The sequence below is a fragment of the Spinacia oleracea genome, chromosome 4 (assembly GCF_020520425.1).
Source record: "Spinacia oleracea cultivar Varoflay chromosome 4, BTI_SOV_V1, whole genome shotgun sequence".
Taxonomy (NCBI): domain Eukaryota; kingdom Viridiplantae; phylum Streptophyta; class Magnoliopsida; order Caryophyllales; family Amaranthaceae; genus Spinacia; species Spinacia oleracea.
The window spans coordinates 12,763,977-12,824,303 of NC_079490.1; the positions used below are offsets into that span (position 1 = coordinate 12,763,977).

General features: G+C 38.5%; 4 protein-coding genes, 1 non-coding gene and 1 pseudogene across 8 annotated transcripts; 4 read left to right on the forward strand and 2 right to left on the reverse strand.

Annotated features, from left to right (window-relative positions):
* Positions 1 to 6,569: 6,569 nt before the first annotated feature.
* Positions 6,570 to 9,021, forward strand: LOC130459176 (GDSL esterase/lipase At5g08460). The gene is made up of 5 exons (XM_056826363.1): positions 6,570 to 6,840; positions 7,524 to 7,651; positions 7,764 to 8,003; positions 8,096 to 8,351; positions 8,795 to 9,021. The coding sequence occupies exons 1-5, from the start codon at positions 6,570 to 6,572 to the stop codon at positions 9,019 to 9,021; spliced, it is 1,122 nt and encodes a 373-aa protein (XP_056682341.1).
* A 2,269-nt stretch (positions 9,022 to 11,290) lies between these two features.
* Positions 11,291 to 22,516, forward strand: LOC110778305 (7-deoxyloganetic acid glucosyltransferase). 4 transcript variants are annotated; one of them, XR_008918375.1, is made up of 6 exons: positions 11,291 to 11,807; positions 18,971 to 19,186; positions 20,093 to 20,238; positions 20,847 to 21,120; positions 21,720 to 22,000; positions 22,432 to 22,516. XR_008918375.1 is itself a non-coding variant. In XM_056826362.1 (5 exons), exons 1-5 carry the CDS (start codon positions 11,291 to 11,293, stop codon positions 21,929 to 21,931), a joined length of 1,365 nt encoding a protein of 454 aa, XP_056682340.1. In that variant the 3' UTR covers positions 21,932 to 22,089. The 4 variants fall into 4 exon arrangements, 2 of the variants coding, with proteins under 2 accessions (XP_056682340.1, XP_021838567.2); XR_008918377.1 differs by having other exon boundaries at positions 20,093 to 20,187; XM_056826362.1 differs by lacking the exon at positions 22,432 to 22,516 and having other exon boundaries at positions 21,720 to 22,089.
* Positions 22,517 to 29,265: 6,749 nt separating this feature from the next.
* On the forward strand, positions 29,266 to 31,326 carry LOC110779669 (7-deoxyloganetic acid glucosyltransferase-like; annotated as a pseudogene).
* A 19-nt stretch (positions 31,327 to 31,345) lies between these two features.
* On the reverse strand, positions 31,346 to 34,875 carry LOC110779670 (uncharacterized). The gene is made up of 4 exons (XM_021984154.2): positions 34,620 to 34,875; positions 33,438 to 34,250; positions 32,328 to 32,460; positions 31,346 to 32,152 (listed from the first exon to the last, which is right to left on the reverse strand). The coding sequence occupies exons 2-4, from the start codon at positions 33,723 to 33,725 to the stop codon at positions 32,139 to 32,141; spliced, it is 435 nt and encodes a 144-aa protein (XP_021839846.1). The 5' UTR covers positions 33,726 to 34,250; positions 34,620 to 34,875; the 3' UTR covers positions 31,346 to 32,138.
* A 7,379-nt stretch (positions 34,876 to 42,254) lies between these two features.
* Positions 42,255 to 42,361, reverse strand: LOC130460205 (small nucleolar RNA R71). Its single transcript, XR_008920146.1, has one exon. It is a non-coding gene; the product is annotated as a small nucleolar RNA R71 (small nucleolar RNA).
* A 2,909-nt stretch (positions 42,362 to 45,270) lies between these two features.
* Positions 45,271 to 48,741, forward strand: LOC130459243 (uncharacterized). Its single transcript, XM_056826475.1, has 2 exons — positions 45,271 to 46,844; positions 48,493 to 48,741. The coding sequence occupies exon 1, from the start codon at positions 45,286 to 45,288 to the stop codon at positions 46,747 to 46,749; it is 1,464 nt and encodes a 487-aa protein (XP_056682453.1). The 5' UTR covers positions 45,271 to 45,285; the 3' UTR covers positions 46,750 to 46,844; positions 48,493 to 48,741.
* Positions 48,742 to 60,327: the final 11,586 nt, after the last annotated feature.

The following is a 60,327-nucleotide window of genomic DNA, read 5'->3' on the forward strand; positions in this document are numbered from 1 at the left end:
GACCTCCAAATCACAAGGCAAATTCCTTAATAACTCCACCAACTTATGTTGGCTACGTTGATTTTAATTGTGCGGGGGGAATTAAACAACTAGGTAGTGTGAGCTCTAATAATTTGTAAAGTCACACGAGACGGCATAACAACGGCTTAAATAGTGGACAAAGCGTGCAAAATAAGCATGGGTTAACCAAAGAACACACGTGTTTGTGTAAAAGAACAAGACTTTTATGCTAGAAGAACATGATTGTGTGTTCCATTTGTTGTTTTAATACTACGTTCGAAATAAAACAATATACCTATATACACAATGTCATGTATTCTATCATGTTCTTTATTCATACACATATTTTTTCGAGTGCACCATGGTCATGTTTATCCTTGTCCCACGAATTGCCGGTATAACACATACGGAATACTACATTACTACGTACCTTCGTTCCATGAATTGAATTGAATTGCGGTATAACACATATTTGCGTATTGCACGATCTCCAATCCATACATTTTACCATTGATATCTATTTTTGTACCAAATAAAACTATTTTCGCATAAATACTGATATTATGAAAATTCACATTTTAAAACAATCTAACAAAATAAGAGTAATATGTAATATATAACTTCGACTATATGAATAATAAATGGGTACATTTTAAGGAACAGTGTGTTAGCTAAATAAGTAATTGGAACGACTTAACTGGATATTGCGTAATACGAACTGAAACAATTGTCGTGCCGTGGTCGGACCACTGCTCTAAAAGACAATTCCGCGCTACCTCCGATGCAGTAGAACGCTTGCGGTTGCCCTCCAGGGTTTACACGACACCGAGAATTATGTGCACTCACAATCCCCGATTGGAGACCAGAATATTTGCCCAGAAAGAGAGGAATTTGAGAGAGAGATGTGATTGTAAGTTTCTGTATCTTTTTGTGGAAATGAACGATGAATTTATAGTGAGGCTTTTGGGAACTGCAACAGTCATAAAACGGCTAGTGGGGAGTAACGACGTGATTAATGGAGCAGTTTCCAAAGTTAGTGGGTTGATTAAGTCTTCTGACTTAATCAAACCGCCCTTGACCAAAAAGAATAACCCGGCCCACAAAACCCACCCCACGCCCGCGAACCGCATTCGCCAAGTACCAAGTACCAAGTACCAAGTACCAAGTACCAAGTACCAAGTACCAAGTACCAAGTGCCAAGTATCAAGGCCCAAGGCCCAAGGCCCAAGGCCCACGGCCCTCGCCCGAGCCCGGCCCGGCGCGCGCGTGTGTGTGTTGTGACCACCCATGCCACTCACATGCTTTCTTAAACAAATGTTTCCCTCAAACCCCCAAATATAAACATTGAATATGGTTTGTGTTTTTCCCATGTGGGACTTTTCATATTCCCACATTTTCCCACTCATTTTCTTTTGTTTTCTCACTAGGATTTCCAACAATCCCCCACAGGTCCGAAGATGAGAAGAAAAAGAAAGAAGTAAAAGAATTGAATTTCTGGGCAAAACAAACAATTGAATAGGTGTCAATGTCTTGCGACTTGAATTGACACTTAGTGACATTCAAGCTAGAATCTCTTTCCTACCAAGTGACTTTCGTATTGAACTTAATAGGGGGTTAGAAACTCATTACTCAAAGCACACAATTGAACATGTATGATATTCTGAATCTCCGCCAATAAAAGTGACGCATTATACTGGCCATACGTCCATAACCTGGATGCTCATAGGTGCTCTAGAGAATAGCCCATGCAATTCTCATAGGAAGCGGCCTCACTTCCACACCTAAGTAGGTGAATCCCATCAAGTGTGAGCTACATCACACCACCAAAAATATGGATATGGGTTCATTAAGAGCCGTATGCTCAACCTCGTTCAATAATAGCAAGCACATCATAAACATCTAAGGGATGGACAGAAAATAAAATTTGTGCTTCTGAATTATTACATAATGTTCCCCTTTGAACTCATGGTGAGTAGGAGTTCATTACCTTACAATTCATCCAATGGGCCTCAAGCCCATCCCCTCCGACGTTTCCAAAACTAGTTTCTTACATAGGCCTTTCGTTAACGGATCCGCGATGTTCTTTTCGGACTTGACATAGTCCAGTGATATCACTCCACTTGACAGCAATTCTTTGACAGCCTTGTGCCTCAAACGAATGTGTCTTTTCTTTCCATTGTAGGCTTGGTTGTTTGCCACGGCAATAGCAGATTGCGAATCACAATGAAGTGCAACTGAAGGAGCTGGCTTCCCCCACAGTGGAATGTCTGCAAGCACGTTCCTCAACCATTCTGCCTCATGACCTGCCAATTCAAGAGCAATAAACTCAGATTCCATAGTAGACATAGCAGTACAAGATTGCTTACAGGATTTCCAAGAGACAGCTCCACCCCCTAGGGTGAAGACATAACCACTAGTGGAGTTGACTTCATCATTTCCAGATACCCAGTTGGCATCACAATAACCCTCCAATGCTCCTGGAAATTTGGAGTAGTGCAATCCCCAATCCATGGTACCCCTTAGGTACCTAAGCAATCGCCTTAACGCACCCCAATGCTCATTGCTTGGGTTATGGGTGTACCTGCTCAATCTACTTACAGAATAGGCAATGTCAGGTCTAGTATAGTTCATGAGAAACATAACACTACCAATAATTTTAGCATACTCAGATTGACAAACAGGATCACCTTTGTTTTTCTTTAAATGAATGCTTATATCATAAGGGGTCTTGATTGGATCGACATAAAATGAATCAAACTTTTTAAGAAGCTTTTCAACATAGTGAGCTTGGCTGAGACAAATGCCATTTGGAGTTCTAATAATTTTCACTCCCAAAATCACATCTGCCTCACCCATATCTTTCATTTCAAATTTTGAACTCAAGAATTCTTTTGTTTCATTCACTCGATCCAAATCAGTACCAAAAATTAGCATGTCATCCACATAAAGACAAATAATCACACAACCAGAAGAATCGTGTTTATAATAAACGCAAGAATCACCTTCATTTACATGATAGCCATTACTAGTCATCGTCTTGTCAAACTTGTCATGCCATTGCTTAGGCGCTTGCTTAAGCCCATACAATGACTTGACCAGTTTACAAACTTTGTTTTCTTGACCTGGAACAACAAAACCTTCAGGTTGAACCATATAAATCTCTTCATCTAAATCACCATTTAAAAATGCAGTTTTCACATCCATTTGATGCACAACAAGATCATGAATGCATGCAAGAGCAATTAAGGTTCTAATGGTTGCAATCTTAGTTACAGGAGAGTATGTATCAAAATAATCAATGCCATGTTTTTGAGTAAAACCCCTTACCACAATCCTGGCCTTATATTTATCAATGGACCCACATGATTTCAACTTTTTTCTAAAAATCCACTTACAGGTGATGGGTTTACAACCTCTAGGCAGATCAACCAATTCCCAAGTATTATTACTTAGGATTGACTGAAGTTCGCTATCAATGGCCTCTTTCCAGAAAACTGCATCAACCGACCTCATTGCCTCTTCATAGGTTCTAGGGTCGTCTTCTAGGATAAATACATACACAAAATCATCAGTAATCAAGAAAGGTTCAGTTAGGAAAGCAGTAACAAAATCATCACCATAACTTGTTTCCTTTCTTGCCCTTTTGCTTCTCCTTGGTTCTAAATCAGACTCATTATTAGTAGTGGAACAAGGAGCAATGGGTAAAGCATTAGAGGTGCTAGAGGATGGTACATCATTACTAATGCAAGAGATCTTTAAAGGAAAAGTGTTTTCAAAAAACTCAGCATCTCTTGCTTCAATAATGTTACCACTTGCATAAGAGTTGTTAGCACCTTTAACTAAAAAACGATAAGCAGAACTTTGATAAGCATAACCAATAAAGATAGAATCAACCGTTTTGGGACCAATCTTGTCTCTTTTGAAACTAGGTAAGGCAACCTTTGCTAAGCACCCCCACACTTTCAAGTATTTCAGGCTTGGTGCTCGACCCTTCCATAGCTCATATGGGGTCTTGTCCAGCTTCTTGTGAGGCACCCTGTTCAAAACATGACAAGCAGAAAGAATAGCTTCCCCCCACATATTATCAGGAAGCCCAGAACTAATAAGCATTGAATTCATCATATTTTTTAAAGTTCTATTTTTCCTTTCAGCAATCCCGTTTTGTTCGGGTGTGTAAGGAGCTGTTGTTTCGTGAACTATACCATTCTGTTCACAAAACGCCTTAAGAGTGTTAGGGTCATACTCACCCCCCCTATCACTCCTAAGTCTCTTGATTTTCCTGTCTAGCTGGTTTTCAACTTCAGCCTTGTACTTGAGGAACATCTCCTCAGCCTCATCCTTAGACCTGAGAAGATAAACCATGGTGAATCTAGAGCAGTCATCAACAAAAGTAATGTAGTATCTTTTACCGCCCCTGCTTTCATAGTTTTTAAAATCCCCCAAGTCACTATGAACAAGTTCTAGTACTTCTGTCTGTCTATCTATTGATTTAAAGGGTTTCTTTGCAAATTTTGCTTCAACACAAACTTCACATTTTGCGAAATCAGTTTTAGAAAAGCTTGGAATCATGTTCATTTGTTTGAGTCTTTTAATTGAAGCAATATTAACATGACCCAATCTAGCATGCCATAAATCAATAGACTCAGCAATATAAGCAGAAGGAGTACTAGCTTTCTTATTCATAATTTCAATGGAAACATCAAGAGTAAACAACCCCCCATTACAAAAACCCTTTCCCACAAATTCCCCATTGTGAGTAATAACTAGCCTATCAGAATCAAAGGACAACTTCAAACCAGCTTTCATAAGTAAACTACCGGAAATTAAATTCCTACGCATTTCTGGGACATGCAAAACATTAGTTAAAGTGAGTGTTTTTCTGGAAGTGAGAGTGAGAACGATCTTCCCTTTGCCTTGAACAGTTGCAGAAGCAGAGTTACCCATGAATACATTTTCACCATCAGTCTTCTCGTAGGAAGTGAACATTTCTTTGTTGGTGCAAATGTGCCTGGTTGCTCCTGTATCAACTATCCACTCAGCAACATCACCTGCCAGATTAGCTTCTGAAACAACAGCAATGAAATTGTTAGGATCAGCAACTGCTTCAACAAGGTGAGCTTGATTCTGATCTGGCTTCTTCTTGACCCTGCAATCCCTGGACTTGTGACCAGCCTTCCCACATTCAAAACAGTTACCCTTAAACTTATACTTCTAAATTTTCCCTTGAGGCTTGAACTGACTGCCCTTCCCCTTAAACTTATCAGAATAGAAATTGCCCCTAGGTTCAACCAGATTAGCTTTAGCAGACCCAGAAAATACAAATTGACCCTTATCCTTAATACGGTTCTCCTCCTCAATTTTTAGGTGACCTACGAGTTCCTCTAGGGTAAGGTCTTTCTTTTTATGCATTAACTGGTTTCTAAAGTCTTTCCATGAGGGTGGCAGTTTCTCAATTAAAACAATAGCAAGAGTTATATCACATATACTCAAACCCTCGGCAGCCATAGCAATACAGATATTCTCATATGCATGAATCTGATCAATAATAGGTTTATCATCTTCAACTTGAAAACCTAACCATTTACTAACACAATAACGTTTCGTACCGGCATCATCAGTTCCATACTTTTTCTCTAAACCATCCCAAATATCCCTAGCATGATTATAGCCCATGTAAATGTCAAGCAAAACATTCGACATATGATGCAATAGCATTCCCTTACAGGTTCTATCATCCTTAGCAAACTTAACCTCAAAATCATGCAATTCATCATCATTAACAGGTTTCACAACATCAGAAATAACATACGCAACATCAATTTGCTCCAAATAAAATCTCATCCTAACAGCCCAACGTTTATAGTTTTTCCCATCAAGAGGTTCCAATTTCGACATATGAGAAGTTACGGAGTACCAAGTACCAAGTACCAAGTACCAAGGCCCACGGCCCTCGCCCGAGCCCGGCCCGGCGCGCGCGCGCGTGTGTGTGTTGTGACCACCCATGCCACTCACATGCTTTCTTAAACAAATGTTTCCCTCAAACCCCCAAATATAAACATTGAATATGGTTTGTGTTTTTCCCATGTGGGACTTTTCATATTCCCACATTTTCCCACTCATTTTCTTTTGTTTTCTCACTAGGATTTCCAACACAGTGTAGTATAATTATCGTGCCTAATGCCTATTTAGCTTGAGACACTTTCAAGGGAGAAAACGAGTTAACACAAAATTAAATTTATTTTAAGAAGGCCGCCCAAAAATGTTAGTTTCTCCTTTTAATTTTCTGAAATACAAAGTATTTAACTGTGTAAATTTACCTCCATTTCACAAGCCAGCGTAACACGCCTAGAAGTCATACCAAAAAGGACATGCAAAAGGGAAAAAATCATGCATAAAAATACGTTATCAAGGAGGGAATTTGGGAGTAAAAGCTACAAGTTACAACCAAATTGCAAATAAAATGTGCATCTTTGTGGTTGAAAAGAACACGGGTACCGCCTTTTATATATGCTTGGTAGTCCAGCTTAACCAAACCAGAGAGCCAAAAATATAGCAAGACATTTAATATCATGGAGAATATATACTTTGTGATGAGAAGAGCGAAAACATCGAAAATTATCAACTTTGTGGTTCTTTTTTATGCATTGATACATGCTAGATTGGCATCGAGTGCTCAACAATTTACAGCAATGTATGTTTTTGGAGATTCACTTGTTGACAATGGAAACAACAACTACTTGGACGCACAAGCCAAAGCTAACTTCTTACCTTATGGCATCGATTTCTATCTAGGTCCTACCGGAAGATTCACCAACGGGAAAACCATCATCGACTTCCTCTGTAATTCCCTTCTCTCTTTAAATTTTGCATTTTCTTATTTCACTTTATGAGTAGGTCTTGCTAAAGATGGTACCGGGTTGTCCCTGCTCGAGGCATGACACGAACCGGCACAATAAAAGCACGAGCCGTCACGAGCACGAAGTTGTGGGCCACGGATGGGACCGGGCTGGATATTTTTTTGGACACCACAAAACACGTTAAATTGAGTGAAAGTAGGCTTAGACAAAACAGTCTGACCTGACATGAGGGCACGTGGGCTTAGGCTGTGTCTCAACCACTTTTTTAAAATTTTCAACCCGACCCAGCCCAAGTGGGCCGGACATTCAGACCCAAGGCATGTAGGCTTGACATAGAGCTCAGCCCATCCCATAACCATCTTTATGTCTTGCATGAAACTTACAAAACGAGGTCAGTCTAGCTCCTAACCCCTTAAGGTAGCATGGCACAATGTCAATGTGTGGCCTGATCCTGGATGGCTGGCACCACATGACCACCATGGACCATGCTGCTCAAAGGTTGCGCTATACCGGCACAACCAACTAGGACCCCTGCTATGCCTACCCTTATATACTGTTTGGGTCTTGGCTCTTTTATTTCTGTACAAGTAATACCATCCTATAGACCTACATTAGGACATCATATTGTATAATCATATACATTCATAAACTAACTTGTATATGCAGCTGAATTGCTAGGACTTCCCTATTTACCAGCCTTTGCGAACCCTCTCCTTACTGATAGAGACATAATGTATGGTGTAAATTACGCCTCAGCCGCTGGAGGAATCCTCGAAGAAAGTGGACAAGGCTTGGTACGTAATTTCGTAACAACTTTATATTCATCTAGAGAGATCAAATCATTGTTCACCATAAGTAGATAATTTTTTACAGTATTATTCTTAAATAAGCGTAATATTGTAACAGGGGGAGAGGTTTAGCTTCTCAAAACAGGTAGAAAGTTTCGGAATCACCAAAAGACAATTGCAGAATCATATGAGTGAGACAGAGTTGCAACAATATCTTTCAAATGCCATAGCAGTGGTTATACTAGGAAGCAATGACTATGTAAATAATTACCTCAATCCAAGCTACCGAAGCCGCTCCAAATTTAAGCCCGAACAGTATGCTGATATTGTCATTAACCAATACACCAAGCAAATTCAGGTATACTCACTCTGTACGTACATGCTCTTTTCCTGTTCGCGACTTGATGTTCATGTTGCCATTTAACACCTTTACATTGACCTTCTGCATAGGCATTGCATGATCAAGGATTAAGACGATTCTTATTGGCCGGAGTAGGGCCAATTGGTTGTACCCCTTCTCAGAAAACAGCAGCTCGACTGCCTGCTGATAAATGTGTTACCTTCAGCAATGATGTGGTTCAATTGTTCAACACAAAGCTAAGAACCCTGGTTGATCAACTTAATGTCACCCACCCTAATGCAATTTTTGCTTTTGGGGATACTTTTCAGGCTTTGATGGATATACTTACCCATCCTTCCACTTTTGGTAAGAATTGATTTATCTGTTTCAATCTTCTGCACACAATAGAATAAATAGCAGTAAACTCGTGAATACAAAAAAAAAAAAAAAAATCTAGTAGAGGTAACCTTTCCTTTTTCCATAACTTGAAAACTCGAAAATCATGCAAATCCCTTTTCTTCAAATGATGAACAAGCCACCCCCCTTCAAATATCTTGAAAGTTACAGAAGTACCTTTTTTCCCTTCTAAAATCTGTGCAAGGTAGCTAAACTGACTTTGATGCCCGTTTCAGATGACATTTCAACACTAATTACTATGAGATGTTATAAGTAACAAGAAAAGGGAACAAGAGAAACAGTGATCACATACCACAATGGTCTCATGAATACTTTTATGTGAACTCATCTTATGAAAACTAGAGAAACATAACAACTAGTACTAAATGTACGTAATCATCTGTGGATTGCAGGGTTGGCAGAGTTGGGGAAAGCATGCTGCGGAGTGGGCAGAAATAATGCAGAAAAAATGTGTCTTCCTTTGTCAATACCATGTTTAAACAGGGATCAATATGCTTTCTGGGATGCATTTCATCCAACCCAAGTTGTTCACAGGCAATTAGCTTTAGTGGCTTACAATGGCCCTAGACCTTATACTCACCCCTTTAATCTCAAACAGATGGCCCTACTTCAGGTCTGAATTCCCTGTTCTGTAACATAAAACACATGTAAAAGTGTTTCTGTAACAATTATATGACAAACAAGGGCATTGCCGCAGTTGTAGGCCATCTGTCCACCACCTTTCGACGTCAAAATTCAAAAAGAGCCATCAGCAATGCCAAAAAATATTTGTCCAATGTTTTCTCCATTCATTGTGCCAAGGACAACGTGCATCCCCTGTTCTATGGCTTTTTCTTTTCATTTTATAAAAAAAATATCAGTATATTTAAGTTACCATCATTCGAGCGATTTCTTTCAATATTGTTAAATAACGTCAAATTCACAAAATGCGCCACTTTTTAACTTAATTCCCACCGTACCGTTTATGTCAGCATTAAAACCGGTCTATTTTTTTTAAACAAAGCGGCACTAAACCGCTATCTCAGGTTTATATATTCCCTAAATCAAAACTTACAGTGAGCTTCCAAAACAAAAACTTACCGTACCCCCGTAATGTTTTAAAGCAAACCGCCATCTGAGATAGCGGTTTTGTTTTAAAGCAAACCGCTATCTCAGATAGCAGTTTATAACATTGAATCGCCATTTGAGATGACAGTTTGCTTTAAAACAAAACCGCTATCTCAGATGGTGGTTCAACGCTGAACCGGAAAAAAAAATTACTTCTCTTTCTCCCTTGCTTACGTGGACGGTATGGTAGGAATTAACTTAGAAAGTAACGTATTTTGAGAATTATTAGATCTTTATGCAATATTGAAGGAAATCGCTCCGATCATTCTGAGTATATTTTCCTATTAAATCAGCACCTATTAATCTATCACAGATTAATTAGTTCAGCTACACATGTTATCGCTTGAGTCATTTTCAAACATTTAGCAGTTGATAAGGCTCGACTCTCTAACCTCCAAGTCATAAGGTGAATTCTCCATCACTAATTGTGTTGGTTATAATTTTAGGTACATGGTACTCCCTCCGTCTCGGAATACTTGAAACGCTTTCCTTATCGGGCCGTCCCGGATTACTTGAAACGCTTCTAAAAATGGAAACTTTACATAATACTTTATTATTTTCTCACCTTACCTAAGGGCCCACCAACAACCCTACTACTCCAAATAAACATTAGAAAATTCATGACCCCCCACCACATCCCACTATCTATATTAAAAAAATACCCCACTACTAACTACCTTTCAATTAAATAAGAAGTCAATTTAATGAATTAAACCCCGTGCCGGTCAAACGGTTTCAAGTATTTCGGGACTGAGAGAGTACTCAATTTTAATATTAAACCCAAATTCTTATATGAGACTGTCCTCACCATCAACTGATGGTGAGACCAGTTCACACTTGCGAATTTAGGTATGTTACTTCTATAGTTTAGACATGTTTTTTTTTTTTGTAATTTTAGAGGAGGTACTTTTTTTAGTTTAGGTATGTTACTTCTATAGTTTATACATGTTACTTTTTTTATACGGAGTAGTTTTAGGGGAGATACCTTCTTAGTTTAGGTATGTTACTTCTATAGTTTAGACATGTTACTTTTTTTTAATATATAATTTTAGAGGAAGTACTTTTTTTAGTTTAGGTATGTTACTTCTATAGTTTATATATATTACTTTTTTTATACGGAGTAGTTTTAGGGGAGATACATTCTTAGTTTAGGTATGTTACTTCTATAGTTTAGACATGTTACATTTTTTTTTAATAATTTTAGAGGAGGTATTTTTTTTAGTTTAGGTATGTTACTCTGTAGTTTAGACATGTTACTTTTTATATATATAATTTTAGATGAGGTACTTTTTTAATTTAGGTATGTTACTTCTATAGTTTAGACATGTTACTTTTTTTTTATACGGAATAGTTTTAGGGGAGGTACATTTTTAGTTTAGGTATGTTACTTCTATAGTTTAGACATGTTATTTATTTATTTTTTTAAAAAAAATTTTAGAGGAGGTAATTTTTTAGTTTAGGTATGTTACTTCTATAGTTTAGATCTGTTACTTTCTTTTTATAGTTTTAGGGGAAGTACGCTATTGGTTTCGCGCTCGTCTTGATGGTGTGACTGGTCTCACAGGAGACGCGCTGAATATTAAACCAATAAACGGTACTTCGTATACACTAGCAAGAGCGCCAAAAGATTGGAAGAAGTGATACACGACAAAAACATGAAAACTTATCATAACTAGATTACCCAACATAAATATTTAAAACACTGACATCATCTTAATCGGTTCCTCACCTCAAACTCCCAATCTCAATTCCAAGAACAAAATTTGATAGCAAATAATAATATGGAGCACCAATCTTCTCCTACACCTCATGTGCTCATCTTTCCACTACCACTACAAGGCCATGTAACCCCTATGCTAAACTTAGCTGAACTTTTTTGCCTAGCAAATCTGAAAGTAACCTTCCTAAATACAACCCATAACCATAAACGCCTGACCCGGTACACTAACACTGAAGCCCGTTTTGCCTGCTATCCGGGCTTCAGATTCAAGACGGTACATGACGGGTTACCTGATGATCACCCACGAGCTGGTGCGAGCAATGTCAAGGGCTGGCTAAAAGAAATGATTCAGGCGTTAGCATCAAATGGTAAATCTCTACTGAGAGAGATATTGGTTGGAGAAAAAGAAACAGAAAAAGTTACATGTTTGGTAACAGATGGGTGGATGAGCTTTGCTAATGAAGTAGCAAATGAAGCTGATGTACCAGTGATTGCATTCAGGTGTCCCAGTGCTTGCTGCAATTGGACGTATTTCTGTATTCCGAAGCTCATTGATGCAGGGGAAGTACCCTTCAAAGGTATGTCAATGAACTCAATGGTATTTTCTAATTTTTTATAAAAGTAACTACAATCTAATTCAGCTGCAAAAAAAACAAAACAATTAATTCAATGTTGATCTCAATTGTAAATTAGATGTAGTATAGAATATAAATAGTTCTGATATATTTTATCGGTGCCGCTAGCTATGTTACCCGGACTCTCTGAAACACATATCGGACAGGGGGACGTGTCTTAAGTGTCGGACACGGCTATTTTGTGGAAAAATTGCATGATTTTGGTCTAAAATGAAGTGTCGAAGTGTTCATACTCATGTCCGAGTGTCGAGGATTCGACACGGATATTTGAGCTAAAATGAAGAGTCCGGATAATAGAGGCCGCTAGGTTCACTTTCTGGCAAAAAATATGAAGGAAAACAAAGGTGAGGGTAATTGGCCACTGATTAAGATTAACAAATTCAAATTAAAAATTGCAAGCAGAGAAGTATGCAGGACAACAATGCTCCATGCTTCCCAGGAGGGCACAGAGGGGCCCTAGTGGTAGTAAAAAATATGTTTAACACAAATCATATGATTAAAATATCAAACAAGAACTTTCAGCAATAGTTAAAACAATTGTCTATAATTCCAATCTCACATCAAAGTATAAAACATTTCAAGAAGTAATATTGATGAGGAATATAGATCAATATCAATCCTCTCTTTCGCTTCATGTGCTCTTCTTTCAACTGCCAGTATTAGCTCATGTAACCCCAATGCTTCACCTAGGCACCTAGCTGAACTTCTTTGCCTTGCCAACTTTAAGGTAACCTTTCTAAAGACAACCCACAACCACCAACGTCTATCCCAATACACTGACAGTGAGGCCCGTTTTGCATGTTATCTGGGATTCGGCAATGCTAGACGGGTTGCCTGATGACCACCCTTGAAATGGTGAGAGTAATATCAGGGGCTGTTTGAAGGAGTTGGTTCAGGGGTTAACATCAAGTGCTAAGCCTCTTTTGAGAGAGATTTTGCTTGGATCAGCTGAATCAGCTAACGTTACATGTTTGATAGTAGATGGGTGGATGAGATTTGCTAATGATGTAGCAAATGAAGCTGAGGTACCAGTGATTTCATTCAGGTGTCATGCTGCAATTGGTCTTATTACTGTATTCCAAAGCTCATTGAAGAAGGGGAAATAGCCTTCAAAGGTACACACCACTCTCTACCTACTACCATTTCTATGCATAATATTTCAGGGATGAGTTTAGAGGCTTAATGATAGAGCTAATCATAGGCAGGACGGGACCGAGAAAGCCAAAGACTAAAATAACCGAACAAAACAATCCGTAAGGGTGAGGGTGAGGGTGAGGGTGAGGTTGAGGTTGAGATATTACCACTTAGACTATAATAATCGAACAAAACAATGTTCAGGAATCTAAGAGATAATCACAAGTCAACAAACAAGGAGCCTAAAGGCAAGAGAGCTAAACTCAAAACCATAACCGCAACATTTTATCTACAAGAGTTCACTCAGTAAGACTGTAAGAGCATGACTCCAACTTATTTCAGATCAAATTTTCTATTTCAGATTAGATTAGATTGTAAAGAAAATTTCTGGATGAGATCACCTAATTTTATAAAAACATATGTATGCAAGTACCAATAAACTCGATAAGGAGCATAAACTTCTTTGCTTCCAATAATTATTTGTTTGGTTGACATAGATGTACACAGGAAGTTGAAGTCAAATTAGTAGGAAGTGCAGGAAGTTGCTAACTAATAAGTAATCACCTATCTTGAATAGAAATTTCATGTTCAGCCAAACAATTTTCGGTACTTCCTAGAAAATGAAGTTCTCGAGAAATGATACTTCCTATGTCAGTCTATCCAAACAACACTAATAAATTTCCCAGGCCATACATGAACTCAGCAGCCAAGTCCCCTTCCACTCTATACACGTGTCAATGTGTATGGATCTATAACAGACTCAGTAGTAAGTACAAATGCTCAGCTCAACAGGAGAGTCCACCATGGACATCTCAACCTTTCTAAGTTCTACAGTCATCCATTTTCATGTCCACTTACGCAAAGTTGCAGCCAAATAAACCTAGACCACCAATATTAAGAGTCATGAAAGGGTCGTCATTCAAAAAACCTGAAATAGACACATAGTAGAGCCGTAGAGGAACATCACCCTAACCAACACTTTTAGAAAGAAAAATTGTTTATTTTAACTTTTTGGTAGTATTGTCAGTTAACTTTCTAATGGTTTTTGTTTCCTTTCTATGAACTACAATAAACAAAAGATGATGAAGAAATGGACCAGCTAGTAAAGAATGCACCTGGTATGGATAGCTTCCTTCGCTACCGTGACCTTCCTAGCTTCTGCCGAAACCAAGATATATCTTCCTGCCGTGACCTGCAAGACTTATTCACAGGGGAGATACAGCGAAACCAGCAAGCCCACTCTTTCATTCTCAACACATTTGTGGATCTAGAAGGCCCGATTCTTTCTCTCATTAGTTCACACTGCTCAAAGGTTTACTCCATAGGTCCGTTACATGCTCACCTAAAATACAGACTCGGTCAAAATGATGATATAACATTGTCCAACAACTCAACTAGCAGCTTGTGGGAAGTTGATCGAAGTTGCATATCGTGGTTGGACCTAAAGCCAGACAAATCCGTTGTCTATGTAAGTTTTGGTAGCTTAACTATCCTCACAAAGGACCAGCTGATGGAATTTTGGGCTGGACTGGTCCAGAGTAAGAAGTACTTCCTCTGGGTTATAAGGCCCAATCTCATAATAGGAAATGATCAAGATACTCAAGCCCAAGATGGACTCTTGGAAGGGACCAAGGAAAGAGGATATATGGTCGGATGGGTCCCACAGGAGGAGGTCTTGGCCCACCGAGCCGTTGGCGGGTTCTTGACCCACAGTGGATGGAACTCAACACTAGAGAGCATTGTAGCTGGGGTGCCAATGCTTTGTTGGCCTTACTTTGCTGATCAGCAAGTGAACAGCAGATTTGTCAGTGAAGTCTGGAGAATTGGCCTAGATATGAAGGATACATGTGACAGAACAATAGTGGAGAATATGATCAATGATCTAATGGAGAGGAAGAAGGATGAACTGGAAAGATCAATGGATAGAATATCACACCTAGCAAAGAGGAGTATTTCTGAAGGTGGCTCATCCTATTCTAATCTTAACCATCTAATCGAGGAAATAAAACTGATGTCCAAGAAAGGGTAACATTAGATTTCATCCTTCCGATGAAGGAAAACAGGTGAACAGCTATAAATTGTAAATTAGAGAAAACAAAAGTTCCTTGGCTAAACTAGTATAAATTCTATGCTGATGAACATTCATAAGTCAAACAAGTAACCCCATATAGTCAAAATATTAAGTTTAGACATACTTACCGTACCAAATGATGAAGCATCTGGATACACAACAAGATGGCATTTTACTTCTATGATCTCTGCATCAGACTCACATATAAAACATTGATTGAGCTAACAGCAGTCTGTTTTACTGTGAAATAACTCTCAGAGCAGCAGCAAATTGCTTCTGAAATTCTCTCTTTTTCCTGGTATCTTTTTAAGTTTTTTTCATGTCCGGTTTCTCTTAATGGATCTTTATCATCATACACCCTGAGATCCAAACAAGAAAGATTGTCAAATAAACACTTCATTAATACGTCAGATTATGAGATCCATCAAATTGAAAATATTCAAATCTTTCCTACTAGTGGCCACACTACCAGAGAAATCATGAGACAAAAGGGAGCAGAAAGCTATACCAGAATGACAACGTTTTAAAAACCATGTCAATGAGACCATAGAAACACATAGTACCACATTGACATGCACAATAAGAGTAATAGTTATTGAGTAACAATTTTATCCAACAAAGAAGCAGCTTGGGGGAGCTAACCACAGCTAATATAACCATTGATTAAGGTGTTAAACGAGACACAATTGGGGGAGTAGCCAAGCTTAAGTGTTTTACCCAAGAGAGAAGCCGAAATCAAGGCGGCCCAAATGGCAGTAACAATTGGTAAGGATACCAATTGAATGCCTATATGGTCGAATACCAGACAACTCAAGCTGGCTAGAGAGAGCGATAATGGTGGAGTGAGGTTGAAGGCGTTTCAATTTGGAAATGGCAGTAAAGAGCTGATTGAAAATGATAACAGGAGGAAGATGACGTAAAGAAATCATCCGATTGAACAAAGAAAGGGGAAATTTAAGATCAGAAAACCCTAATTGCAACAGAATTGAGAGAATTGAGGGTCATCATGAATAGCAGAAACTCTTCCATTAGAAAAATGTCGAAAATGAAAATGAGAAGAAGAGAGAAGAGAATTACCGCCATCGCCATGGAAGAAGTAAGCAGAGCGCAGGTGTATTCAGTTTATATGCCCGATTGACCCCATTACAATTTCACTGTATCTTTCCTTTTTTTTAAATAAAAAACATTTCGCACGCGCTCACCCGACTCAAAACGAGCATGGGTATGATTTTGGTGGTAAGTGGTAACCGGTAAATAGGGGCGGATCTACTGTGTAATGTGGGTAGATAAATATCTACTCAGTTTTTAATTGAAAAATCATTCGGCTGAGTATTTTAAAAAAAAAAAAAAAAAATTGTTCAATAAAAAAAAAAAAATTTGTTCAATATAGGAGTCAAACCCATGGCCAATGGGGACATTCTGACATTTACATAACTAGATTTCCTCACTAACTATTCAAGCATCTTGCCTTCATGTTTCTTTGTTGCAGATTAAATATATAAACCTCTTATTTTTAGTTGGCTAAGTATTTAACATTCAATTTTTTTTTCGTGGGTGTCACGTCATATTTGATTTTTAATTTCTACTTCGTATATTTTTAAAGTTTTGTTGATATTTGCTATATGACACGGAGTACTCCGTATACATTTATATTGTATAATCTTTAAAATCTTAGAATTTATAAAATAACGGTGAACGGTGAAATTGACGTAAACATTATAGTTAGTACTCCGCAAATTGTCATTTTCATTATATCTTTTTTTAAAAAAAAAAAAATTGTACTTTTTGTGTCTACCCTGTTTTAAAATTCTGGATACGCCCCTGCTGGTAAATGTCGGGCTAGCCAACACCAAAAAAACACGGCAACTCGGCAAGACATGGAAAAGCATGGCCTGACACGAACATGAAATCGTGCGGCTTGGGTTGTGTTCGGGCTATTTTGAGTTGTAAAAAGAACATCAAAGCACGACACGACACGACAAAATACGTTAAATTGAGTGAAATAACTTAGTACAAAGGCCAACACGAGGGCACAAGGGCTTGAGCGTGCCTTTGTAAGTGTGCAATTAAGAATATACTCGTACCGTACATAGTGAGAATTAGGCAAAATTGATTTTAACTAACTTTATATGTCACTTTGTTGAAATAATTAACTTTCATTGCTCTAGCACTTCAAGCCCCTTAATCAAATTCTATTACATCAATTAAGATGGTTATTTTTCACATTGTCAACTGTGATGCTTTTTTTAAATACTGTGCTACCTTATTCTCTGAAGCTACATGCAACTTACGTATATTGTCTCTTATGCCATTTATTGGCAAGTCCTCAGTTTTTGCTGGACTTAAACTCCAGAATTGCGTGCACTTCCTACAAAGTGCAGCTACATACCCCAAACTGCAGTTTTGAAGGGTCATCATCCGTCTCAAATTTTATATTTCTAAGATAATACTCTAGTCAAATCTCAGCAGATCAAAATACAAGAAACAAACATCAAAAGTAATTCTCTCAGAAAACGGCAAACATTACCTTCTGCATTTCATTCCTTCCAATTAAGTGCATCACCAATCATAATGGACGACCTGCAGGCACGTGATGCTAGCATTGCGCGTACTATATTCCACTTTTCTTAAAATCCGTGTTTTTAGTCAAACAAGACTATAATTTTGAGACGGAGGGAGTAGAATAAAAGACACGATATTAACATTCGCAGTGACAAGAACTGCAGCAAAAGAAATAGAAATAGACATATACACAGTTATCACAAGTACAAGGCTGTGGAAGACCAAATCTTTCATGCAAAACAAGAAAATAAGCTGGTCTTGGGCTAGGGTACACCTAATCATTTTTACTTAAAGTAGCCAAGTCTATGTTGGCGTAAACTCCAAGACAACTTGAGAGATTAGGAAAGTAGCTTACATTTAGGAAATATCTACATATATGAAAGGTTTAGGAGTTATCTAAATTAGGTTTATGAGTTATCTAATAAGACTAATTCCCTATATAAGGAGATGCTCATTTGTGGCATAACTTATGAGTTTTGTGAGAGTTTTGAGGTACTTTTCTAAAGCTAATAAAGAGACTTATTCTTTATATTAAATTCTTAAATCATCCTTTAAATTCTAGAGTCTCCAACAAATTAAAATAAGAAGTTTCTGTTACTTGATGATTTTCCTATCCATTGTTGGAAGTAATATTCCATAATTGAGACTATAATTATTACTTCTAAACTATATTTAATTATAAATAAACAAAACAAAATAGTTTGATCGATCTATTATTAATTATATATCAATGGGTAAAGTTAGAAAAACCTTCCTCTTAGTTGTTGTTGCGGTGTTTTTGTTTACTATTTCCGTTGTAGCCGTCCATGCACTCCATGATGAGATTAATCCCAAAATTGATGCTATTTATCAATTTGGAGATTCGTTCTCAGACACCGGTAATCTGATACGTGATAATCCAATTGGAGCAAGCTCCAACTTTGGAAAACTTCCGTACGGACAAAACTTCTTCCTCAAGCCTACCGGAAGATGCTCTAACGGGCGTCTTATGGTCGATTTCTTTGGTATGTTTTATATTTGTTTTTGGTTATTTTGAGGTATTAGATACTCCGTATTAATTACGTACAATCTTTTACTTAACTACGTACTAATTAAGTACTACGAAAATGATAAAGGTCGTAACATGCGACCTTTCAGCCGTGTCACAATGATGACATGGCGTGATTATGTGTCATGATTTAAATTGGAAACTAAAATATTTAATTTATATAACCTATTATACATGTTTCAGGTATAAAAATCTTAATATTCTAATTTGTATATTGCGACAACTAAATATTGTCGCAACTTGCGACCTTTATCATCACTCTAAGTACTAACCTGTTTATTTGAAATGTAGCTGAATACTTGAAGTTGCCGTACCTGGATGCATACCTTAACAAGGAAGGGAACTTCAGTCACGGAGCAAACTTTGCCGTGGCTGGCTCGACAGCTCTCAGCACCGATGATTTAGCAGCAAAAAAAATTCTAGCACAGGCCACCCGTAGTTCGTTATTACCCGTACAACTTGCATGGTTTAGGTCTCATCTTCCTTCTGTTTGTCCGAATCCATCAGGTAAATTATATTCATTTTTACTCGATCGCAATGTTTGTCATTTTCACGCATGTAAATGCACAATTTTGATTATTAATATCTTTAAATCTCTTTAACTAAAAATTATAAAAAGTTGATATTTTAAAAATACGTAGTGACAGGAATCTAACAAGATCTCACAACACTATATTTTATCAAGTATAATATGTGAATAGTATTAAAAGTCCAAACGTTGCGAGTATTAAAAATTGGAGGAAATACTTAATAGTACGAGTTTATCAATCAAATGTGTTCTTATTCAATTCAATTCGAATTTTTTATCCACCAATATATACGAGGAAGTATTTTCGGATATCTGATAACACACATATCAGAGTAAAAGACAAATAACTAAAAGACAAAATAGGAAGAAAAAAAATGAAGTACCATTCATGTTAAGAAAAGTATCATTCAATTTTTTTTTTGTCTTTTTCCTACTTTTATTTTTTGCTATGATATACTCCCTCCGTCCCGGAATACTCGACCCGGTTTGACCGGCACAGAGTTTAAGGGACTTGAATTGACTTATTTAATTTAATAGGTAGTAGTTGATAGTGGGGTATTATTTTAATGTAGTTAGTGGGGGTTGGGTTAAGAGGTGGGGTTGGGGGAGAGTAAGGGTTGAATTTTTAATTATTTTTTGTATGGAGTAGGGGGTAGGTGGATTAATAGGGGTGGAGTGAGAAATAATATAATATTGTTAGAATATTTCCATTTTTAGAAACAGGTCAAGTATTAAGGGACGGCCCGATAAGGAAAACAGGTCAAATATTCCGGGACAGAGGAAGTATTGATATATATTTACAAGCACATATCAGATACATGAAAATACTTCCTCCAATATGAATATACTAACTTTATTTGTTTGGGTACGAAATACGTACGTAGATTGGAAGAATAAACTCGCCAATGCGCTTTTTATTATTGAAACCGGTGGCAACGACTTCAATTATGCTTTCTTCGGAGGGAAAACTATGCAAGAAGTACGTAGCATGGTACCCCAAGTTATTGGCGGTATTAGAAAAGCCGTAGAGGTGAGCTCATACTTATTCTCTATCTTCTCTTAAACATTTTAACTTTTTTTTTTCTATCAAACATTTTAACTTGTGAGCCGTAGAGGTATTACACTACAAGAATTTGTATCTTTAATGACAACATAATAACAACGGGTCAAAATTCCGTCGTAAAAGCCTTTTGCGACGGGGATAACAACTAAACAATGACGGGAACAACCGTCGCATATGTCTTTCACGACGGGTTTTCGACGGGATTTTCCGTTAACGACGGCCCCCTTTTATGACGGGTTCGTGACAGACGGGAAATCCCATAATTAATCAACGATTATTGACCTTTAGCGACGAAATTTCCCGTCATTAATGGTACAATTTCTTATAGTGTTAGCAGAAAAACAAATGTTGTAATTTTACAGTTTCTCTATAAAATTGGATTTTTGGCTAGAAATTTTCTTATTAAAAACAAATGTTGTAATTTAAACATTTCATGTGATAAGATACTATCTTTTGTTGGATTTTATCTTGTTCATTGTTTTTTATGTTATATCCTCAACCATATATCAACAAATTAAAAGATGTTAGTTACGATCATGTATATGCTAATGACTACGAACTGTTCGTTGATGCAGGAATTAATAAGTGTTGGTGCCACTAAAATCGTCGTTACAGGGCAATTCCCAATCGGATGTATGCCGATTTTTCTCGCTTCTTTTCAATCAAATGACGCGAATATGTATGATGAACTCAAATGTCACAGAGGAATGAATGATTTCGCCATGTTCCAAAACGATTACATGCAACAAACTATTAGGGAAATTCAGAGGGAGCACCCAACCGTTAAAATCGTCTATGCAGATTATTTTACCGCTGTAAAACTACTCCTCCAAAATGCCGCCTCTCTTGGTTAGTACTGCCTCCGTTTCAGAAAGTTTTTTACAGTTACTATTTGCACGGACTCCAATGCAATATTTAACTATTAATATATCCAATTTTGTATGTGGAAAAATTATAAAAAGCTGATATTCTGAAAATACATATCGAGACCAATCTAACAAGATCTTACATGTAACATTTTGATGTATATAATAGTGAGAATTTACGGTCAAAGTTTTCATATTTTGGACACATTCCAAAGCGTAAAGAACTTTCAGAAACGGAGAAAGTATATAATTATATATTCCCTCCCTCCTCCAAAACATTTTGGGTGTCTCATTCTAATATTTATAAATAAAAAAAAATTAAGAAATATACTAAAGAAATTATTGTGAATGTTTATGCAGGATACAAACTTTTATAAGTTCAATGAGACCAATCAGTTAAGCAATGAAACCATTTAGTTAAGCATTGGAACTAATTAGTTAAATACTGAAACTAATTAGTTAAGCACTGAAACTAATTTAGTTAAGACATAGACAAATTAGTTAAGCAATGAAACCAATTAGTTAAAGAATCAAACTGGTCTTTTTGGTAAGGCAGTCTTACACAAAAATTGATGTATGCAGGATTTGACAAGGATGCAACACAAAGGGCTTGTTGTGGGAGGGGCAATAACGCGTACAATTTCGATCCTACCAATATGTGTGGAAGCGGTTTTCCGGTATGTGAAAATCCTAATAAGAGCGTAAGTTGGGATGGAGTTCATATGACGGAACATGCTTACAAAGTCATGGCGATGTGGCTGTTAAAGCACAATATTGTTCCTAGTCTCTCCTAAACGAAGGCTTAATTAGTTATATATATTTTCGATTGCTAAATTATGTATTAATGTAATGTAACTATGTAAGTAGTACTTCCTCCATTTCTTTTTGATGTATCCATTTGGAATCTGGTGTGGTTTTTAAGAAAATTGAAATATTGGTTTGTATGGGTATAAGTGTAATGATTGGTTGTAAGATAAATGATTGGGTGTAAGAGATTATAATAAATAAAGGAGTGATAAAATAATAAAGAAATAAGGTAAGAGAGAAGAGTGATAATGATAGGTGATAAAGGAGGTGAGAGAGTGGGTATATGGGGAAGGGAAAAGAATTAAATATTATGGGTGAGGAAAATTATGTGGGAATATTGGTAGAATCTTTAGGTATTTTGATAATTAGATAGAAATGTAAGGGTATTTTAGGATAAAATGTATGTCCAAAAATAGAATAGATTCTAAATGGATACAACAATATGAAACGCTTAAAATGGAAACGGATACAACAAAAAGAAACGGAGGGAGTACTATATACGTATGTGTTTGTATCTTTGTTTTGATACATTTGATTTCAAGAAATAAATAAATATATTGAAATTTCCACCAACTATATTTCTGCCAATACCTCTTAGATCTATCAAGTTCCAATTGCTTCCTGCCTACGGGCGAAGATTTTCCAAGCCAAGATAATTTTCACTAAGACAATTGTACAAATAAAATATACACAAGCTAGTAATAATTAATGAAACACTACAAAAAATTGTACCATTAATGACGGAAAATCCCGTCGCTAAAGGTTGATAATCGTTGATTAATTAATGACGGGATTTCCTGTCGCGAGCCCGTCATAAAAAGGGGCCGTCGTTAATGGAAAATCCCGTCGTTAACCCGTCATAAAAGACATATGCGACAATTGTTCCTGTCTTTGTTTGGTTGTTAACCCCGTCGCAAAAGTCTGAAGAAACTCAAATCAATTTGAGAGAATTCAGAAGAAAACAACTGATCACAAATATTGTATTATGAGCTCACAAAATACTGAGAGCTGATGCTTGGCTTATATACAACGCAAACTGAAGTTTATACAATGCAATGGTGCCACATCAGCTAAAAGTGTAACTGAATTGTAACCACTTTCTAACAAACTTATAATTTAAAATAATAATAAAATAGAATAAGGAAGTATTTCCTATACTCCCCCTTCAAGCTGGACCTTGGAAATAAGTCCAAGCTTGGAAGAAAGTGATTGATGTTGAGATGAAGCCAATGGTTTAGTAAGAATGTCTGCAAGTTGCTGATTGCTGGAAACATGAGCAGTCTGAATGAAACCAGCCTCCACTTGCTCCCTTACATAATGCATATCTCTCTTCAAATTATTTGTTTTATCATGAAAAACAGGATTTTTTGCCAAATGTTCAGCAGACATGTTGTCAAAAAATAAATTAACAGGTAAAGGGATCTCAACTTGAAGATCTTCAAGCAAACCTTGAATCCAAACCAGTTCACTTGCAGCAGCAGACATACTCCTGTATTCTGCTTCTGCTGAAGATTTACTGACACTTCTCTGCTTTTTGGTTTTCCAAGAGATGAGATTGGAACCAAGAAACACAGCATATGCACTGAGTGATCTGCTACTGAACTGACATGAGCTCCAGTCAGCATCACTATAAGCAGAAAGAGCAAAATTGTTTCCTGCAGAGTACCAGATTCCTTTATCTAAAGTACCCTTGAGGTATTTTAACACATGTAAAGCTGCACGCAAGTGTGGTACCCTAGGTGAGTGCACAAATTGACTTAAGTGTTGCACACTGTAAGATAAGGCAGGCCTAGTGATGCCTAAATAAAGCAATCTTCCAATAAGTCTTCTGTAGACATCTGGTGCATCAAGTAAATCACCAATATCAATGGATAACTTGAGGCCACGTGATAAAGGTGCAGACACAGGATCACAATTGTCCATACCAGCATCAATCAAGATATCCTGCACATATTTCTTCTGAGATAGAAAAATCCCATTGGCATTTCTCTGTACTTCAATACCCAGAAAATAGGCCAAGGGACCAAGATCTTTAATGGTGAATGCCTGATCTAAAGCCAGTTTAACATCCTCAATTTGAGAGGCAGAAGTGCCTGTGAGTAAAATGTCTTCTACATACACCAACAACACCAAAAATTCACCATTAAGAGTTCTGGTAAACAAAGAGTAATCCTGTGTGGATTGTTGGAATTGTAGAGTTTTGAGGAACTTGCTCAGTTCCTTGTTCCATTGTCTAGAAGCTTGTTTCAAACCATAAAGTGATCTTTTCAATTTGCAAACTTCTCCTGGTTTAGCTTTAGTATATCCAGCAGGGGGTTTCATGTAAACTTCTTCATCAATAAAGCCATGTAGGAAGGCATTGTTGACATCAAGTTGACACAAAATCCAACCTTTCATGGCAGCCAAGGCAATCACAATTCTCACAGTGGCTAATTTAGCAACTGGAGAAAAGGTTTGATTAAAATCCCTTCCCTCAACCTGTTGGTCTCCAACAGCTACAAGCCTAGCTTTATAGTTATCAATAGAATAATCAGGATTGAGTTTGGTTCTATAAATCCATTTAGAATTAATTGTTGTCTTACCCTTGGGCAAAGTAGTAAGATCCCAAGTGTCATTACTCTCAAGAGCAAGAATTTCTGTATCCATGGCTTTGATCCAATGATCACTGTGCTTAGCTTGATTGTAATGCTTGGGATCAGTAGGAGAAGCAAACACAGAGAAAGCAAGAGATTCCCAAGTGTCAAACTCATGCAATGAAAGGTTAAGTAACCAAGCTGTATCAGAATAGTCAGATTCATGTGAATCATCCAAAATGGAACCAACAGAGAAAGAAAGAGATTCACTATCAGTAAGGTGAGGAGGAATATCTCTGTGAGGAATAGAACTACCAACAAAATCCTTGAGAACAACAGGTGGTTTAATAATTCTGGTAGATTTTCTTACAACATGCATAGAAACAACATGAGAATTCTGAGGTGGGGTAAGATTGTTATGATCAAGAGAAAGATCATGGGTAGAAGAAGATAGATGAGTAATAGGAGAGTGAGTGTGATGTGGAGAAGAAGAATAAGATGGAAGAGAAGATGTGATTATAGGAGAATGATTATAAGTAAAAGAGTCATTAACAAAACTGTTGTCAGATTGATTAACAGTCATATCAGAGTCAATACCAAATTGAACAAGAGAAGGTGAATCAGTAGAGTTTGTGAGTAAAGGAGAAGATAGATTGTAGGAAAAAATGGTTTCAAAGAAAGTCACATGCCTAGAAACAAACACAGAGTGAGAATCCAGATCATACAGCTTGAAAGCTTTGTAGCCAGCTGGATATCCAATAAACACACACCTTCTTGTTCTAGAGTCAAATTTATCCCTGTGAACCTGATTATTGTGAGCAAAACACAGAGAACCAAAGACTCTTAGGTTATCATAGACAGGTGGATGATGAAATAAAACCTCAAATGGAGTTTTCCAGTTCAACACTTTAGTTGGAATTTTGTTAAGTAGATGAGTGGCAGTTAAGACACATTCACCCCAGAACTTCTTGGGCAGATTGGCATGAAATCTCAAAGATCTAGCAATTTCAAGTAAGCTTCTGTGTTTTCTTTCAACCCTGCCATTCTGTTGAGGAGTGTAAGGGGTACTTTTCTCATGAATGATACCTTTGTCAGCAAATAGAAGTCTGCAAGATTCTTTCACAATTTCAGTACCATTGTCAGATCTTACTCTTTTGACTTTGGTGTGAAATTGTGTTTCAACCATTGCTAGGAATTCATAAATAACTTTGACAACTTGAAGTTTATTATGAAGTAGATAGGTCCAGGTGGTTCTGCTATGATCATCTAGAATAGTCAGGAAGTAAGATGCATCATCCAAACTCTTGACTTTATATGGTCCCCACAAATCCAAATGAATCAGATCAAAACAAGCCACAGCTTTACTAATGCTGACATCAAAAGGCATTTTGTGATGTTTAGCTTTGTAACAAACAACACAATTGTATTCAGTAAAACCTTTACAGCTTTCAGCATCAATACATTTCATCTTAGACAAGGAAGGGTGGCCTAGTCTATCATGAAACAAATGTATTTTATTTCCTACAAAACTCTTAACTTGAGAAGCACTGGTAGCAGTCTTATTTGGCATAATATCAACATTATCATCAGGCACAATATCTATATTATTGCAACTGAAATTGTGTGAATCAATACCTTTGGTGGAACCGGCAAGAGAGGGCAGAACATAGTAATACAAACCATTTGTTCTTTTTCCAGCACCAAGCAATTCAGAATTAGCAGGGTCCTGGAAAACATATCCAGTGCCATTGAATAAGACTTGTAAACCAGTGTGTTCAATCAGTCTACCAACATATAACAAATTATGTTTGAAACCCTTGACCAACAGAACATTGTGTAACACCAATTTGTTGTTCAAAGAAGTATCACCAATGGTATCTACTGTCAGTTGAGAACCATCAGGTAGACCAACTTTGATAGGGTTGGACAGAGTTCTGATATTGGTCAAGATGGTTTCATCATATGTCATATGATCACAAGCTCCTGAGTCAACTATCCACAAGCAAGCATCATGCAGTTTAGTTACAGCACAGTTGAAAGAACGGGAGATTATACCTGCATAACTTGCCAAAGAGGAATGAGAACCACTGGTTTCAGTCACTTGAGATTGTTTTCCTTTCATCACTTTCATAACTTCTTGACAGATAGCATTCAGCATTTCATTGTTCACCCTATCATTGTCATTGTCTGTATTTCCCAAAGGTTCATCAACATCATCAGCACTGTAGCCAACATTTGCTGCAAGTCTATTTCCAGTGGAACTGGTTCCCTTAGAAGCCTTGATGGAATTATACCAATCAGGATAGCCAATAAGCTTGAAACACTGATCAACAGTGTGACCTTTGCCTTTGCAATGATTACAAAACCTATTCATTTTCTCCTTCTTGATTTCTTTCCAATCTTTTTTTCCTGATTCAGCAGCATACTTCTGAGATTGATTTTGTCCTCCTCTGTAAGCTTGAGTAGCCATAGCACTACTAGTCATAGCATTGGATTCCACAGCTGCTATACTCAATTCTTTCTGTTTTTCTATTTGCTGAGTAATTAAGAATACTCTATTAATGCTAGGTAAAGGATCCATGGAAAGAACATTAGTTACAGTGCTATCAAATCCACCATTCAGTCCAAGAAGAAACTTCATCATTTTATCTTCTTCTTCAAACTCAGCAATCTTCTTCAGAGACTGACAGCTACATTGCATCATAACACCACATGTGCAGCTAGGAAATTCTCTCAAATTTTGCATTTCATCCCACAGTTTCTTCAGTTTCCCATAGTAAGTAACAATTGTCATGTTTTGCTGAGTTAAACTTTCAATTTCTTTCTTCAATTGATAAATCAGTGGACCATTGGACTGACCAAACCTCTCATTCAATTCTCTCCACAAATCAGCAGCAGTGTCAATATAACCAAAATCATCTGCTAATTCATGATTCATGGAGCTTAAAATCCAGCTAACCACCATGAAATCATCACGTTTCCATTTCATGTAATCTTTATGATTTACAGCAGGTTTTGTTATCTCACCATTGACAAATCCTTCTTTGTTCTTAGCTACTAAAGCACGCTTAACATTTCTACTCCATCTCATAAAATTCATACCAGTAAACACAGCAGCAACTAATGAAGAGGTAGGATTATCTGAATTAGCAATGAAAAACGGATCACAATTATCAGTGTTACCTCCATTGTTGTTGTTGTTGTGTGAATTATTGCTTTCAGAATCTTGAATTGCCATTACTGATGATCAAATAACTCGAACAAACAAAGAGTCTCGAACAATTGTCGAAGAAGATCTCAAATATCGCAAGAAATTTCGCAATCACACTCGTGAATTGCAAGAAAATTTCGCAATAAAATTCCTGTAAACAGATACTCCCAGCTTTGATTCAAAAACAAATCGAATTTTATCTCAAAATGAGCAAACCTCAATCTTAAATCAGAGATTATTGCTCTGATACCATGAAGAAACTCAAATCAATTTGAGAGAATTCAGAAGAAAACAACTTATCACAAATATTGTATTATGAGCTCACAAAATACTGAGAGCTGATGCTTGGCTTATATACAACGCAAACTGAAGTTTATACAATGCAATGGTGCCACATCAGCTAAAAGTGTAACTGAATTGTAACCACTTTCTAACAAACTTATAATTTAAAATAATAATAAAATAGAATAAGGAAGTATTTCCTATAAAGTCTTTTGCGACGGGATTTTTAACCCGTCATAATTAGGTTGTTGTTAAAGATACAAATTTTTATAGTGAAATTATATACAATCTTGGTATAGTACGTAGTAGTTTATAAGATACATGTCGGGCTTGTCTACGTCACAAAGTTCAAATCTCTCATCCCCGTTTGCAATTTTTTTTATCGCGCTTTTGAGCCGTGATTAATGTAATTTGCATCCAAAGACATAAACTAATGTGCTATACTGATAATTACTATCACCTTCTTGTAATGTTTGGTAAAATATGCTTAAAAATATTAACGATTAAAGAAGTACGTAGGAGATTGTGTAGAAATGCAAGTGAACACGGAGTATATATTAGTTCTTTCACTTTACCTTTTTTGCCTCATGTAGAAATTAGAAAATAGTACGGGGTAATAATTAGTGAAATACTGGTAATTATTATTTCGTCCTTTTCCGGTTGTGTCATATTGACTTTATGTGCTATTGTAAAACGAAGAGAGTTAACACATACTCCATACATCACAAAAATTAATGAGGTAAAACTTTTTGCACAGTTTGGTGCGATAATTACATTAAATCAGAGGGACTATATTTTTCAAATATCATCTTTTATACAAGTACTTTAGTTTTTTTTTTTTTTTTATACACTTATGTTCTTTAGGTAATTAGGTGTATCATTTTCAATTATTGTTCATTTTGCCATAATCCACGTATCGGTAAGTAATAGGATGAGTTAAACAAACTCACAGATTCAAAAAGAAGAAGAAAGAAGGCCCTACTGTCTTAAGACAATGACAATCATGCTGGCTTGATACTAGACCTGATCATCTATAGCACGATCCGGCCCGAAAAAGTACAGGTTTGAGTAGCATAAAATATGCATTTTACAACCAAAACCAAAGCCCAGCCCGAAAAGTCCGTTTCAGCCCGCAAAAATCGCACCGAATTCATGGATTTGAGCATGAATTTTTATTAAAGCCCGGCCCGACCCGAATTTTGATCACCTCTACTTGATACCAAGATTTTTCCAACCTCACTCTCAAGATCCACCTCTCAGTTCCTTATCTAAACACTCAAATTCCCAATCTCACTCTCTAAGATCCACCTCTCAAATTCGGAAAACATTTCCGTCAAAACAAACGGAACCTCAATTTGATAACAAAAATGGACAATCAATCCTTTCCTTCACCTCATGTGCTCATCTTTCCAGTTCCATTGCAAGGCCATGTAACCCCTATGCTACACTTAGCTGAACTTTTATGTCTATCAGATCTTCAAGTAACCTTCCTAAATACAGCCCATAACCACCAACTCCTGACCCAAAACACAAACATCGAAGCCCGTTTCGCCCGTTACCCGGGTTTCAGGTTCAAAACAATACCCCAAAGTCTGCCTAGCAATGACCAACCACAGACACAGACTGGTAAGGAGGTTGTCAAGGACCTGTTGACTGTGTTAAAGGCAGTGATCGAGCAGTTGGCATTGAGTGCTAAGCCCGTTTTGAGAGAGCTTCTGTTCGGGTCAACAGAAGCGGGTAAGATAACTTGTTTCGTAATAGATGGGTGGTTGAATTTTGCATATGATATAGCAGATGAAGCAAAGGTACCAGCGATTGCATTCAGGTGTTCCAGTGCCTGCTGCAACTGGGCTTATTTCTGTATTCCACAGCTCGTTGTTGCAGAAGAAGTTCCTTTCAAAGGTATGCAAATCTGTATACATGATTGATTTCGCATTTTCACTTCCTACTCCCTCTATTCCTAAATATTCGCAACAATTTGACTGACAACACTAGTTTGACCGTAATTATAAGCAATTATATATTACTAAAAACTTAAAGAAAATGATATTTGAAAATATACATTAAGACTAATCCATTAACATACTACATAATAACATTTGATCCTTATATAATAGTATTGGTCATAGTTAATGTATGAATAGTACAAAAGTCAAAATGTTGCAAATATTCAGGAACGGGAGGAGTATAAACCTATAATTGACTAATTGAGTGTTTTTTAGCTCAATGACTCTGTATTTGTCAAAGATCAAGCTGATGGCTTACGAAATTCAGTTTTGGGTTCTGAAATTCTGTACTGATCTTGATTATCTTACCATGAATTACATAGATAACAAAGAAATGGATCAGCTAGTCAGGAATGTACCTGGGATGGAAAGCTTCCTACGCTGTCGTGATCTTCCCAGTTTCTGCCGAGGCCAAGACAAGTCTTCCTGTCATGACGTCCAACAGTTGTTCACTGGTGAATCACAACGGACGCAGCATGCCCATTCGCTTATTCTCAATACATTTGAGGATCTCGAGGGGCCGATTCTATCTAAAATCCGAACACATTGCTCAAAGGTTTACACCGTTGGACCACTACACGCGCACCTAAAATACAGACTCGGGAACAAGGACACCACATTGTCTAACAATTCCTCTAGTAGTTTGTGGGAAGTGGATAAAAGCTGCATACAATGGTTGGACCAAAAACCTGACAAATCAGTGGTTTATGTAAGTTTTGGCAGCACAACTAAACTAACAAGAGATCAGCTCATGGACTTTGGGCAGGACTAGTGCAGAGCAAGAAATACTTCCTGTGGGTTGAAAGGTCTGACGTCATAACAGGAAGCGGGATAGACAGTCCAACCCTAGATGACATCATGGAGGGGACCAAGAAGAGAGGGTGCATGGTCAAATGGGCCCCACAGGATGAGGTTTTGGTCCACCGGGCCATAGGTGGGTTCGTGACTCACAGTGGGTGGAACTCAACATTAGAGAGCATAGTAGCTGGGGTGCCAATGCTTTGTTGGCCTTACATTGCTGATCAGCAAATGAACAGCAGGTATGTCAGTCAAGTATGGGGAATCGGGTTAGATATGAAGGATACATGTGATAGAACAATAGTGGAGAAGATGATCAATGAGCTAATGGATGGAAAGAAGGATGAACTGGGAAAAACAATGAGTAAAATATCACACCTTGCAAAGAGGAGTATTACTGAAGGTGGTTCCTCCTATTCTAATCTGAACTATCTGATCGAGGAAATAAAAGCCATGTCTAAGAGAAACAGGTGATTAATTATCAATTGTAACTTAGAAAAGACTTTTCTTTACTCAAATTTAGCAATTCGATTCACAGGAATCACAGGATATAGTACTATTAACAAGCCATTTCATTCAGCATTACATAATATAAGTGCCGGGTGAAAACATAGGCTAAAGCCTAAAGTAAAGCATATTCTACAAGTATTACAATACATAATTAGTTTTAGACATACATACCATGCTAAAAGTTGAAGCATCTGGAGACTGACAAAAGATCTCATTTTTCTTCTGTGATTTCTGCATCTGAATCGAAGTCAAGAGTGGTTTATTTTTCCACAAAAAATTGAGTTTTAGACAAACTTACCATACCAAAAGATAGAGCGCCTGGAAATCTGAAATCTGAATACAGACGGAATATTAGTTTTTCTTCTATGATTTCTGCATCAAAGATCATAAGAAGGGTCTGAATCAGAGTAAATAGTCGTTGCTTTGTCCACAAAACATTTCAGTGCAGCAGTGAATTGCTTCTCCAATTCCAGTTCTTCTTCCTGGTGCATTTTCGTCATCTCCTGTTTTTCTTCATAGATTCCCATCAGCTGTTCTCTCTCAAAATCAATTTCACATTTACCAACCTCAGTTTTCCAAATGATGTGGGGTTTCACGAGCCCAGCCGCTTCCTTCACCATGTTGTCAAAGCAAGAAAAATTAAGCGCGAACACACCCTCCCAATCTCGTTCTTCTTCCTGGTGCCTTTCCTTCATCTTCAGTTTTTCTTCACGGATTTTCATCAGCTGTTCTCTCTCAGTAGCACATTTATCAACCTCGGGCTTCGAAGTGATGTGGGATTTCACTAGATTAGCCACTTCATTCACCCTGAGGTCTAACCTAGCAAAACTGTTCATGAACACATTACCATCATATATCAGGTTATAGGATCCTTCAAACTAAAATGTGTAAATCTATCCCGCCAAATACGTGACTAAAGAGATCAGATACTCAGATATTACCACATATTTGAAACCTTAAGTCACAGGCAAAGATCAATCATGACTCAGACAAATAAACTTACCTATTCTTGTAATTCTCATGAAAGTTCCATGTACATTCAACAGCTCAGTGAATTTCTTCGTCATCAGTTGCAGCTGCTGCTCATAAGCATCTGTTGCTTCACCAGATTCGTCTCCTTGATGCTTACCATGTTGCTTTTAGAAATCCATTAGAGAGAAGCAAATTTTACACTTTTAGTATAAACGAAAAGAGAAAATTTAGGCAAATTTTTTAAAAAAACACAAGCAATTTTGTTTGAATAAAATACCAAAGAAAGCAATCATATACTTCATTCAGTAGACAATGCCATGCTAATTGCGGTGAATGAAAGTAACAAATTCAATTGTTTTTCTGTCATCGCATTGACCTAAGAATCTTTGAGATCTTTAGTAGTAAAGTGATTCAACAAAGATGTTATCATTATATAACAGCATTGGAAGAGGGGGGTGGAGTTGATATCATATAGGAGTATATAAAAGTCTTGAGAAGATGATCATGCTGAATTTTCCCAGAAACAGAAATTCATGTCAGAGAAGTACATCATCAATCTTTCATCATTATGTTGCAATCAACAAATATCAGCAGGAAACAGAATAGCTAACATCGTAAGTCCTATCACAAATAAATAATAGCTACCATGCCCCTTGAGAAATCATTCAAGTTCCATAACCATAAGTTTAGCGGCATATAGTAATGTACAGCCTCAAGCCAACACAAAAAGTGCGTATTCAAACAACTCAAAGTTTAGGGCGTATTCAAACAACACAAAAAGGGCGTATTCAAACAGCTCAAACAGACATGTTCAGATTCAAACTCAGCCAAGAACCTCTATGCAAAAACCCTGTTCTCTCCTGAAACTCTGAAAGCATGAAAATTGAGACTTTAGATTTTTCTAGGTCCTTGTAATATTTTCATCAATCTTCCATGCATCATGTAACCAAGATAGAAAAGAGAATGCTTAACATGTAACAAATCAGATAAGATTTACTCAATCAACCAAGATTTGGGATGCCACACTGCCACAAGACAAAATACTTTAGAATATAATTACATCGAAAAGCCAGGCAAAAGCATTCAAGAGATTTAACTATAAGGTTAACAAACGTCTGAAAAGTTTATTACGGACTATTACCTTAGCTTTCTTCTCATCAATATCAGAAGATTTTGTTTCTGGGAGGATATCAACTTCCTTCTGACAATTCTTCACACTCGTTTTGTAAGACGCGGGTTCAGAATTACAATTCGAACCACCAGACATTTTCCCTTTTCCAGTACATGGATTTGGTAGATACTTTTGTCTAATAGCTTCAGCAACATCATGGGAAACAGTACTCTTACTTCCATTGATGTTAAGAGGATTATGATATGCCTCCTTACCAACATCAGAAAAGAGGTCCAAGTTCAACTCCATCATCATCATTACAGTTCTCTTTCGAGATGTTTTTACCACAATTCTCACAATTCCTTTTCGTGAACGGGTTTGGGCGACCCCGTGATTCAGATGTCAATATCTGAGGAACAACATGATTAGATTTTCCAGAATAACTAACCTCATCCTCCTCGTCGTCTTCATCTGAAGAATCAACAACAATAATGGGGTTATCCCTTCCACCATTCACTAACCCCATTACACTATCATTAAGATCAATGTTCAAGTAATTGGAACCAGCACTAGAAACCCTAGAGTTGTGGAAGTTACTCCATGAAACCTGGTCATGACCATGACCACGACCCATTCTCATTGCGGGTTTCCCCCACTCCCTATGGGCCGGGTTCGGCGAAACCCTCTGGTGATTTCTAGCCCTAGTACTAGCTTCTTCATCGATCACTAACCAATCTTCGGAATCGTAATTCTTCATCCTATCATCTCCATAATCAATTTTTTTCCCAGAATGTTCACCAAATCTTTCCTTACCAGTACCCATCTTAAATGCACACAAATTAACTGTTTCAAAACAACCATTTTTAATCAAATTGCGAACCAAATTCAAACAACAACATTAAAAAAAATCTAATCAATTACTTCTAGTCTAGTAATTGAATACAACTCCGCACAATCATATAGTGGTGACAAACATTTAAATAATTGGCTAATTAGAAACAAAAATCACCGCTTAAAAGTGTCAGCCCATCAGTTTTTTTACGATATAATGCAGGAAAATTTAAGCAGAAATTGCAGCATGCAAGCATTTAACTCAAAATTAGCTCAAAAACAGAAAGATAAAACAAGATAACACCAAAAGGAAAAATACAGGGAAATGAAGACGAACAAAAACCCAGAAAAACCCACAAAAGGAGAGAGAAAAGGAGGCACCTTTAACTCTTTAAGACTAGTGAAGCGCGACAATGGCGGGAGCTTTGGAACTGGAGTAAGTAAAGTATTTGAACTTGAGTGTGAACTGTGAATGATTTGACAGGGAAGAAGCTAGAGTTATAAAAGTTCCTTTACAAGATTGTAGCTGTAATTTTTCAGTGTGATTACGATACCCCTATCTACTCTATTTTTTTCTTTTTTTTTTTTTAGAAAGGGTAGTTTGGTGGACATCGGAATTAAATTCTCATAGAAAGTTTGTTTTAATGGAAAGTTATCTCATTTGGGAACTTTATAGGAAATTGCATACTCTTGTTGGTTGCACTGAGGAATGACATGGGAATTGTGATTTACCAAATGGAGGGTGGGTAAGTCATTTCCCATGTCCCCATGGGAACTCCAAATTCCTATAAAGTTCTACTTTCCCATCTTATTAATTTCATGTCAACCAAATAACATGACAAATGTGCACTTACTAGGAAAGTAGGAAGTCACACTTCCCCTCTAATTACTTGCAACCAAACATCACTCTAGCGTAGAGGTCAGTGTAGAGAAGAATCAAGTTTTCCTAGGAAATAAATGACTTTACGTCTTCCAGCATCAAGATATTTATTTTCTTGATTATTTTCATTAAACATTATCTTCTTTCCCCCTCTCTCCCGAAAACTGGTGTACGTTCATATGAAGATAATTGTTTTTGTTATAATTAAGCTCAATTTAGGAAAATCTTGAAAATAACTTAGACGGTAACTGTTGAGCCAATATGGTTTTGATGATGACAAACTAACGTAATCAACTAACGTGGTTTTCAAGTTGTATGTGTGCAAGGATCATTAATGAATAGTTGTGCCCAAGTCATCAATAATAAAGCTTACTGGAAGTTGATGATTGTGAGAGGCTTATAACAAAGAAGCATAAAATCCAGAGCTGGAATTGTAGAGCAGTTCCTAAGGAGGAACTCTAGAGAAGCTGGGAGTTATAAAGTTCCTGCGGAAGAACTAGAACTCCAGATGAGCTAGAGGAATCCCGAAAGAGATGGTTGATCCTCTAAGTGGTTGATCCTCAAAGACGGCTGTTCCCAAAGACGTCTGTTCCCAAAGACGTCTGTTCCCAAAGACGGTTGTTCCCAAAGATGGCTGTTCCTAGAGATGGTTGTTCCTAGAGATGGCTGTTCCTAAAGATGGTTGTTCCTAAAGATGGTTGTTCCTAGATATGGCTATTCCTAAAGATGGATGTTCCTGAGGATCAACCATTGTTCCCGAGGAGCACTTGTTCCCGAGGAACAACCAATATGAGGAGCACTTGTTCCCGAGGAACAACCAACATGCGGAGCCACTTGTTCCTGAGGAACAACCAACATGCGGAGCAGCATGAAACATGAAGACAAGAAACAAGAGTTTATTTTCTAGGATTCATGTGAGTATGTGGAAACGTGAAAGGTAATGGAACAAGGTATCAAAAGGAACTCGTGGAACTCGTGTCTAGGAACTTGGTCTGCATCCTAAATATAATGTCAGTATGCATTAATCTAATTGTCGGTAAATTTAGAATATAAACGTGATTTAGGATAGTTTATTTAAGAGTTTTAATTTGATTAAAAGTCCTTAAATAAATAGGTAATTGACTAAGTCTAGGATTCTTAATAAGATAAATATGTTTTATATTTTGGAATTAATTAGTTAATTAATTAGAGTCCTATTAAGTTGGGTATCTTGGAATTAACTAATTAATTAATTAGAGTCCTATTAATTTTGGGTATCCTAGGTTAGTCAAATATTAATTTACGTTTATCAGTAGATTAATTAGGTAGGTTCCTATTAACTTGGGAATCCTATGAAATCAGCTATTAAATCACGTTTAATATATCACGTTTAATATAACTGACATATTAGTTATTGATGTTAGGATCACGCCTAGAAACTAGGATGCATTACTTTGTATTAGCTTGTTCCCCAATTACATTATATCCACGTTCATATACCACGTTCTCATCAACTATAGAGGTCATGGGTACATGCCTAGGAACATGGGAATATGGCTGTTAGTTGAAGAGATTATGGGGAAAGCAGTTAGGAGTTCCAACACTATAAAAGAGGATCTTAACATTCATTCTAATGGGTCTGACTTCTCAGTCATTCCACAGAGTCTGGTTTACGTGGAAGGTAATTAAAGTAAATATATTTGTTCCACGTTTATGAGTCATTTTCTCAGTTTCAAGTTCCTTCAGTTCCTACACTAAAGTTCTTGTTCCTTTACAGTTCTTCTACGCTTCTCATATATTGTAACAAGTTTGGGTTAGGAACTTGAGTGAGTTCCTATTGTATTTGGAAAGGATTTGAGTGAAGTCTTGAGAGAGTATTAAACACAACTGAGCGTGAATGTTATACTCTTTGTATGGGATCCTAAGTTCACGGGGAACTTGGGTTGATAGAGTTTCCAATTAAGTTAGTAACAGGGTCGTTCGCTTGATGAATGAGAGCTCGTCGTTAAAATCCCTCGTGGTCGTGGTTTTGTCTTCTTGATAATTTTCAAGAAGATTTCCACGCTAAATTCTCTCTTGCATTATTTTCTATACTTGCTTTTAAGTTTCTTTTATAATTCCGCAAAAAGTTAGAAGCAAGTTCCAAATTACAATTCACCCCCCTCTTGTACGTGTTCCATCCGAATAACAGTTGGTATCAGAGCCGGAACTCGCTGATAAGCAGGCAACCCTGCTGAGTAAAGTTCCTGGAAGAAGGAGGAACACTAATGAGAAACTTGAAGAAAGGAACACAACCCAATGTTGTTCCAGAACAAGGAAAAACGAAGGCGGACTTGTTCTTGATGAATAAAAGTCACTCAAGGATATACAACAAAATATTTGAGGTACGTACCTCATCCTTGAGATCTTCTTTGTGTGCATACATTAATTTATTGCTTGTTCCTTGCATTGTTTCTAATGGAACTACTATTTTATTTTGATTTAAAATCGAATTTGAAAAATCTAAAATATGTTTTTAATAGACAATTTTTCAATTTATTTTAAAACTCCAGTATATTTAAATTAGTTCAAGGAAACGACTTCTGAGAAAATGCACACAAGAATCCGTGGAACTTGAAATTTTTAATTTTTAGGCAACGTTATACACTGCTAATTTTTTTTGCCTAAGAATTATTATTTTATATGCTTCATGAATATATTGAATATCATTTATATGAATTCATATTGTATCTTGGTAGTAGTAGTTGTTTTAATTATATTTTAATAGTCATTACTAACAAGAAGGGACCCAAATCATGTTGGGTTCCCTTGCCTAAGGAATTGGTACAGGAACAAACAAAGGTGCACACTAATCTGTCAGAAACTTGACATACCAGTTTCTTCCTTGTTCCTGCGAGTTCAAGTTCAACATTGAGGAACTCGCTGGTTCATTGATGACCCGTGAGTTATGGTTAGGAACTCATGATGGTGCGGCATTTTAGATGGCATATTACATCAGCACCTTAAATGGGAACATAGATCAAAATCCGGAGAGGAACTTTCGGACAAAGGAACACCTCAAGATTCACAACTATGTTTAATGGAAAATTTTGACTTTAAGTCGAATATGAGGTATGTTTATTTCAACAGTCTGTTATTTGTTTCAATACGGAACCCAAGCAAAGTAGTGTTCCTTGATTTAATAACTAGACTATATGAATACTTAAGTGAGGGGAACAACGCATGACACTAGTTGTTCCTAGTGATTCGTTAGCAATATATTTTATTCTCTCACTAAAAGGCTTATTAATAATGTAGTGAAATCTTATACAAGTTTGAAATTCGTTGAAGTTTCCTCGAATTTCCCTTAAGACTCATTGAAGTGTGTATTATATGTGTAGAGTTTATGTGAAAAGTCTTTCTTATAAAATTGACACCACGATCTTTCTATGTCTTGTACGTAGTCATGAGCTAGAATTGAATTAAGGACTCACTGATGTCTTTGTAATATTACCCTTAGTTTCCAAACTGCTTATGCGTTAATAAAATGGAAAAAGAAGCAAAAAGTAAAGTTTCATTTCTTTATGGATCAAAACAAGGCTTTTCATTCGATCCATGTGCACTCTTAATAATGTCCAAATCCTGTAAATGTGTGATAATTTATTTCTTCCATGATATCCACCAATTAAACTCCTATTCCTCACAAAAATGTTTCCTACACTTTTCCTACCGTTTCTCTACAACATATTAGAGATCACAAAATCAATTCATACCACACAATGATTTCTTTTTCTCTTCAAAAACATTCTCAAAAATTCATCACTGTATAAAAATCCTCTACTAAATATTCCTCCTTTGTCACTTAAATGATTTAGCAATTGTTGAGGGGGAACTAATGAGGAGGGTGATTAATATAGCTGTCATGCATAATTTTGGAAAGAAAAAATTAAAGGAGATAAAAAAAAATAATAAAAAAAAGGAGACGGAAGAAAAATGAAAAAAAAGGGAGAGGAATAAAAGGAGAGGTATTTAAAGGGAGAAATAGAAGGGATAAGAAGTTCCTACAAGCAGTTAAGTTTCCAAGTTGATATGCAAATGAAGCTATCAGTATCTCAAAGAATTATCTTTCAAAAATATCAAGTTCTTTAATGATTCACAAGGGAACTTACACCATAAACGTAAGTTCCTACAAAAACAGAATCAAAGAACTATAAAAAAGTTTCAAAGAAAATATACGAAGAAAATGAAACTGTGTACTGCTAAAGAAGAATAGAAAAAAAAAAGAAAAAAAAGAGAAGGAACAACAATGTATTTTATGAGGAGGAACTTCAGTTGAAATTGCGAGAAAAAGGGAGGCATGCTTGAGAAACAAGTGACAAAGGAATAAATCTATTCATCCCATTAGCCTGCCTATCTCTTCATAAATTTTTCCATCAATTATCTATTTTCTTTGGAACTCATTGGACATTTGACTTATTCTTATTAATGTGTTGCACTTTGGTGAAAATGAGATTATACTTGTTGACAACTACACTTTAGCTTCTTTGACTGATTTATTGATGTATGCGTGAGGATGGCTAATATTACTAGATTGACGTTTGAGCAAATTAATACTTTCTTTTGCCTCATGTTTGACCATTAACTATATGTTCTTGGTGGTGTGGTGTCAATGTACATCTGGAAGATTGTTTATAAATCCTTGAAACGAAGTACACTTTTTGATGATGTCAAAGGGGGAAGAGAAAAGGCAAAGATACTTATTTCCTACTTTTATAAGATGATTAATAGTTATTTATGTTTTATTCTCTACTAAATAATGATCTTGCTACTTGATGTGGCCTAAAAGAATGCCACCTGACTGCACTATCAAAACCCAGAAGAAAGAGCCCAAAAGCTTGCCTACGGGCATTTTTCAAACTTCATAGGGCCCAGGCCCAAACGATTAAGAGGACCACATTGGGCCTAAACAAGCCTCCAGAACCAATGCAGGACACGTGTCCCAATCTTGCGTAAACACTCAATCATGCAGGACCAGTTCCCGAGAAACCCTAGCACTATAAATAGTGCAGATCCCTAGGTAAAAGGGCAATCAATTCTGGCTCAACAACAGAAAACCTATCTTTGCTCTGCCTTCTCTCTACAAATTATTCATCTCTCTAGCTTATACTTACTTAAGCATCGGAGGAAATATTTGATATATGCGTTTTATATAGAATTTTTACCCCCGTCCCTTAGTACTTTTATGTATCAAACGTGCTCTTAGGAGCCGTTTCTAGTACTAATGTGTGTTATTGAGTGTGCCTTGAGTTTCAGGTTTGATTATGAGAAATTGGTCGTTTTAGACCCGTTTCATTGTTGATCAAGGCCACTATATGAGTCCGAGAAGTTCGGGACCTCCATCGTCGACTTTCGGGAGCCTGAGATGCTTATGGTTGAGCCCCGGGAGTTAGACTTGGTGATACGGGCGAGATACATTGAAGATTGCAAATCGCCCTGGAAGCTGAGGGCGAAATGCAACCATCGGGCGGAAGTATAAGCATGCCAAGTTCATCAACGCGCGCCCGATCGGGCGCAGTTCGCCCGATCGGGCGACGCCAACCTCCAGCAGTTTTTCGCGTTTTTAATTCCGTTTTTAGGCCTTATTTTGGCAAAACTATATAAGCAAACTTGTTTTATTTTTTAGGGACATCTTATTTTCCAGCACTAAACCCTAAGTTTATTTTTCTAAGTTTTATTTCCTCTCTACATTAATTCAAACACTTAGTTCGATTGATATAAAAACACAAGCTTTCAATTTCCATTGTTGGAGAATTAGGTATTGTTTCTTACTTTAATTTATTCTATTGCTTTGATCATGTTTTCCATTATGTTAATCGCTTTGTTATTAGTTATCATGAGTGAGTAGTTTAATTTCTAGGGTTTAGGGGATCCATAAATGCATGATTGGAATTATATGTGGACTTGATTAATTGATTGATTGATTATAATTTCTATAGCTTATTATCATTGCTCGTCAATTCTGTTCGGCCGGACGATTTTGATTTGAGTTTGATTAACCTTAGATTATGCGCCGAGAGGTATAAATCTGATGTTTTTGGTCTGTGGCTATTAGATAGGAATTATTTCTAGTACGTAGCGAGAGCCCGCTAGTTGTTCTATCCTAAGGGATTCATAAGATTCGAGAGATGCATGTTTTCCTAGTTATGATTGTTAATTAATTGTTATTGTCCGTTGTCCAATCCCGGTCTGCATTTGTGGTGAACCGCTGCCCTAGATTCCCTTAATATTGTTATATTCCAGTTTGATTATTTGCCTTAGCTTAATATACAAACCAATCCAATTCTTTGTTACCAGTAGTCTAGATTAGTTAATTAATAGTAGAAAGAACATTGTTTCCCTGTGGATACGATCCCTGCTTCCCTTGCTATATTTTTAGTTGGTGAACGTTAGGTTTATCTTTGATAGGAGTGCGATTTAGCATGTCAAATTTTGGCGCCGTTGCCGGGGAAACGGTTTTATTTTCTGTTATTAATTGTTTTTCTGGATTATTGTTTGTCACTTCTCAAGGGACTCCCGTTCCTTGAGACCGGATCTCACGACTGTTTTCTAGTTCTTGCTTGTTTATGCCCAGGACTGTCCATACCAGCGATCTGACTTCGTTCGATCCTGAACCTGAACGGACCTTTCGTAGACGGCGTAGATTCGTTGAACAGTTGAGAGACTATTCTGACTCTGAATCCGACTATCTGATTAGCAATCTATTCCATACAGATTCAGAGATGGGTGACCAAGCACCACCACCCCCACTTGTGCCAAGGCTTACAGACTATTCTAAACCAAGTCTGTCTATGCTTCCCAAGGCAATCATGCCTTCCATTGCGGTCGAGAATTTCAAGATTGAACCCCAGCTGATAAACATGATCGAGAGACACCAATTCGGTGGGGAAAAGGGTGAAGATCCCAATCTCCACATTCAGTCTTTCATTCAGTATTGTGCCACCATTAAGCAGAAGAATTTAACACCGGAGCAGACTATGGAGATACTCTTTCCATTTTCATTGAGTGGGAAGGCCAAGCTATGGATTAACAGTCTCAACCGCGCAGCTATGAAAATCACCGATTGGAATTCTTTGGCCCTTGCATTCTATGTTAAATATTTCCCACCTGAGAAGACAGCTCGTCTGAGGGGTCAGATATTAGGTATCTCTCAACAAGTAGATGAGAGTTTGTTCGAAGTTTGGGAGAGATTCAAGGACTTGCAAAGAGAGTGCCCACACCATGGTTTGGATGACTGGTTCCTGGTTCAGCAGTTTTACAATGGTCTGGGTAATGAGTCTAGGTGTCTTTTGGATTCAGCTGCCAGTGGGAGATTTATGCAACTGGAGGTGCCTAGAGCTTTGGAGGTGATTGAGGAGATGGCCATCCATAGTGCCCAATATGGGAATCCTAGAGGTTTTGCCGACCGAGGTGTTAAGCATGAGATGAATTCTATTGAACAGCTTACTGCTCAGCTAACTGCCCTACATCACAAGCTCGACAATATACAGATCGCATCTTCCCAATCCACCCAACATGCTAGTGTCGCTGCAATGAGTGCCCAATCTGCTAATGTCTGTAATAGTTGTGGGATGCAAGGCCATTATGCACAGGTATGCCGGAGCTCCATCGAACAATGCAATGCATTCCAGTCCTACAAGCAGAACAATCCGTATTCCAACTCATACAATGAGGGGTATAAAAACAACCCCCTATTATCATATAGGAGTACTAATGTTCAGAACCCCCACCAGATTCAACACCCTCCACCACCACAACAACCCTACCAACCGCGGAGTAACTACAACTCGCAACCTAGTGGATCACCTGGCTTACCACCACAACCTCAACCCACACAACCTGATCCCATGCTTGTAGAGATGAGGAATATGATGTTGGAATTGCAGAGATCTCTAAGCGAAAAGGATGCCAAAATCGATGCCCTCACTGCTCATAACAAGATCATGGATAAACAGTTGGCACAAATGGCTACCGCTCTTGCAGAGAGACCCAAAGGTCAACTCCCTTCACAGCCTGTGACCAGAGAGTCTGTAAATGCTGTCACTCTGCGGAGTGGATATGAGTATGATGGGCCACCTATGACTATAGAGGAAGGGGTTGAAGGATCTGTTAGTGGTGCTGTGCCAAGAGAAAGTGAGAAGGTGGTCAAGGATAAGGAAGCTGACACAGGGGTTGAGAAGAAAGTTGAGATACAAGTTCCACCTATCAAACTTCCCTTCCCTCATCGTCAGCTAAAGAACAAGCTAGACAAGCAGTTTGGTAAGTTCTTAGAAGTGGTAAAGAATCTGCAGGTAACAGTCCCTTTCACTGAATTAATTACTCAAGTACCTGCATATGCTAAATACATGAAAGACATCTTGACTAGGAAGAGAACATTTAGTGAGGTGGAGACTGTTGCATTTACTGAGGAGTGCAGTGCCTTACTACAAAATAAGTCTCCACCCAAGTTGAAGGACCCCGGGAGTTTCTCTATCCCGTGTAATATTGGCAACCTTTTTATTGACAAAGCCTTATGTGATTTAGGTGCCAGTGTTAGTGTCATGCCCCTGTCTGTATGTACTAAGTTGAACATGGGTGATTTAAAAGTTACCAACATAACTCTGCAAATGGCCGATAGATCTGTAAAATACCCCCTAGGTGTCTTAGAAGATGTGCCTGTTAGAGTAGGTAAATTCTTTATTCCTGTTGATTTTGTTGTTTTAGACATGGAAGAGGATAGGCAAATTCCTATTATTTTAGGTTGGCCTTTCCTACACACTGCGGGGGCAATCATAGATGTCAAGAATGGCAAGCTGACGCTAAATGTGGGAGATGATAAGGTTACTTTCAATTTAACCCATGTTGCTAAGAACCCTATGGTAGAGGAGTCATGTTTTGGAGTCAATATTTCTAATGATTATTTTAATACCGAATTGACTCATACTAACTCTAATAACTCCTCGGAAAAAGCACATGTTTCAAATTGTCTTGCAGGTGGAGGTGATCGGAGTATACACTCTTCGGCATGGGTTCGAAAGAAGGGACGGATTGATGATGCCACGACCCAAGGGGCCGAAAGTTCTGTAAACGGTGGACATCGTATTCACGATCGGGGTCGTGATCTGTCACTTCCCGCACCACACAGCTCATCCAAGGTAATCGATGTGACACCAGGTGGCACCATCTTTGGTGCCCCCATTCGATGAGCTGTCGTGGCTCTCATCCCTTTCATGTCCATTGTCTGCGCATAAACGGAGATTGTGTAATGGGGACATTACATCAATCTCATAGGGGATGAGTATTTCATTATCCATTTATTGCCTTAGTAGTATAAGCTTGATTGTTGATTCTAATTTTTGTGTGTTTAGTTAGTATTTTCCATTACCTACGTGTGTTTAAGTATTGTTTTTGGTGTTAGTGAGGCGAGAAGAGGGCATTACGCTGTTTGGGTGTTTCTTAATGTGCAGGCCTAAAGCCCCAAGTTCGAGAAAGTGAAATTAAGCTCAAGGCCAAGCACGCTGCAAATCGCCCGATGCGGATCGGGCGAGGTGCGCCCGATCGGGCGCGCACGGATGATTTTCATAAAGCTTATTTCTGCCCGATCGGGCGCAGCATGCCCGATCGGGCGGACTGGCGAGTGGAATGCTCGATCGGGCGATTTTATCATGCCCGATCGGGCGGTCTAGCGATCGGGCGGTTGAGGAAAATTCGTGGAAAAGTCAAGGAGGAATTCTGGGCAGAAAAATTCAAGAAAAGAGGCAATCGCAAATCGCCCGATTCGGATCGGGCGAGTTGCGCCCGATCGGGCGCGTACGGATCAGAAGAAAAGGATCGCAAACCGCCCGATCGGGCGGAATGTCGCCCGATCGGGCGAGATGCGATTTCAGCGACAAGTACACGGTTTCTTCTTTCTTTCTTCACTTCTTCTTCATCTTCAACCTAACTCTCTCTCTCTCTTCCTCCATTAAACCCCAACCTCTAAAAAACTTCCAACCACCATATCTCCCTCAATTCTCCACCAAATTCAACAAAATTTTCATCAAAATCATCCCCTCATCATCCTCTACAACCTACACCTAATCGATTTAAGTTTTCACTCATCCCCACAAAATCCCCAAATTCACCCAAAAAACCAAAAACTCAAAAAAAAAAAAAAATTCAGATTTTTCAACCATGGCAAATAGACCACAAAGAAAATGCACGAGGGTACCAAGAAATCAACATGAGGCTTCCACAAGCCGAGCTCGGGAACCGACACCACCACCTCCACCACCGCAATTCGAGTCCGACACGGATTTTCCGGATGTCATCTTTATTACGGAGGAGCAACGAGCACGATTCATGCACCTCAAATTGAGGGAGGTAATCCCTACTCGCTTTATATGTCAAAAATCATTGCATGAAATGGGAATTGAGCGTGATGTAAAACGTGTTTTTGTTGGTGTTGGTATGAGTAGCATGTATGGTATGCTCCGTCTCACATTTAGGCGGTTGACTCTAGAATTTTTGAGTAGTTTTAATGTTCGTAGGGATGGTTATCGAACCGTGTCATCGGTTCAATTTCGTGTCATGAACCGAACCTACACCATGAGCTTATCTGATTTTGGTAGGATTTTTGGATTGTCTACCACATATAGTAGGAAACCCAAGGAGACTCACAATAACTGTACCATGTGGGGAAAGCTTACGGGCAATGATAATCCCGGGAGTATGCAACATTTGCATGCTTCCAAGATACAACACCCGGTACCCATTGTCTTTTACAGGTTCCTAGGATTTACTATCTTTGGTAGGGATGAGACCCAGAACATTAGAAGTACGGAGCTAGAGATCCTAGGTGGCTACGTTTCCGAAGGAGAGGAGAGCTACAAAATGAACCTTGCACATCACATGGCCTCTCAATTTTACTCCATAGCCACCTCCACACATACTACCAAGATTACCATTGGTGGGTTGATCACCCACATAGCCATGGCCACGGCCAATTTTACTGAGGCTAACCAGATTCCAGTTCTGGGTAGCAACTTGCTTGATTTGGCTTATTTTGCTGGACTCCGTAGGCTGCAGGGGGAGCATGGGTTATTTAGGCCGGGAGCCATGTACTGGATGTTCGAGGGAAACAGGCTTTTCACCTTGCCTGACCCTCAGGGCCGCACTAGTTTCAGACCCGGTCAGGCTCATTATCTATTTGTTGGATTTGAGCGAGAGCCTCAGCCTGACCCCCAGCCTCAGCCTGACCCTCAGCCAGAGCCCCATCAGTACCAGCCAGAGCCTCGCACCTACTTCAGGAGGGGGCGTCGAGACACGGGGAGGCCCCAGAGTGGCCCGGTAGTTCATGAGGATCAGGGGTCCATTGACGAGAGGTTGAGCAGACTTGAGCTCGGGTTCCGGGAGTTCGCAGCTGATCACCAGAGGACCATGTTCCCATTTTATGATCAGTATGCCAGGCAGGGCTATATTGCCCCAGATTACGAGCACCCTACCTGGTTTACCTATCCCGCGGAGGGATATGGAGCTCCGGGTTCTATGGGCACCTTCACACCCACCCAGTACGGAGGGTGGGGAGCGGGTCCTAGTGGGCATGGTGGCAGAGATGATGGTGATGATGATGGTGATGATGGCCAAGGCCATCAGTGATGCTGATGTTGATGATGAGGTTCGATACCCTTGAGCCAATGAGGACATTGTCTGATTTGGTTTGGGGGGGGTTTCACACTACTTGTACATTGTAGGTATGTCTTTCTTTTATTTTCGCATTTCTTTATTTTGGTGTGTTTATTTTGGTATGTTTAATGCTTTCTAAATTAGTTTATTGCTTTGAAAAAAAAAAAATACAAAAATACGTTCCGATGAATACAATATCATGCTTCCCTGTGCCCCTTTGATTGAAAATTGTTTTGATTCTTGGTATTTGATGACGAGCAATGTGGATGTGTTAGCCATGATTTGATATTCGATTGCTTTGATGCCTTAACATGAGTCAACTCTGACTAACTATTTGTGGACTTGGTGCTTGGCTAGTTGACTTGGTTAGGATGTGTGATAGCTTCCTGGTGTGTCATTGATCTTGAGTATTGGTTTGCAACTGTTAGTAGTGTTTTATGACTCATATACATGCACATTGTGGAGGACGAAGGCATTTTTCTGTTTAGGTAGCCTTCAGATGAATCTAGATACATTTGTTCCCTCCTTTTCTACCCATGTTGTTGCTTGTGCCCCTTTATTCGGTGACTAGCCATATTACAAGCCCATGAAAGCCCCATTGGTTACTAGTCCCAAGCCTAGCTTGGGGGAGCTAATAGTAAGTGAGGTGAGGGAGTTGTAGTGTGCTTAGTTTTGAGCACAAAGTGAGTGTTGAAAAGGAAATAAGGGAGTTCTTCTTATCTTGTTTGTTGTTTGAAAAAGAGAAAAAAAAAATAATGAAGAGTGAAAGAGATGAGAAGAATAGAAAATATGAAGGTTTCCAAAGAAAAAAAAACAAACAAAAAAAAAAAAGGAAATTGAAAAAAAAAAAAAGAAAAAAAAAAATTCATTACTCTCAGAAAAATTCAAAGCATTGTTACACTCAAGTATTGTAATTTCTTATCTTTATGAGTGATTGATTTTAATTGTGAAAGAAAGGCAAGAAAGTATAGTGTGGTTTGTTTGTTGTTTCATCATGTGTTGAGTGGGAAGTTGTGGTTGTGGTCATCATTTGTGGTTGACCATGGTTTTGCTAGGATTTATGCTCCCCAAAGCCAAGGCTTTAAGCTCACATTTTACCCAAATTTACCGCACCCTTAACTAAGCCTAACATTACAAGCTTGAAAGACCTTCCGACCTTTGTGCATAGAGTTGTATTAATGTGAAAGTAGTTGTTTATCAATGCAAGTTATGACATGACACATTTCGAGTCGACTATTAGGTTGAGTGTATGTTTTTCTAGACACACGAGTGTTGTGAGTTTGGGAGGGCATTGTTCACTTATATGTTGGGAGGAGAGCGAACGGGTACATCTTTTATCCGCCACATAAATGAGTGACGAGTATGTGAGCACTAGTCTTGAATTCCAATGTGCATTTTTGGTTCGCTTTGGGTGACGATTGTTAAGGCGGATTAGCGGTTGGATGGATTTGATTGGTTGACATTGATGCATGCTTGTTGGATTTTGCCTTGAATCGTATCCATTGTTTTAAGATGTGTTTGGGGTGAAGTTGGTTTATGTATTCATCGATGATTTCTTTGCTTAGGGGCAAGCAAGGATCTAGCTTGGGGGAGTTTGATATATGCGTTTTATATAGAATTTTTACCCCCGTCCCTTAGTACTTTTATGTATCAAACGTGCTCTTAGGAGCCGTTTCTAGTACTAATGTGTGTTATTGAGTGTGCCTTGAGTTTCAGGTTTGATTATGAGAAATTGGTCGTTTTAGACCCGTTTCATTGTTGATCAAGGCCACTATATGAGTACGAGAAGTTCGGGACCTCCATCGTCGACTTTCGGGAGCCTGAGATGCTTATGGTTGAGCCCCGGGAGTTAGACTTGGTGATACGGGCGAGATACATTGAAGATTGCAAATCGCCCTGGAAGCTGAGGGCGAAATGCAACCATCGGGCGGAAGTATAAGCATGCCAAGTTCATCAACGCGCGCCCGATCGGGCGCAGTTCGCCCGATCCGGATCGGGCGGTCAATCTGGAGGCTTTGTGGAGATTTCGCAACCCGCCTGATCGGGCGGATTTTGGCCCGATCGGGCCGACTATCGAGTGATTCGCCCGATCGGGCGAAGCGTCGCCCGATCGGGCGACGCCAACCTCCAGCAGTTTTTCGCGTTTTTAATTCCGTTTTTAGGCCTTATTTTGGCAAAACTATATAAGCAAACTTGTTTTATTTTTTAGGGACATCTTATTTTCCAGCACTAAACCCTAAGTTTATTTTTCTAAGTTTTATTTCCTCTCTACATTAATTCAAACACTTAGTTCGATTGATATAAAAACACAAGCTTTCAATTTCCATTGTTGGAGAATTAGGTATTGTTTCTTACTTTAATTTATTCTATTGCTTTGATCATGTTTTCCATTATGTTAATCGCTTTGTTATTAGTTATCATGAGTGAGTAGTTTAATTTCTAGGGTTTAGGGGATCCATGAATGCATGATTGGAATTATATGTGGACTTGATTAATTGATTGATTGATTATAATTTCTATAGCTTATTATCATTGCTCGTCAATTCTGTTCGGCCGGACGATTTTGATTTGAGTTTGATTAACCTTAGATTATGCGCCGAGAGGTATAAATCTGATGTTTTTGGTCTGTGGCTATTAGATAGGAATTATTTCTAGTACGTAGCGAGAGCCCGCTAGTTGTTCTATCCTAAGGGATTCATAAGATTCGAGAGATGCATGTTTTCCTAGTTATGATTGTTAATTAATTGTTATTGTCCGTTGTCCAATCCCGGTCTGCATTTGTGGTGAACCGCTGCCCTAGATTCCCTTAATATTGTTATATTCCAGTTTGATTATTTGCCTTAGCTTAATATACAAACCAATCCAATTCTTTGTTACCAGTAGTCTAGATTAGTTAATTAATAGTAGAAAGAACATTGTTTCCCTGTGGATACGATCCCTGCTTCCCTTGCTATATTTTTAGTTGGTGAACGTTAGGTTTATCTTTGATAGGAGTGCGATTTAGCCTGTCAATATTCCTACGGGAATATTCTTGTTTTGCAGGTTTCCAGAAGTTCGTGCCAGGTAATCACCTATCAAACGAAGTCTAATCTCAAGATCGCAAGATTGGGATTGTCCTCCCATAAATCGGGATGAGATGCTTAAAAGTTGTACAAGGCCACTCGGAGAGCTAGAAACTGTGAAATGCATGGCCGTGCTCGGATGAATCATAGGCTATGATTATCTGTTTATTTGATCAGTTGAACTCTGAAACCGAGGAACACCTCTGGACATAATAAGGATGACGACTCTTACCTTATGTTCAAGAGCAAGCATCGAGCGACAAAGGAATTAGGAAATGCACACTTGTCCCTAAGGACAAGTGGGAGACTGAAGGAAATGATGCCCTTGGTCCAAGTATGCATTCTATGATAAGTCTAATAAATACGGTTCAGTATTAATTAACAAGTTAATAATTCAGTGAGATCAAGTGAGCTGAATGCCTAGCTAGAGGCCGCTTCAGTTCAAGTGGAATTAATGATATTAATCCACAGCTTACTCTTGACTGAACCCGTAGGGTCACACAAATAGTACGTAAACGGATCAAGTATTTAATGGCATTAAATACTCCATCTATGAATATTCGGAATCGACGGGTCTTGGTTTCAGTGGGAGCTGAGATCGTCACAGGCAAGAAATGAATACTCCGGAAACGATGATATTGCCGGAAACGGAAATATGGATCGTATCGGAAATATAAATATTATCCAAGTCGTAGATGTTGCCGGAAACGGAAACATGGTACGTATCGGAAAATATTATCGGAAATGGAAATATTGCCAGAATCGGAAATATTGCCGGAAACGGAAATATTGTCAGAATCGGAAATATTATCGGAATCGGAAAATAATTCCGGAAACGGAAATATTAAATATTTGTTCGAAACGGAAATTAATTCCGGAATCGGAAATGTTAAATATTGTTCGTATCGGAAATGAATTCCGGAATCGGAAATTTAATCGGAAGCGTATCGTACGAATAAGCATCGGACGAGGCCTGCCGGACGAGGGCCCAGCTCGAAGCCAGGCCATCGCCCAGCAAGCCAAACGCGCGCCACAAGCCCAGCCAAGGCAGCGCCCAGGCCTACCGCAAGGCAGGCCCAGCGCGCGCCAAGGCCGCGGCTGCGTGGGCCTCGCTGCGTGGGCTGCTGCTCGCACGCACGCGCATGGGCGGCCCATCGTGGCTGCCGTGTGTGTGTGTGTGAGTTTGTGTTCATGCACGATTCCTAAAACGTGCAGAGTTCGGTTAATGATTAAATTCCTAATTCTATTTGATAAATTAATTAATTAGAGTTCTTGTAGGATTCTAAGTTTAATTAATTCGTATCCTAATAGGATTCCAATTCTCTTTCCATACCCCTATAAATATGTGGCCTGGGTTCACAATTTATAACGAGTTTTAAAGTATTCAAAGTGAGTTTTTGAGAGAAAAATTTAGTCACACATCTTGCTCAAAAGTGCCGAAAATTCTAGTACCTTAAGGGCGATTCTAGTTGGTCAATCTTAAGGCGGATCCGGACGTGCTGTGGACTATCTACGGAGGGACGACACTTGGAGTCCTAAAGACTTGTTCTTGCTCGGTTCGGGCGCAGCTAGGGAGGGCACGCAACAAAGAGTATGCATCTAAATTATGCTATATGATTATGTGTAAATAATATGTATTCCTGGGTTAATGGTTGTTTCCGCATGATTTATGTAATATCATATGTATCATAACCTAACACACCCTTGTGATGGAAGACCCGCCATTTTATCCCACTACACGTGGACCAACCCAGATGACGCCCCATAGGGTAAGCATGCGCCCCCGCCTGCTATCAAGCCGCCGTGAGCCAACCTATCATATTCAGCAAGGATTCAACAACCTGACATTAAGGCACATGAGTACCCCTTTTTCTGACGAGATTATGAACGCCCCGAAGGAACCCAAAGTAAAAACCCCTACCATTGAAGCTTATGACGGGACCATTGATCCCGACATGCATCTTGTCGCATACCGCCACCACATGTACGTACAGGGAACCAATGAAGCCACCTGGTGCAAATACTTCCCAGCCACGCTTAAGGGAGGAGCGTCTAAATGGTTTGAACGGCTGCCTCCAGGATCAATTGCCTCTTTTAGCGAATTACAGACTTTGTTCTCTACAAGGTTCATGGCACACAAGGAAGAAAGGAAAACTAGCATGCATTTAGGACGGATCCAGCAAGGGAAGGACGAGTCCCTAAGAAGCTACGTGAAGCGTTTCAATCTGGAGGCGGGACAGATCCCAGACTTGCCCGATGGTGTCTCTTTTGATAATTTTATCAGGGGATTGAAGAAGGGCTCCTTCAAGTTTGACCTAGTTAAGAAGAGTGTAAGGACTATGGCAGAGGTCCTAGACGAGGCTGAAGCATTTATCCATGCAACGGAAATATGCAGCGCGTCAAAGGAAGGGAGGATTGGAGAAACCACAGACTCCTCCGGGAAGAAGGATAAGGTGGATCGAAAACCTCCACGGGTAAATGGCACATGGGCTCTCTCAAAAGAGCATGATACCAACTTTCCGGGGCATAAGAGAGAACGACCGCAAGAGCGGGAATATTTCGAGTACAACACATACCTTCTCACCATACTAAAAGACGTGGGGGCAAAGTACGACCTTGATCGACCCTTCCCCATGAAGTCCCCTGCTGAGACTCGAGATCCCAAATTATATTGCCAGTTCCATGAAGATATAGGACATGAAACCAAGAATTGTAGAAGCTTGAAGAGGGCTTTAGATGGTCTAGCCTCCAAAGGACATCTCAAGAACTACTTACGGAAGAATGCTCGGGGCTTTGGAAAAAACCAATACAAAAGGAACAAGTCCCCTGCCTCGCCGACTAAGGGACAACACAGCGACGGAGGATTTGTAGCCGTCATATCTGGAGGACCAGCCGCTGGAGGACCTACCATGAGAGGACAGAAGGATTATGCTCGCCGCTTAGGGCAAGTGCTGCTGTCAGCCAAAGCGCCCATGGATCCATTCCCAAAGAATTCTCAAATTCGAAGCCTAACTATGACTTTTCGAAGGTTTTAGTTTTTCGAATGCAAAATTTCGTAAATTTAAGATGTTAAATTAAATATTTGCGATTCTTGTTGATAAATCTTGAATTTTTGATTGACCTACTGTATATGTTTAACAAGTTTGAATGCCTAGCCTTGTTAATTATGCAATCTAATTTGTAATTATGATTAATTTGTTGAAAATTAGAATAATTTAGAATTAATTTGATTTTCATAATTAATTATAATTTAATTAGAAACCTATGATTAAAAACCACCATAAAAATTGTAAATTTATGATAAATTTTAAATTTTTATGACCTAGACTTGAATCCATAACAATCGGAAATCAATTGAATAATAAATTTTCGATTTTTCGCCCTAAAATTATGAAATTAATATTATTTATTAATTTGTCATTAATTTTAAATATAAATTTTAAATTTTTATGCGATTCGTTCATATAACTTGCACGCACAAAGCAATGGACGCTTCGTGTTACCCTTAAGGGGTGTTGTATAGTGCGGGCATGCGACGACGAGCAAGGGAGCTCGTCGCCCGCGCGGCACCAATGCAATGAGCAAGGCATGGTGCACGAGCACAAGGCAGCAGCCCTGCCTTGTGTCGTGGGCCACGAGCTATGAACAAATGGGCATGGGCTAAAGGCAAGCCAAGGCAGTCGCGTGTGGGCAGCAAGCGAGCTGCGCCACAACGCGCACTGCCTCGCGCAAGAGCGCGCAGCCTCGCGCGCAGCGAGCGCAAGCTCGCGTGCCACGAGCGCTGCGCCCAGCGTTGCTCGCGCGCACAGCGAGCGATGTCGCGCGCCCAGCGAGCGATGTCGCGCGCACAGCGAGCGATGGCTCGCGCGCACAACGAGCGATGGCTCGCGCGCACAGCGAGCAATGGCTCGCGCGCACAGCGAGCTATGGAGCGCGCAGCGAGCGCTGGCGAGCGCGCACTTCGAGCGATGGCTCGCGTGCGATGAGCGCTGGCGCGCGCAGCGAGCACCACAGCGTGCGATGGCTTGCGATGGGAGATGCAGCAGCTATGCGACGAGCGCATGGGCTGCGCGCACATGGCCAGCAATGGCTGTGTGCGTGCGGCCCATGGGCGTGCAATGCGTAGGGTGTTTGCGTTACGATTAGATCGTTTTGAATGTTTAATTTGAAAATTTCAGTTCACGTAATTTTAATTAATTTTAAAATTAATAATTTAAATTATTTTCTTGGATTTTAATTTTGAATATTGTAATTATAATAAATTTTATTTATTCTAATTATTTTACTAAAATTAAAATCATGAATTAATTTAAATAACGACTGAAATTAAATTAAACTTTTTGGATTCAATTATAAATTTATATGAGCTTTAAATTTTAATTAAATTTGTATGTTTCCGGTTAGACTAGAAATACATTTTTATGTTTAAAATTAGTAAAGCATATGAATTTATTGGTTTAAGTGGGAGCGCTTTTTAGTCATAAACTCTTGATTAGGTCTACAAATCCTTAAGGTTAAAACAACTTGATTAGAATTAATAAGGACTGAATAATTGGTAGATTATTGGTGCCCTTGATTAATTGCTGCAAATGTTTACGTGATGCATAATGTGTTTTACTAACCAGCTATGTGGGCCATTCATGATAATGAATGGGTGAATGGTATATATTGTATATGTACTGTTTTGCAGGTTATGAAGTGACTGGTATGGCCCAAATAGGATAGAAAATATGGTCTGCGTACCATTAATTTGAATGTAATTGGTCTAAAGTACCAAAGTTATTTTTCAATTCAAATATGGTCTGCGAACCATCAAATAGTTGTAATTAGTTATAGCTTATCCTATTTGAAGAAAATGGTGCCTCCCACGGAGATTTTCAAGACGGACTTTGAAGTCAAAGCTTCAAGATGAAGTCGGGCCATACTAGATCACATTTAATCTTATGCATGTTTTAAGTTATTTATTGCTTTTAAATATGTCTTAAAATGCATGAGATCAAAAGCTTGATTATGTTGCATGATTAAGGATTTTAGTTCACTTAAAATCTAACCAACATAGTAAGAGCCTTAAGTTCCAAACTTAAAAATTGAGTTAAAAGGTGTCATGCCAAAATATACACTTGCTTGGATATCCTTTACATCAATCTAGTAATAGTTTTCGCTCAGCGAGGTGTTACTTATTGGTCCTAAAGGGGCAAGGTACACAAATAATTGTGAGTACATGTTAGTTTTGGTGAAACTCAACGATATAAGTAAGGAGTCCTTTTATGTCGTGGCAAAATCGATAGGTTTACCTAATAAGTTCTTAGACGTACCTATCAACCAAGAATAGTTTCTAGACTATTAGCAAAAGGCTTTTGCTTACCTAAGATGTTCTAGGATTAAGTCGACAAACTGTGCTTAGTTCTTCAATGATTTTAGGATCTTGGAATCATTTTATTCACACCTGCCGGAACACATAACTTGAATAAAATGCTTAATAAACATTGAATTATGCATGTATGCTAGAATTTAAGTTTATTAAGAGAAACTGTGAATGGTTATTTATTTGTTTATTCTTTTCAATTGTAGTTTTAATATGGCAAACAACAATCAAAACATCATCATGGGTTCTGAGCTTATGGTCAAGCTGAACCTGACAAATTTTCTTGAATGGGAAGCTAAGCTAGTTGAAATAGTCAAACTCAATGGACTTGAGTATGTACTGTCACATCCCATGCCAAGCTACTATGCCAGAGACATGACCCCTGAGAGATTTTACGCCTGGGATGCGGATCTCAAAAAGGTTATGAGTCTCATGCTGAACAATATCCCTGATGATTGGGCTAAAAGGTTTGTAGCCTATGAACCTTTTACGCTCATCAAGAATCTGAGGGATATCTGTCGTGGAAGTACGGAGGACAGGGACCTGAACGTCCATGAGTTGATTGAATCAATGTCTGGTCTAAAGGTTAGTTCTCCCAACAGGTGTTATAGGATGGAGGTCCAAGAAACACATGTTCAGCTCCTTCGCACTAAACAGAGGGTAGGCGTCCCACTGAGGTTCCATGTGGATCTTATGTGTTCATACTTTGATCGCCTAAGTCTACTAGGAACACCAATAAGCGAAAGGATGACAGTCTCTGTCTTGCTCAATTCACTACACAGTGGGTTTGGTCGCTTCAAGCAACTATACCTAAGTGAACCAAGAGAAGAAACAGTTGCAGAATTTGTTCACCTTGTCAGAAAGGCTGAAATAATACTGGACTGTGAAGCCAAAGATTTACTCAAGGCTAGAAAGAGACCGTTCAAGAAAGGTGAAAAGTCCAAGGGCAATGCTAAATCAAAGCAGGACAAGTCCACATCAAGCTGTCTTTATTGTGATGGAATAGGACATTACAAAAGAGAATGTCCAAAGCTAAAGGAAGATCAGAAGAACGGAACAGTCGTTCCATCTTCAGGTATTTTCGTTATAGACTGTATACTTGCTAATTCAACTTCTTGGGTATTAGATACAGGTTGTGGCTCACACTTATGTTCCAATCCACAAGGACTAAGAAGAAGTAGAAAGTTAAGCAAGGGTGAAGTCGACCTACGAGTGGGAAATGGAGCACGGATTGCTGCATTAGCTGTAGGAACTTACTATTTGTCGTTGCCCTCCGGGCTAGTTTTGGAACTGGAAGAATGTTTCCATGTTCCAAGTCTTACTAAAAACATCATTTCAGTTTCTTGCTTAGATACTAAGGGATTTTCCTTTTAATAAAAGACAATAGTTGTTCGTTTTATTTTAAAGAGATGTTTTATGGATCTGCTAGATTAGTCAATGGACTTTAGTTATTAGATCACGACAAACAAGTATATAACATAAATACCAAAAGGGCCAAAAAGAATGATTCAGATCTCACCTATCTGTGACATTGTCGATTAGGCCATATAAACTTGAAACGCTTAGAAAGACTTCAAAAGGAAGGAATTCTAGAACCATTTGACTTAGAGGATTATGGTAAATGCGAATCATGTTTACTTGGCAAAATGACAAAGCAACCTTTCTCTAAAGTTGGAGAAAGAGCAAATGAACTATTGGGTTTAATCCATACAGATGTATGTGGACCAATGAGTACAAATGCTAGAGGTGGTTTCAGCTACTTTATCACTTTCACTGATGACTTCAGTAGGTATGGTTATGTCTACCTAATGAAGCATAAGTCTGAATCCTTTGAAAAATTCAAGGAATTTCAGAGTGAAGTAGAGAATCAATTAGGCAAGAAGATTAAGGCACTGCGGTCTGATAGAGGCGGTGAATATCTGAGCTATGAATTTGATGACCATCTGAAAGAATGTGGAATTCTATCAGAATTGACTCCTCCTGGAACACCACAATGGAATGGTGTGTCGGAACGGAGGAACAGGACCTTGCTAGACATGGTCAGGTCAATGATGGGTCAGGCCGAACTTCCATTAGAATTTTGGGGACATGCACTAAATACAGCTGCACTCATTATAAATAGAGCTCCGTCTAAAGCTGTCGAAAAGACTCCATACGAATTATGGTTTGGAAAGCCTCCAAATGTGTCTTTTCTTAAGATTTGGGGATGTGAAGTATTCGTCAAACGATTAATTTCAGACAAACTTCATCCAAAATCTGACAAATGTATCCTTGTGGGCTATCCAAAGGAAACAAAGGGGTATTACTTCTACAATACATCTGAGAACAAGGTGTTTGTTGCTCGAGATGGTGTCTTTTTGGAGAAAGATCACATTTCCAAAATGACAAGTGGGAGAAAAGTAGACCTCGAAGAAATTCGAGTCGAACAACAAACTCTAGAGAATGCTCAAGATGACATTCAGGATGAAACTCAGAGATCTTTAGAAGAATCTGGTGAGAATCATGGTCAATCTAGAAATGTTACCCCGCGTAGATCGCAAAGATATAGATCTCAACCGGAAAGGTACTTAGGTATTTTGACGAACGAGAGCTATGACGTTCTATTACTTGAAAGTGATGAACCTGCGACTTACAAACAAGCTATGACGAGCCCTAGCTCCAAGCAATGGCAAGAAGCCATGCAATCTGAATTGGACTCCATGTCTGAAAACCAAGTATGGGATTTGGTCGATTTGCCAGATGGCTATCAAGCCATTGGAAGCAAATGGGTTTTCAAACTGAAAAAGGACAAGGATGGGAAACTTGAAGTTTTCAAAGCTAGATTGGTTGCAAAAGGTTACAGGTAAGTCCACGGTGTGGATTACGATGAAACTTTTTCACCAGTTGCAATGCTAAAGTCTATTCGGATAATGTTAGCAATCGCTGCATATTACGATTACGAAATATGGCAGATGGATGTCAAAACTGCTTTCTTAAACGGCGTTTTAACAGAAACTGTGTTTATGACACAGCCTGAAGGTTTTGAGGATCCAAAGAATGCTAAAAAGGTATGCAAGCTAAATAAGTCAATCTACGGATTGAAGCAGGCATCCAGGAGCTGGAATATACGTTTTGATGAAGCAGTCAGTGACTTTGGTTTTATCAAGAACGCAGACGAATCTTGTGTATACAAGAAGGTCAGTGGGAGCAAAATTGCTTTCCTAGTATTATATGTCGACGACATATTACTTATCGGAAATGACATTCCTATGTTGAACTCTGTCAAGATTTGGCTTGGGAAATGTTTTTCGATGAAGGATCTAGGAGAAGCACAGTACATATTGGGCATCAAGATTTACAGAGATAGATCTAAAAGGATGATTGGACTTAGTCAAAGCACTTATATCAATAAGGTGCTTGATAGGTTCAAGATGGCGGACTCCAAGCGAGGCTACCTACCCATGTCTCATGGAATGACTCTAAGCAAGACTCAGTGCCCAAAAACACTTGATGAGCGTAGACGAATGAGTGGGATTCCATATGCATCATTGATTGGTTCAATAATGTATGCTATGATATGTACACGCCCGGATGTTGCGTACGCACTCAGTGCTACGAGCAGATACCAGTCAGACCCAGGAGAGGCGCATTGGACTGCTGCCAAGAACATTCTGAAGTACCTAAAAAGGCACAAAGATGACTTCCTGGTCTATGGTGGAGATGATGAATTAATTGTTAAAGGCTATACGGACGCAAGTTTCCAAACCGACAAAGATGATTTCAGATCACAGTCTGGGTTTGTCTTCTGCCTCAACGGAGGAGCAGTAAGCTGGAAAAGTGCTAAGCAAAGCACCATTGCGGATTCTACAACTGAAGCGGAGTACATTGCTGCACATGAAGCAGCAAAGGAAGCTATATGGCTAAGGAAGTTCATAGGTGAACTTGGTGTAGTCCCCTCCATTAAAGGACCAATAGCCCTGTATTGTGACAATAACGGAGCTATTGCACAGGCAAAAGAGCCTAGACACCACCAGAGAGTCAAGCATGTACTTCGTAGATTTCACCTTCTACGAGAGTTCGTTGAAAGAAAAGAAGTCGAGATAAGCAAAATTGGAACTGATGACAACATATCAGATCCATTAACTAAACCTCTGCCGCAAGCGAAGCACAACTCGCACACTGCAGCTATGGGAATCAAGCATATTGGAGAATGGCTTTGATGTCTCTATTTAATGTTTTAAAGTTTTAGAGTTTAAATCTTTGTAAAACATTATTGGTTAATCATTCACAATAAATGAAAAGAATTCATTTTTCCATTTAATTTGTGGTTTATTAAATGATGAGTCCCTTCAATTTGACGATATATTCAAGATAGACTGTCAGGACCAGTCCTGTGACTAAGAAATGTCTATCAAGTGAACTTGAATGTCAAAGGTTGAAAATGGTCCCTAATCGGAGTTTTCTATAAAATTGGACGCATAGAAAACGTTAGACGATTAGAATGCAAGATGACTAGTAGTTCTGTTTCTTGAACTATGTGGACATGGCAATGTCATAATCATTTGCATAGATACTTACTTTGGGAAGATTAGTATCGGACAAGACCTATGAAACTTTACTGTAAGAGATGAAAATCTGTCATAAGTAAATTTCATTAAATTATTAGACACTAAATCCTCAATACCTGAGTGATTTGAGATTACTTGTTTGAGAACTGGTTGCTTTGACGTTGACCAACCGTCGCACCGTAAAAGGAGGCTATAAAGGCAACGCTCAGGTAATCACCTATCAAACGAAGTCTAATCTCAAGATCGCAAGATTGGGATTGTCCTCCCATAAATCGGGATGAGATGCTTAAAAGTTGTACAAGGCCACTCGGAGAGCTAGAAACTGTGAAATGCATGGCCGTGCTCGGATGAATCATAGGCTATGATTATCTGTTTATTTGATCAGTTGAACTCTGAAACCGAGGAACACCTCTGGACATAATAAGGATGACGACTCTTACCTTATGTTCAAGAGCAAGCATCGAGCGACAAAGGAATTAGGAAATGCACACTTGTCCCTAAGGACAAGTGGGAGACTGAAGGAAATGATGCCCTTGGTCCAAGTATGCATTCTATGATAAGTCTAATAAATGCGGTT

Bases quoted from the DNA above. Each gene is read 5' to 3' on its own strand.
- LOC130459176 (XM_056826363.1), top strand. From the start codon at position 6,570: ATGGAGAATATATACTTTGTGATGAGAAGAGCGAAAACATCGAAAATT. The intron at 8,004-8,095 runs GTATACTCACTC...CCTTCTGCATAG, and splicing joins AATACACCAAGCAAATTCAG to GCATTGCATGATCAAGGATT. The intron at 8,352-8,794 runs GTAAGAATTGAT...TGTGGATTGCAG, and splicing joins TACCCATCCTTCCACTTTTG to GGTTGGCAGAGTTGGGGAAA.
- LOC110778305 (XM_021982875.2), top strand. From the start codon at position 11,291: ATGGAGCACCAATCTTCTCCTACACCTCATGTGCTCATCTTTCCACTA. The intron at 11,808-14,077 runs GTATGTCAATGA...AATAAACAAAAG, and splicing joins AGGGGAAGTACCCTTCAAAG to ATGATGAAGAAATGGACCAG.
- LOC110779670 (XM_021984154.2), bottom strand. From the start codon at position 33,725: ATGATGATGATGGAGTTGAACTTGGACCTCTTTTCTGATGTTGGTAAG. The intron at 32,461-33,437 runs GTAATAGTCCGT...GATTTCTAAAAG, and splicing joins TTGATGAGAAGAAAGCTAAG to CAACATGGTAAGCATCAAGG.
- LOC130459243 (XM_056826475.1), top strand. From the start codon at position 45,286: ATGGCAAATAGACCACAAAGAAAATGCACGAGGGTACCAAGAAATCAA.